Source organism: Siphateles boraxobius, unplaced genomic scaffold (assembly GCF_051911475.1).
Source record: "Siphateles boraxobius isolate OS27281-9 unplaced genomic scaffold, OSU_SipBor_1 47, whole genome shotgun sequence".
NCBI classification, from domain to species: domain Eukaryota; kingdom Metazoa; phylum Chordata; class Actinopteri; order Cypriniformes; family Leuciscidae; genus Siphateles; species Siphateles boraxobius.
This window is the reverse complement of record NW_027509108.1, coordinates 3325277-3390000: the sequence shown is the minus strand read 5'-3', so window position 1 is coordinate 3390000 and position 64724 is coordinate 3325277. Positions and strand designations below refer to the sequence as shown.

Here is a 64724-nt window from a genome sequence, read left to right as displayed (position 1 = left end):
TCTCTCTATATTTGTGACAATACTTTGCAAGTGATCATGCTTAATCACACACAGACTGCAACATTCAGATGTCTACTTAAAGGTTGTATCAGCAATTTCAGGCCCAAACAAAAATTATCACATTCATCTAATCTTTCCTAACAATCCACTAGCTGCCCGCCCCATAAGCAGGCTGTCAAAAAACCGCATCTCTGTAGGCAGCCTAGGCTCTGAGATCTGCACACAAAAACAAATGGGTACAACCACCACTCAAAATCAAAATAAACAGTGTTCTAACCAATCACCGACAGGGGCGGGTGTTGTTTGTTTTTGCGCTCGTGCACGGCACCTGCAAGCGAAGTCGGAGCTGAAGAATAAGGCAGCATCTATCAACCCTATGCTATCAACGGACCAGATACATTTAACATGGAAGAGGCAATCCCCAAGAAGAGAAGGAGGATTAGGGCGAGGGAATTCCCTCGTTTTTCGTCAAAGAAACGAATAATAATCGGGAAGGCTTTTGAACGGTGGAGAGAACTCAAAGAATTGAAAAATTTAAAGTTGCACTGTTTCTTCTGGACAGGTGAGTAGCTTCTAGTGCTGACTTTTTTGTATTTGTGAACTGTGTGTGAAAAGATAATTCTTTAAAAAATATGAGTGAAGCTTGACTAAACTTGGATAGCCCTAGCGAAATATCAGATTGTAGGGGTTTAGTATGTGTGATTGGCATGCTAGTGAGCGAGTTGATTCTGATGAATTGGAATTCGTTGAGGGAGGGGCGAGCTAACTTTGTTTGTTTGGGATCTCGCTTCAAACACAAACAGAAGTGACTTCACTCACAATTGCTGATACAACCTTTAAGTAAAAGTACTGAAGTACTTGTTTTTAAAAGTACTTGAGTATCAAGAGTACAAGAGTACATTTTCTAAATATTGCATTACTACTGCCACAGTGCTTACCTTTATGTACAGAAAAGTCCTACATGGAGTTATGAAAAATGTGAATGTTAATACCTTGGAGAATGTAAAAGGAATTGAAAGTAAAATCAAGTCATTTTCATCTTTTTATAATGTTGCTTTATTTAACATTTAAGAAAATTTCAGAAAATTCAGAAAATTGAAATAGTCTGGCGAGGTGGGGCCACCACGGGTTGGCACATTCCCGGGATGGACCTGCTGCGTCTTCATCCATTGTCTCGTCCATGGTTTCTCTCTTATCTAAATCTGACCATGGAGTTGACTTTGGCGGAAAGCTGAAGTTGATTGCTGATAGGCTGTCCCAATCAGTGGCACCTGCACAATCCAATCACGTTTGAGAGGGAAACAACAAATTGAGGGTTTCCGAGTGTGGCGAACAGGACGGCCGAGGGACGTGAGAGAACGGCGCGAGGCTGGTGGTGCGATTGCTAATGAGCAACACCTGTGAAGCACACCGGTCTCGCATCTCTCACGGAGGAGCGGAAGCATAAAGGAGGAGCGACGACGTTGATGATCGAGAGAGGAACAGGCCTGTGTTTTAGTTGAGTTTTGTTTTTTGTATTTGTGTTTTATTTTAGCCAGCAGTCGTCCGCGAGGGGCTGCTGGCCGTTATGTTTATTTTAGGTAAGCCAGCAGTCGTCCGCGAGGGGCTGCTGGCGGTATTTTAGTTTGGTTTGTTTTATTTTAATAAAGTTTATTTGAATGTCCGCCGGTTCCCGTCTCCTTCTTCCCTGAACATTGCTACACTGGTGCTGAAAACCGGGAAGAGGGAGGAACGTGCTGTCAGAGAGTCCTCGCCGCTGTGGGGAATCCGCGGTGCCATCGAGCATGGTGCGTGAGTCGCCGCCGCTCGCCGTGGGCCGGAGCCTGCTGCCATCCGCCGAATGAGGGGAGGAGCAGGGAGCGGGGTACTCGTGGCCATGGACGCTCGAGACGGTGCGCTGGAGTGAGTTGCCGGTGGGACGGTCGAGCTCGCTGCCGGCCGCCTGGGAGTTGGAGGGGCGGCTGCCGTCCGGGAGGGAGCGGGGGAGTCGCCACCGCTCGCCGTGGGCCGGAGCCTGCTGCCGTCCACCAGGAAAAGGGGAGGAGCAGGGAGCGGGGGACTCATACCGTCTGCCCTAGAGCCCAAGGAGCCGTCGCCGTCCACCGGGCGGCGGAGGAGCGTCGAGCCGTCCACCGAGGGCTACCCAGCGTCACCGCCAGGTACCGCGGAGGAGATCGCCCAGCTGGTGGGGGACCAGATGGCAGCGCGTTGTGGGAACCGGACCAATTTATTTATTTTTTTTCTCTCCCCTCTCTCGATCTGTCGCTCCTCATGCTTCCGTCTCTGTTTCCCTCGGCTTGTCGGTCCATACCCAGGGATCGCCGCCGCCGGGGGGGAGTAGGCACAGGCTCGTGGGTACCCCCCGGCCTATGAGGGGCGATGGGGGTATGTGGCGAACAGGACCGCCGAGGGACGTGAGAGAACGGCACAAGGCCGGTGGTGCGATTGCTAATGAGCAACACCTGTCAAGCACACCGGTCTCGCATCTCTCACGGAGGAGCGGAAGCATAAAGGAGGAGCGACGACGTTGATGATTGAGAGAGGAACAGGCCTGTATTTTAGTTGAGTTTTGTTTTTTGTATTTGTGTTTTATTTTAGCCAGCAGTCGTCCGCGAGGGGCTGCTGGCCGTTATGTTTATTTTAGGTAAGCCAGCAGTCGTCGGCGAGGGGCTGCTGGCGGTATTTTAGTTTGGTTTGTTTTATTTTAATAAAGTTTATATGAATGTTCGCCGGTTCCCGCCTCCTTCTTCCCTGGACATTGCTACACCGAGATTTTTATTTTTTCCTTTTTTTTAAGAAGTAGTAACGGGTACTCACGGTTATCCTTAGAAATTTAGCGGAGTAAAGAGTACAATATTTGCCTCTCAAATGTACTTGAGTAAAGTCATGATTATTCCCCAAAAATGATACTCGAGTCAAGTACAGATCCCTCAAAATTGTACTTAAGTACTGTACTCAAGTAAATGTACTCTGTTACTGTCCGGCTCTGTGCAAAACACAACAATGGTAACAGTTATTAGGTGTTATTTTAACAGTAACAGTACTCTTGTGTAAGTACACTATACTAACTAAGCATTTGTCAGTAAAACATACTATTCATATGTCACTTCACTTGTTTTTTTTAAGTCAATCGGTGTGCATGCTTTTTTTTTATTTAAGACTAATTCGATTTTACAGTGAATCAACTGACAGAACCCTTTAAACAGGGCTTAAAACTAACTTTTTCCCACACCTGCCAATGGCCGGTGACTTAAAGGGTCATTCCAGCGGTGGAGACATGAATTGAAAGTGGGTCATATATTTAGTAGAATAGTATCATAAATTTCTAATTTGGGACCTTCTTGGCCGATAAAAGGCAGAAAATGACTTTTTAGTGCTTGTGGATTGTAGACAACAATCCCCATAGTGCATTGCAATGCTCAGCTCCGCAGACCACTCCCACCACAGTAGCTAGCTTAACTGCAAGATATTTGTGCAATGAACCTGCCACGTTAGCGTGTTAACAAAATGAAAATAAACTTACTTTACAGAAAGACGACCATTTGACCCTGTAGGCTTTGGCTGGCATTGCCAGTTGACCTTAGGTATTCTAAAGTAGGTCTCCAGGACGCCGCTATCCATATGGGGTGCGAAACTCGGGTGAGCAACAACACACACGTCCGTGTCATCCTCCGATTCCGTAATTTCGTCAATTAGACATTGGCACCGCTGGAATTCTCGGCAGCAGACAGACTCTTGTTCTGTGTCCATTGGCGCACAGTGAGAGCACAGGAGAGCACCACCAATCTGCCCCAGCTCGAGCCATTGTGGGCTCCTCGTCCGCAGCAGGCAGATCGCCTGAATCGGCTGTGGTGACAGCAGCTTCAGCCTTCTCCGGTTCCTCCATAACCCTCAGCTGCTCGTCGCTATACTGTTGCTCATAAAGGTAGCCAAGAAAATCCGTTTCTACTATAACTTCGTCAAAATCCAGATCCTCCATAATGCATCCGTCTGCGTATTCAGTACCTTCGTCCATATTTTCAAAATGTTTCTGCCGGTGAAATCAAACGCACTGGCACTGATCTGTGATAGGTCTGTTAGCGCATTAGGTCCAACCCCCTATGGGCGGGTTTGAAAGGGTGGGAACTAGTGCTTGTAGTCTTCACAGAAATCCACCCCCCCCCCCCCCCTTTTACACTTCCTCCTACAATGACGTAAAATGACGATTTTTGCTTCATTGTAGGAGGAAGTGAAAAAGGTAAATAGAGGATTTCTTTCGTCTCAGGGGAAAATGAAAGAGTGTTGCACGACCATTCAATAGTATGACTGGATTTCTAACAATGGAAATCTTAATGCAAATGAGTGGAGGGTCATGATACTCGGCCATGATACTGTTTTTGCAAAATCAGGAAATAATGATATCAAAATTATTTTACATACCAGTGAAATTTCAAAATTCTATATTCAAATTTCAGTACCACAGCTAAAACTACAAGCCTAATGTTAAACTTTATGGAAGACAAGTCAGTAATTTACATCGAAGAACAAATAATCAAATTGCAAGCAAAAGCACAAATAAATACAATATAACAGATACAAATGAATTAAACAGTGCCTTATATGTTATTCAGGTAGATCTAACAGTAGTTTTCAGGTACAGAAAATTAATTAAGGAAGCAAATATAAAATAACACTGCATAGTCTTCACTATACATAATTAAACATCCTTATAATCCTTACTAAAATTACACAACTAGTAACATTAAAAATACAGACAGCAGCAGCAATATTAGGCTGCTGTCACTTTAAGAGTGAATGCACAGATCTAATGTACTGATACTGAAACAAGTGAATGTAAACAGTTGAGAAAGTAAATGCATGTAACACATAACCGACTAAGTTTTCTAGGATACTCTGTATTTTTTTTACATAATTGTGTGTGAATTTGTCCACTCAAGTGCAAGAAAGATAAAAGAGGAAACGCGTGAAAGAGTGCTCAGTGTAGTATTTGCGCGCTTCTGGTGTGTGCGCACTCACACAATGCGCGAGTAACGAAATGAGCTCCGTTCCGCTTCATCTTGAATATTGTCAAGGCTTTAACTTTCGTAATGATGCAACTATCCCTAGCATCATTCATGTTTGTTCAAATTCATGTATGGGTAGAACTCATAAAAATGTTATCGGCCAACTGGTGACTTGCAATTGGCACTTGGCGAGTGTTCATTTTCTTTAAGGTTCTATTTAAAGGTGCAGTGTGTGATTATTAGCGGCATCTAGCGATGAGGTTGCGAATTGCAACCAACAGAAGTTACGGTCACCGAAAGGAAGTGATGTCGTCGTCTGAGACAGCAGCGAGTAGCCAGTTAAGCAATGACGTTTCTTTACAAAGGTAGTTAATAAATTATGTTTACTTTATTATTCAGTAAAGCGATATGTTATTACGAATATTATTGTTACTTGTTCATCATTGTGTCAGTGTTTTATTCGCTGACTTTAGCTTGCTTCCTTGCTCGAAGAACAGCAATAGTGACGAAACTGGTTTGTCCTTTTAGGGCCACTGTAAAAACATGTCGATGTAAGGGGACCCGTGTGTGTGTAGATAGACGTCTCATTCTAAGGTAATTAAAAAAATAACAGTTTACATAATATAGGTCTTTATACACCACTGAAAACATTGTTATATGAAAATGATATTGCATTTCTGTCAACAAATCATCCTGAATATTACACAATCCACCTTTAAAATGGCAAACTGTTAAAATGTAGCGTAAACCATACTAGAAGAATCAGAGGGGTTTGTGGGTAATTGAGTTGCATAAACAGTGTTGCAAGAATCAGAGGGGTTTGTGGGTAATTGTGGAGTAGCATAAACAGTTTTAGAAGAATCAGAGGGGTTTGTGGGTAATTGTGGAGTAGCATAAACAGTTTTAGAAGAATCAGAGGGGTTTGTGGGTAATTGTGAAGTAGCATAAACAGTTTTAGAAGAATCAGAGGGTATTATGGGTAACTGGGTGCTTTTGCAGTCAATGTGAAGTCTGGTGTCTTTAATCTCCTCATACAGCGGTTGAGGAACCTGAGAACAGAAAGAGGTTCCTATTTTACCGCTTTTGATGAAGGTCCTTCATTCAAACACATTCTTATCAAATATTTTTACTTTACAAACCACTTGAGTGTTTTCTGTTCCAGGTTCAGGTATTTTAGAAGCTGAATCGTGGTCTGTAAAACAAATATACTACATTGAATACAGTCATAATTAATGACAATAATAATTCACATTAATGCTAAAGATGTGAGTCTTGCATTGACTAGTTGTGACCAGCAGGGGGAAGCAAAATCTTTCTATTCACTCATTCCACAGACAACAATGTAAGTAATTCACTGGCAAACAACTGTAAACATTATTCTGGCAAATAAATGACTATGATAAACTTCTAAACTTCTGAGAACATTGTTGGCTGGTTTACCTCGAGTCTGATGCTTCTTGTAGAGAGTCACTATACATGACATGAACCCAATGATGAGCAGAAGCAGAATCACAATCACGCCGATGATCAGAGGTGAAGATGAAGGTGAAGATGAAGATGATGGTGAAGGTGAAGATGATGATGATGATGATGATGGTGAAGATGAAGATGACAAAGGTGGAGATTTTGTGCTTTCCTCTAAAAATTGAAAAAAGCATTTTCTGTGACAAACAGTTTGTACATTTTCACGCTTTAAATCTTTTAATGGAAAATTTGAATAAACTTTGATTTTTATAAACCTCAAGCTTATTGAGAACAACACGGGGCAAACATCCCGCCTCTCGTTATGATCATTCTACACCTTCAGCTTTAAATTTCATACAATACACCCAGGGATTATAGAAATATTTACATACAGTATGTCTCTAGAACAGACACTCAAAACACGGTTTTCGCTTTAAGACACTTCAGCTCATTGTTCTTGTTTAGGGGAACGTTTAGCCGTGCATGTGTTAGGGAATGTTTTGTTCCAGGTGTTTTGGTTTTGTTCTGCCTGTGCTTATCATCTGACCCAGTTTCCCAGTGTATCTGTTTAATGATTCCGTTCACCTGTACCGTTAATTATCTCATTAGTTCTTGTGTATTTATTCACCCTGTTGGGTTCTGTTCTTTGTCTGGTGTCGTACTCAGATAGCAAGCAACCATCAAAATAAAAAATAAATAAAATAAAATGTTTATGTTTCAACTTTAACCACATTGAATCAACATCACTTCTGCACCTGCAATTAATGTTGAAAAGATGTCAAAATTGATTCAATGTTACGATGTTGGTTCAACATCATGCTTGCACTCTCAGAAAATTAAAAACAACAGTTACAACTGACTTAAAGACACACAGCCTGAAATCATCTGAAGAGAAAATACATTAAATCTGTGAAGATCTCAGCAGAGGAGGATTAAACAACTCCACAAACAGCATTACCAGCTTCACTTATTACTAACCAGACTGACTTTATTTCTGTCAGACGTCTACAGAATCTCTTATGGAGAATTAACAATGTTGATGTTTTATTGAAAATGTTTGGTTACCATAATGATGATCAGTGTTTGTTTTAGTTGGGATCTTTGACTCTTGATTTTGTATGTGAGTTTGTGGTCTCTGTAACAGTGTTTACAATTGTAAAGAAAGCCAGAAACAAAGATGATCCAGTGATATAGTTTTGTCATCATAAAGTAAAATAATTCACCAATAATTGCAAGTATGATAAGGGCAATATTTACATGCAACCAAATAATCTGTTAGGAATTTGATTGACAGCTCATTCGGACTGAAATGTATTCATGTAAACACTGTAATCGATCAGACTGAGATCGATCTGAATGAGATTTCGATCGGATAGAAAGGGAAGGTTTATTCCTTTTCTAATCCGATCGAGAGAACATGTAAACACTTGATAGGACTGAAAACCGAAACTGAAAGGATTGCACATGTGCAATGATGTAGAAATAGCGTAATGACGTGTGACATGCAGAACGAGCTGTTATTCCTGTTGAATAAAGTGTCATATAAATGAGTGTCCTGTTATTCTATAGTCCTCCTTTCCCTCAGTGTCTGTGAAGTGGAGCAGGACAACACCACACCAGTCCTTTCAATTATGAAATGTTAACATTCATTGCGGGTGCAATGACAATTTTGATTCAATGTGGTCAACATTCACTCATTAACATTGATTTAACATTGTTTCGATGGTTGCTTGCTCTCTGGTGTACTTCCTATGTGGATGTTACCCTGTTATTCAAACCTGTTTTCTCTGGACTCTCTAATTAAAGCCTATTTCAGTGAATTCTATGAATACAAATGTAGTTAATGCCTAAAACAAGAAAAAAATACGGTCAGAAAATTAAAACTTAATTTAAAAGGAAAGCAAATTTTACCAATTCAAATCCTTGTGCAATAAATTGCCAAAAATAACAGCATTAGCTAGAGTCAAGTTCAAAAAGCGTCGGGGTTACTCACTTGGAAATACTTCAGTGTGGGGACCTTTTTTTTTTTCATCTGCACTCACAGAGCTCACAACACCTACAACAAACCAGCATTAAATAATATGTTGATTATGAGGTTTCAAATTGGTTTCAAAAGTTTCCTCAGATTCTTACCAGGAATCATCAGCAGAGTGAAAGTCCAGATGATCTTCATTCTTCTCTTTAAAGCCTTTCTTTTGTATCAGTTGATTCAGTTCTGTATTCAGTATTTAGTATTTCTGAAGCTCTCCGCGTTTTTCAGCATTATCTAGTGTTTCATCATGAATATGATGAGATGCTGACTTCCTCTTCCTTTCTCTTTGCATGTGTCACTGGTACAACTGAAACAGAGAGAGAGAGAGAGAGAGAGAGAGAGAGAGAGAGAGAGAGAGAGAGAGAGAGAGAGAGAGAGAGAGAGAGAGAGAGAGAGAGAGAGAGAGAGAGAGAGAGAGAGAGAGAGAGAGAGCAGTAAATATACAAACATTAGAAACACTTATTTCACTCGAATAGCTCCCAATTTACCTGCTATTTCACACAGTAGTGCCAATAAAGAACATCCCAAAAGAAATATTTAAATTGAATAGAGAAATTGCAAAAAAAAAAAAAAATTCCCATCAACAAAATAAGAACAATCTAGACTGCATAACACATAAGTGTTGACATCTAAAGTTTTGTGGATGAAGTTGAGCATGTTTTTCCACATAAGACTGTAATCAATTTTCATAAGTTCCTCTTTATTATTCTCCTGGCTTTTGAATGAAAAGAAATATTATAATAACATGAAGTAGTAAGTGAACACACTTCTCATAATTTCACTTTACTTCCCGTCTCAATTTCCCTCAATATCCACATTCTCATTCTCTATTCTAGTATTCATGAATATATGTAGTTCTGCTTAACTACAGAAAACACTCACACTTTACAGCATGCTTGATCACTATGCTAAGATGGTCAACGATTACAGCAGAATTAAATATTACATTTCTGTCATGACAACTCTTGGAGAGACTGATATGGTAATGATATGACACTGTTTTCCCAGACGATTTGGAGAATGGATGCTGTACAGATGCACAGGGTAAAGGGACATTCGACAATACAACCATATTTGTACAAATGAACATACAGTAGACAGAACGAGACAGTAAGGTTGAAGATCCGGATCCTGTCAGTTGTGAAGCTCTCATTAGTTTGTTTGTCTTTATTTTCGTTGAGTCTGTTTCCTGCTTATCATTTAATTAATCAAATATATTGAGCTGTATCCCTTTAAACAAAAGTGATACGATGACACAGTGCCTGCATTGCACATAAATAACACCTGCAATGAGTAACATGCAGCTGCAAAATGCTGTTGTATGTAATGTAAAAATGTACATAACATTAAAAATAACATAATAATTACAGACATTGTGATATTTGCTTGAGATCTTCCAAAAACGCTACCAATTCTTGTGCAATAGTTGAGACACACTTACACACCAACACTCATCTTACAAACCTCAATAATGGTGATGAATGCGACATTAGAGTATGCAACTAAACATTGAAACCCAGTTGAAAGCACAAATGCTTATTTCACTTTAGCCATTTCTCATATCCGTACAGCGAATCCTCACAGTAATAACATACAAAAGACACTTGCTGCTGCATAACACATCACGTAAAGGCTGGTTAATAGAGATGAGAAACCCCCCAAAACCACCTGAGAAAATGGTACAATAGTGTCATTTGATAATCATATTTGTCAAACCCTCTGTTCTCCTATTGTATAGTTATTTGAAACAATAGATGAATAACAAAACATGACTCTTACATGCGTGCAGCTGAAATAAGCCCGAACGCACGTTTAAAAAAATAAAATTAAATCACCCTTGGAAAATGATAAAGGTGTCATTGCTATTTAAGATTAGCTAACATTGTGATCTAAATGTTAAACATGCTGCTGCACAAAAGTACTAAGAATTGCTTAAAATTGGCTTAATTTCACATCATTTACATCTTTCAGTTTTAATGTAATTAAAAAAAATAAATGAATTTACATTAATACAACTCACAATCTGTTGAGTTGTCCGACGTAGTTTTGCTTGAATGACATATGAAACAAATCAGATCAAAAAATGCTAGAAACCACAAACAAAAGCAAGTGAAAGTAATAAAAGAGAAATGGAAGTGCGAGTCTCCAGCGGCTCCCTCTAGTGTTCAGATGATGTTCAGCACCACGGACAGCAGCTGATCTTCAGCATATGACTGAGATTCATCACAACACACAAACACATTCACTGTCTGTTCAGACAATCTTCTGTTCTCATCTGAATAACTGACCTTCAAGAGCTGCGTATGACAATGAAACACATTATTATTACAAAAATCAATAGATCACTAATGATCAGTGGTTCATCTGGACACGCTTGAGCTGCTGAGTTTGTAAGAACAAGAACATTACTTTCCAATGAGATTGTATGTTAAAATAATGACTTTATTGTTGTAAAGAACACTTATCTTTATTTGTATACAAATACATAAATTATTTAAGTATAATGAGCAAATAACAATTTGAAAATGGTCAATCACTAACATGTATTACCTGTAATGACTGGCTCATTTTTAAAGATGAACATCAGGATCATCTGCTTAATTCAGTACATGATGATGAGGATGAGGATCACAAGGTCACTCTTGTAAGATTTTAATTCTCAATGAGTTTTTAACCTGGTAAAATAAAGATGAATGAATGATGACGAAACAACAACGGAACTTCTTCACTATTAAACAGTAGCGTAAACTGTATTAGTATCAGAGGGGTTTATGGGTAGACCATATTGTGGAGTAGCATTAACTGTTTTAAAAGAATCAAAGGGGTTTGTGGGTAATTGTGGAGTAGCGTAAACAGTGTTACAAGAATCAGAGGGGTTTGTGGGTAATTGTGGAGTTGCATAAACAGTGTTAAAAGAATCAGAGGGGTTTGTGGGTAATTGTGGAGTTGCATAAACAGTGTTACAAGAATCAGAGGGGTTTGTGGGTATTTGTGGAGTAGCATAAACAGTGTTACAAGAATCAGAGGGGTTTGTGGGTAATTGTGGAGTAGCATAAACAGTGTTACAAGAATCAGAGGGGTTTGTGGGTAACTGGGCGCTTTTGCAGTCAATGTGAAGTCTGGTTTCTTGATTCTCGTACAGCGGTTGATGAACCTGAGAAAGAGAAATTATGTACGGCTTTTGATGAAAGTCATTCTTTCAAACACATTCTTATCAACGATTTAACTTTACAAACCGCTTCACTGCTTTCTGTTCCAGGTTCAGGTATTTTAGAGGCTGAATCGGGGTCTGTAAAACAAATATACTACATTAAATATAGTAATAATTACAATAATAACGCAAGGTATCAGACTTGTATAGGTTTCACAGTGCATTGACTAGTTGTGACCAGCAGGGGGAAACATCTTTCCATTCACTCATTCCACAGACAACTATGACTGTAAACATTATTCTGACAAATAAATGACTAAGACACACTTCTAAATGGGTAACAAATAACATGCAAAGCAAACTTTCCAACTAGTTGATTTCAAGACAAAACACCACATAGAAAGAATAAGAAGAACATTCTACGAAAGTTTTTTTGTCAGGGTTATGTTAGTTCTGTTTAGTTTCATTGTGCTTTGGTTTCGTTTTCCCTGTGTTCCCAGTCATTATTCGTTTCTTTATTCATTAGTTTCACACCTGTTCATAGTTCTGTTGATTGTTCCTTGTGTATTTCAACTAGATTTCTGTAAGTTCATTGTTCTGGTGTTGTCGTTGACACCAAGTGTGGTTTTTGATTCAAATGATTGCTTTTATTGCTCTGTGTTTCTTTGTTAGATTCATTATTAAAGACTGTTTTTGTTGTTTAGTTCATAGTTATATGATTTCTGAGTTACAATTTGTTACAGTACACCAAACCGAGTAAAAAAAGTAAGGATAGACATACCTGCAGTCCACCTTTTCCCCTAGAACAGGAGGAGTGTTCCCTTGAGGACCACACTAGGGATTTCCTAGATCTGACATGGCTAACTACCCTGACCGCTCACTCTGCTTCATTTATTCTTTATTTATTATATCATCAGCACAGCAAAATCCCCAGTGTTAAATTAACACTCCTCAGTGTACATATCTGTCCACACTACAGGGTGTTAAAATTAATTAATTATCTCATTAACTTTAACACTGCTTCAGACCCACTGCAGACACAGAGCCTGAGCGCACCTCGATGCCGGCCGCAGTGCTGACGCCTGATCCAAACATCGCCAAACAGCCTAAACATCCATCACGGAGGGCAGGATGTGGAGTTTGACAGCATGGAATGGAGCCGCAGCCACACAGGGTGAGCTGTGACAGGTCCCAATGCATTGATTTGAGGATGAGGTTATTTCCGTAAGTCTCCTGTCATCGCTGGTCTAGCCCAGCTCCAAGTCTCCTGCGTCTCCGCTGGTCCTATCCAGTTCCAAGTCTCCTGCGTCTCCGCTGGTCCTATCCAGTTCCAAGTCTCCTGCGTCTCCGCTGGTCCTATCCAGTTCCAAGTCTCCTGCGTCTCCGCTGGTCCTATCCAGTTCCAAGTCTCCTGCGTCTCCGCTGGTCCTATCCAGTTCCAAGTCTCCTGCGTCTCTGCTGGTCCCATCCAGCTCCTGCGTCTCCGCTGGTCCCATCCAGCTTCTGCGTCTCCTGCGTCTCCGTTGGTCCTATCCAGTTCCAAGTCTCCTGCGTCTCTGCTGGTCCCATCCAGCTCCTGCGTCTCCGCTGGTCCCATCCAGCTTCTGCGTCTCCTGCGTCTCCGTTGGTCCTATCCAGTTCCAAGTCTCCTGCGTCTCTGCTGGTCCCATCCAGCTCCAAGTCTCCTGCGTCTCCGCTGGTCCCATCCGGCTCCAAGTCTCCTCCGTTTCACCCAGCTTCCTTCTCTCGCCTTCTCTGCCAATACTAGCAACTTCCTCGGCCTTACTCCACTCTGCTGCACAGATCTGCCTCGGGTCTTCCTGTCTCATCAGGCTGCCGAGTCCATCACTCCACCTCGGTCTGTCGACCAGTCGGCTCCACCTCGACTCCTCCCTCCCTCGGCTCCACCTGGTGCCGTCGTCAATATGGCTCCACCGGGCTGTCTTTTTCTGTGCCACAGGCATCTGGGCCTTCATCTGCACTTCGTCCCACCACCCCTTCGGCTCCATGGACCTCTGCCTTCCCTATGGCTCCACCTTGGTCCTCTGTCCCACAAGATGGGCCTCAGTCTTCCAGCACCCTGGCTCCACCTCGGCTAAAATAAATAATGGAAAACAGTGACCTCCTATGTTAGGTGTAGGCAATCGTAATCATAGAGCAAACATAAGTCGTTGTTGCTGAAAACGTCTTTAGTCTGTGCAGTCGGTCAATGTTGAGGTGAATTGATGACTGGCGAAGCCCTGAATGTGTAATAATATCGCGGATGGTTTTACATTGAAGTTGGTTGAAAGCCATGAGCGTGTCATCTATACGCAAAAGGCTACTATATGCGTGGGCAGAAAACGCCGAAGAACGTGACAAAACGGCCTTATATGACGCCCTGAGATGAGAACGGGTTGTGGCTGCTCGTCACCGCGGCTCCACTTTGGCTCCGGAACCTACAGTGTCACATGATCCGTGTGTCTCCTCGGCTCCACCTGGGTCTCCTGGCTCGACCGCTGGTGATCAAACATCTGACTCCACCCTGGCTCCCCATCGGTTCCACCGTGTGTCTTCTCCATTCACCATCTCCTGCCTGGCTCCTCCCTTCTTTGTGTCTGCCGTGGTGTTTCCGTCTGTCTCCTGTTCTGCGTCCACCTCCAGAGCCCCCACCCTCCCTCCTCTGCTGGACTATACTGTCACGGAGTGAGGAAGTGCCTTCGGGAGGGAGGTGTAAGGTCAGGGTTATGTTTAGTTTAGTCAAGTTTCATTGTGTTTTGTTTTTGTTTTTCCTGTTCTCATTTTGCCTGAGTTCCATGTCATTGTTAATTTCCATAGTTTACTCATCATTTCCACACCTGTTCTTACCTCTGTTAATTCTTCCCTGTGTATTTAAAACCTGATTTCTGCCAGTTCATTATTCTACATTTACATTTACATTTATTCATTTAGCTGACGCTTTTATCCAAAGCGACTTACAATTGCTATATTTGTCAGAGGTCGCACGCCTCTGGAGCAACTAGGGGTTAAGTGTCTTGCTCAGGGACACATTGGTGTCTCACAGTGGATTCGAACCTGGGTCTCTCACACCAAAGGCATGTGTCTTATCCACTGCGCCATCACCACCCCTGTGTCGTCGTTGACACTAAGTGTGTTTTTCTTACTAATCTTCTTGTCATCTCCTGCATGTTTTGTTTAGTTTTATATTCTTGTAATTCTCCTTGCATCTTCATTGTTGTGCATGCTGGAAATGAAATGCATTACAGTTTTTCTAAAATTTCCATTAAGTTCCAAAAATGTATTTTTGAATGTTTTCTGAACGTTTAAAACATTCTGTTTTGGTATTTGAACATTAAGGAAACATTAAAATGTTATTATTCTTCAAACATTATGGGAATGCAACTTTTGAATGCTCTCAAAACAAATACAAAAATGTAAAAAAATATTAGACCAAAGTCCAACTAAAACATTACAGAAAAAAAATGCTCCATGTATAAATAAAATGTGTGTACTATTTGTTTAGAAACATTATTAAAGACCATGTGAACAAACTATCTATTTATGTTACTGGAAGAACGTTTGTTCATAACATTGAGAGAACCTTACCAGAACCTTAACATTAGAACGTTAGCTAAAGTTCTGAGAACATTCCGTTAGATGTTTACCTCGAGTCTGATGCTTCTTGTAGAGAGTCACTATACATGACATGAATCCAATGATGAGCAGAAGCAGAATCACAGTCACGCCAATGATCAAAGACAAACCTGAGAAAACAGGAGATGTAAAACACATAAAAAATCTGATTCTCTCTTAATGTTTGCAGGCAAATGTATGAAAATTAATTAATCATTAATCACCAAAATACCATTCAAGATAGATGGAGAAGCTGATGTGTAATCAGATGTTGATGGCTGGGAATTTTGTAAAATAGGTGATGATGATGATGATGATGATGATGATGATGATGATGATGATGATGATGATGATGATGATGATGATGATGATGATGATGATGATGATGATGATGATGATGACAGGGGTGGTGGAAATGTGTTTTGCTCTTAAAAACAGAACATTAGCTGTGACAAATGATGTACACACTTTCAAACGTTAAATGCTTTTGAAACACCATAAAGTTTCCTTTTAGTAAATGGTAAATCATGTTCATGAACTTTTTATATGTATTATTATATATATATTTATTATTTATTATATACTTTATATATTTATTATTTGTATAAACCTTGAGTTTTTTGAGAACGCATATGAAAACGAATAGCCTTTCATTATAATCATACTGCACCTTCAACTATAAATATCACACAATACAACTTGGGATTATGTAAATATGTATATACTGGTGCTGGTCATATAATTAGAATATCGTCAAAAAGTTGATTTATTTCAGTAATTCCATTCAAAAAGTGAAATTTGGATATTACATTCATTAATTACACACAGACTGATATATTTCAAGTGTTCATTCCTTTTAGTTTTGATGATTATAACTGACAACTAATGAAAACCCAAAATCAGTATCTAAGAAAATTAGAATATTGTGAAAAGGTTCAATACTGAAGACACCTGGTGCCACACTCTAATCAGCTAATTAACACAAAACACCTGCAAAGGCCTTTAAATGGTCTCTCAGTCTAGTTCTGTAGGCTACACAATCATGGGGAAGACTGCTGACTTGACAGCTGGCACAAGGAGGGCAAGACACAAAAGGTCATTGCTAAAGAGGCTGGCTGTTCACAGAGCTCTGTGTCCAAGCACATTAATAGAGAGGCGAAGGGAAGGAAAATATGTGGTAGAAAAAAAAGTGTACAAGCAATAGGGATAGCCGAACCCTGGAGAGGATTGTGAAACAAAACCCATTCAAAAATGTGGGGGACATTCACAAAGAGTGGACTGCAGCTGGAGTCAGTGCTTCAAGAACCACCACACACAGACGTATGCAAGACATGGGTTGCAGCTGTCGCATTAATTGTGTCAAGCCACTCTAGAACAAGACACAGTGTCAAAAGTGTCTCGCCTGGGCTAAAGACAAAAAGGACGGGACTGCTGCTGAGTGGTCCAAAGTTATGTTCTCTGATGAAAGTAAATTTTGCATTTCCTTTGGAAATCAAGGTCCCAGAGTGTGGAGGAAGAGAGGAGAGGCACAGAATTCACGTTGCTTGAAGTCCAGTGTAAAGTTTCCACAGTCAGTGATGGTTTAGGGTGCCATGTCATCTGCTGGTGTTGGTCCACTGTGTTTTCTGAGGTCCAAGGTCAACGCAGCCGTCTACCAGGAAGTTTTAGAGCACTTCATGCTTCCTGCTGCTGACCAACTTTATGGAGATGCAGATTTCATTTTCCAACAGGACTTGGCACCTGCAAACAGTGCCAAAGCTACCAGTACCTGGTTTAATTAACCCTATAGAAAATCTATGGGGTATTGTGAAGAGGAAGATGCGATACGCCAGACCCAACAATGGAGAAGAGCTGAAGGCCACTATCAGAGCAACCTGGGCTCTCATAACACCTGAGCAGTGCCACAGGCTGATCGACTCCATGCCACGCGGCATTGCTGCAGTAATTCCGGCAAAAGGAGCCCCAACTAAGTATTGAGTGCTGTACATGCTCATAGTTTTCATGTTCATACTTTTCAGTTGGCCAACATTTCTAAAAATCCTTTTTTTGTATTGGTCTTAAGTAATAGGCTATTCTAATTTTCTGAGATACTGAATTTGGGATTTTCATTAGTTGTCAGTTTTAATCATCACAATTAAATGAACCGTAACTTCAGTTGAACAGGGTAATGTAATGTTAAATATCACTGACGTCTTACAAATAACAGGCATACAACAGGTACTGTATTATGTATAACTATTCCATCCCTGTTTTTAATAGTTTTAATTCTATATTAGGAGGAAGAGTTTCTGAACTGTATGCTTGTGTTTACAGAACAGATTGTATTTATTTTGTAAATCATATTTATTATTCTGTTTGCTTACTCAAGTGTAAGCTTTAAAACAAACAAAACCACTTGTTGTTGTTTTTTTGCAGAGAAAGCATATGACAACTTTTTTCCATATAGTGCTATCTGGAATCTATAAGAGAATCGTTAAAGAATCGGATCGATAAGCAGAATCGTCAGTGGCATTGATATTGCTAAAATCTTATCAATTCCCATCCATAAACAGAACTGTTATTTCCCTGTTTATTACCGTGATGCTTGTATTGATGAGCAATTTTCCTGTTCCTTTATATTTCATTTCAGGTACACTTTTAATAAAAATAAGTACTTACCCAGTTTAACCAGCAACAACATTTCTGAATATTTATCAGTCAAAGGCAAACTCCTCTCCACAACACACCAGTATTGTCCTTCATCCTCTGTTCTCAGATCAGTGATGGTGACGGTGAAAATTCTGTCCGTCGTGTTGTCAGTCAGAGAGAATCTCTCGTCTTTATCTGGAGATCCTGATTTAACCATGATGTTTCTATTTCCAATGTAATTACACTCCCCTTTACAAAAATACTTTGAATTTGTTTCATATCCAGACTCATATGAGCATCTGATCTCAACTCTCTGTCCTCTGTATCCAGTAATTGTCTTTGAATCTCCGACAACAACAGCTGAAAACACACATATCATTATATAGAGCTGTTATGTGTGAGAAAGAGACATAAGCAGGCCAGAATAATAACTTACAAATATCATCCATATGAGTCTGATGATCATGTGATAAAGAGGAAGAACAAGAGAAGATGTCAAACTCTGTGTAAAAGAGCTGAGAGTCTCAAACTCACCTGTACAGATGCTGGAAAACAGCAGCAGGACGTCCAACATGATGAAATATGACAAGCGTTTCGCTTCAATAAAAGAACAAATTCTGTGTGACAAACGTTACTGTCGTTCTCTTCCGTACTGAGAGAATAATGTGGCATCAGCAACTGAAATATATATTTCCTTCCCTTCTGTCTCTTTAACCACATCCAGCTCTACAGGATCTTAAAAGAGCTCATTACTCTGACAAACTTAACATGGTTTGCTCATATAGTCATCTAAACAGAACACTTAGTTTCATAATATATAAATGTTTGTTTTATCAAAATAAAAACTAAGTTAAGGTTATAATTTGTATATTTTAGGTTTCAAGTTTTTTAACTTGTTCAAGTGAACAAGGCCATGCATTGACAGTGAAAGTAGCTTTTATACAAGTCGTTTCATGAGTTCACTGTCTGTTTGCAGCTGATTTCAGTCAAACGGAGTCATTTTAGATGGAGATTTGAAACAGTGACAGGAGTTTTCCAAATCTGTGTAGTATTTTACATCACCTGTAGAGGGCGCTATGTAGCGCAGCCTTCCAGTAGCTGACAATTAAGTTTCTCCGCAGAATTGGACTGGTTTAAACTTGGGTTGTTTTTTCCCCCTGCAAGTTGAAGTTCTGACACATTGCATAAATTAAGGATGGGCAACAGTGTCGCTGACCTCCAGACTTTAGCTTCAACCCTAATCAAACACACCTGAACAAACTATTCAATGTTTTCAAGATTACTAGAAGGCTCCAGGCAGGAGAGTTTTATTTATTTATTTATTTATTTATTTTTTATCAGGGTTGTTGCTAAACTCCAGAACTGACGTTACCCATCCCTGGTATAAATTATAATGTTTGTATTGGAATATTTTACCCATTTTATATTCTAACAATGATAAAAGATGAGACAATACAGTGATTTTTCATGTTAAAATTGGGTGTCTGTAAAAATATATATTTAAGGTGTGGAAGTTGCTCAATAGGAAGGACTCAATATTTTGAGTTCTGATGTTTGAGCATCTAGTTTTGCTACATAAATCTGGCAACCCTGACTCTAAAGGCGGGCGTTCAACGTGCGAGTTCGGACACTCCGGAGGTCGCCAGCCATACTAGTCACGATACTAGTCAGTTAACCTGATAATCTTAAAGCAGCTGATACACAGCACAACTTAGCTTTCACACTAAACACGGAGGAGGAGCTTTGAATGTTGCTGCTATAGCTTCGGATAGAAAAAAGAAAGAAAATATAAAGACAAGTGTGCAAATGACTGTGAAAAGCAAAGAAGAGGCAGCACAGCCACTCCTTTCAGCAAAAACAACTAGAGAAAAGTGTGTGTGTGCACGCTGTAGGGTTGCCGCCACTGGGCTATAACACTATATTAATTGATTGATACTTATACAACCTAGGGCATCCCAGTTTTTTAGGCTAGAGTCTGGTGAAAGCTCTCTGGACAGATGGCCAGTCCATCACAGGGCTCTCTCACACACACAGGCAATTTTGACTCTCCTATAAGAGAGACCTAAGAGTCTTTGGGGTAAACCCACACTGACACATGGAGAACATGCAAACTCATGCAAACCGGGACCTTCTTTCTGTGAGGCAACAGAGCTGACCAATGAGCCACCATCCTGCCTTTAATACTATATAGCTTATATATTCATAGATCTAGCCTATATGACATGGTTGTGTATGATTTGCAATAGGAGAAAGCTTATACGCTGGTCAAAACTGGGCTGACTCCCTGAATATTTTAAATATGTTTGAAAATTATTGTGAGGTTTGGAGATGCTCGTAACGTGCTCGACTCGTAATTCCTTTTACACAATGCGAGTGACCATACGAGCATCAACGATTTCCACGACAGAAGAAAAAAAAAATCGTGCCATGTGCACATGCCTTAAACAGACTAAAAAGACAGTAAGCTTTTTTTTTTTTTTTACATGCTTTATTTAACTAAATGGGGTGTACTAATTACAAAAAAAATATGTAAATGTCAATTTTTAAAAAAAAAATTATTAATCAACTTAGCAACATAAAAGCTTAACTATTAACTTTATTTATACACTTTATAAACTGTGTTTTGTAGAGAAAAGTGTGTCAAAATCTCGATTCTTTAAAGCAATGTAGATTTTCCCATACAAAAATGTAATATATGGCCATATATGTACTTATATTTTAAATAGCATGACATATATCTATACATATATTTGACTTATCTGAGAACACAATATATGCCTGCAACATATATGAACATTTATGTGTCCAAACATGTGAAGAAAATATTTGAGTTCATCCATATATGGTACCATATATATGCATATATTACAGTATAGTATTGGTTTATCGCATATATGGACAACATTAAATATAAATATGTGACATACATATTTGTTTCCCACATGTTTAATAAATGTATGTAAACATACATGAATGTGATACTGATGCATTGAAATAAGTACATATATGCGTCTTACATATATTTAACATTTATGTGCATATACGGGGAAATATATGGCACTTACATGAAAACGGCCATTTTTGCTATATTTGGAAATAAACGTTTCATGTACTGTATGTCTATGTGTTTCATATATATACATTTTGCATACATTCTCATGTAGGCAGCAGACATGGGCACTGACATTATATATGTAATTTACATATATTGACATATATTACATTTCTGTATGGGTTAGCAGATTTTGACAGTTTTTTTTTATGGCTGATCATATCGGACCCTCGTTTCTTGTGACGTTTTGCGGATGCATTTGTCAATAGCCATGTTTCCATCCACACGTTTTTATCCGAATTAAGTGATATCGAATGAAAAATGCCTTATGGAAACAGTAAAATACGATTAAATTTCATGAATATCGACTCAAATGAAATACGTTCGGTCTCATCGGATTTTATCTTGATCGATATACGGCAAATGCGATAAAAGCTGATGGAAACGTTATTCGCCGAATAAATAATGAATTGCGATTAAGTTTTAGGCCCTTTTATGGTTGCAACACGCCACAAAACATAGAAGAAGACGAGTTCATTTCCGGCCAGTATTCCCGCTCCGTTTGCGCACACATGGCGGATGTCAACAAAGACAGATGTAAGTGGACAAAGCAAAAAAATGCTTCAACCAAAGGGTTTCCGTGAAGTGTCTCTGAACCACGATCTCCCAGAACTGATGGAGCGCTGTCGTTCCCACACCACAGGCCGCCTCCGTTGTCGTCGGGCATTTACGTGCATCTGCATCATCATAGCAATGTGTTTATAGCGTCGTTGTTTTCTTATGTTAGGTTTGCTTGTTATTACGTGGCTTGGTTGAAATCTAATGTAGAATGCGGTGTGTTATTTCTTGTTAACAGACTGCGGAGCTGCTAAGTATAACACTCCGTTGCCATGGACGCAGTTCAGAGACGGAACGGACTATTTTCTTTAGCAGAAGCACTACTCGTTTTAAATCAATAAACTCCTTTTTAAGTCAATTTTTTGTGTCAAATTATTGATTTATTTGGTAGGTAGCCATGTAATAAGCAGGATAATGTATAGCGAGGCGGTTGTTACAGCGAATACAACCCCTTCAGGCTAACAACCGCCTCGCATATACATTTTCCCTTAGATATGTCGCTATCAGCTGGCACATAAGCACTATTAGCACTATTAGCACTATAAGCACTATTTTTAATGCATTTACTTTTGTACTGTACTTGTAGCGCTTTGGGTACAAGAAAAGCGCAATATAAATAAAATGTATTATTATTATTATTATTAGGCTCCGTTTTGTCTAGCAAAACTTTGTTCACAAAAGTTTGCTTGAAAGTTGTTCGATTCAGTGCGAAAATGAATGGAAACACCTTAAAATGTCTCAAATCAATTCGATATACCAATTTGATCACAAAACAGCATGTGACGTCATTACGTACAGGTTTTTATTCGCTTTAAAGCCGTTGGATGGAAACACACTTTCACCAGCTTCATTCCCATGAGGTTTTTTTTACCGAACTTCAGATAATTCGGTTGACAAGAGGATGGAAACATGGTGACTGTCACCATTCTGTGTAGTTTTGTTCATGGACTTTCAGTTTGTTTTCATTTGTCACGTGTTTCCTTGTTCTGACTCCCGCCACTCGTCTGTCTCAACAGTTAACTTACCATCATTATTAATTCATATGTGTCCGCTGTGTTTAAGTAATTATTCTCATTTGTGTTCCTTCTTAAGTTGTTCTTTCACCTGCACTCCTTGTGTGGTATTGTCAGTGTACAAGTACAATGTCTCGCATGTTGGCTGCTATTTGAATCCATTTAAATAAACCCTGTTTTATACAGGGCTCTCAAGTGTCACGCATTGAGCGTGACAGTCACTCATTTCGGTCTTTTGTCACGCTCTCCCGCCACACATTGTATTTCTCACGCTGAAAAACTATTTGTAATATATTTAATATGCCGCAGCGCCCAAAACTCTGGCCGCGTCGCTCTCACTGTGGAACCGGCAGGAATCAAGCGCGTCTCCTCTCGTGTTGTTCATCGAGCTACACAATAGCCAATCAGAAAATAGCACTATTGTATCTGGGTAAGATTTAACGTAACAACCAATGATAAAAATACATCCTAAAATGGACACAGGGTGGCAGTAATCGCGAGTAGCTTCACACGGGGGCATTTAGCGATAAGCAGAGCTAGATGAGCTCATAATCCGAGTCAATGGAGAATGAGCAACTGTGTTCCTGCGTCACTGATTTCTCTGTAATATTTAATATATTTCCAGGTCAGTTACACACCTTTTATGTGACTCCAGATGTGTATAAGCTTATATGAATTCATAGTCAATTGTGCTCCATAAGCAGAGCCGGATTATCCATAAGGGCACTTGGGCCAGTGCCCAGGGGCACTAACCATTCACAACCACTAGGGGGGCACTGCATGAGACAAGCTTTAAAAATATTTTTCGTAAATTGTTATATTATTAACTTGAAATTCTTGAAAGACCATACATAACTCATTTATGAACACTAATTTAACAACAATAATAATAATAATAATAAATTATAAATAAATAAAGATTACATGACCACTATCACTCCCCCCTCCCCAATCTGTCAGAGTTGACTTGGTCCACAACAAGTACGCGCAAATGTGTCATTTTATTTAACGGCTACAGAAAATAAATCTAAATCCAAAATGGACAGACGTCAATTGAGTGGTTTTGCAAAAAGAAAGTTAAAGAAAGACAAGGATGCTAGACGTTTAGCTACTGTAATAACTTGCAGGAGACAAATCCATTCAATGCAGTTAATTTACTCAAGGAACATCCAGCCAGCAGTACACTTGAGAACAGTCCAGGTGGAACACATGTCTACTCACAGTTTCTTCTTTGCTACTCTTAAGCCCAAAGCCAAAAAACATTAGATTGCCCCCTACAGGTTAATCTACAAAAGCTCACTCTACAACATCCCCTTCCCCCTAAGTTTACAATATAAGTATCATGTATGAACTTCATGTGACCACAATACAGTTACATTTATTTTTTTTTATTTTTTTTTACCTAATTTCATAATCTTTCAAATGACCAGGCAATTTCCTGGTTCTTTGTGACCTTCTCATAATCACAACAGGACTAACAGATTTGTCCATTTCAGTTATTATCTCAGCAGCTTGAGAAGAATCCCCAGCTGCTTCAAAGGGATCGACGTCCTCCGGAATGTCCTCAGCCCCTGTTGTCTCCGTCTCTTTAGAACCCACAGAAGCAGAGTTGTCAAAAAAGTCATAATCAGGAGATTTACCATCCATTTTCCTCCCCTGGACGTTTCACCCGCAATTCCTGTCGGCCATGAATTTGATCCACATGTCTTCGGACCACTCTCCCATCGCCCAGCATCACTTTATAAGAAAGTGGTCCAGTCACAGTCTCTATGTTCCCCGGAAACCATTTCGGTCCATAGCTAAAGTTACGAACCAGAACTGGATCTCCCACACCAAAGCTACGTTCGTGGGCCTTCTTGTCATGATGTGCTTTTTGCTTCTGTTGTTGTTTCTTAATCTTCCTAGTCAAGTCAGGATGCATAAAGTCCAGAGAACACCGCAATTTCCGTCCTTGTAACATTTCAGCTGGAGAGAGACCGGTGGTGGTCTGAGGAGTAATCCTATAGCTGAATAACACTCGGGCCAATTTAGTTGCAATCGTCCCTTCAACACATTTTTTTAACATGCCTTTAATAATTTGTACGGCCCGTTCCACTAACCCATTACTCGAAGCATGATAAGGTGCAGAAGTAACATGCTGAACTCCATTTTTGTTCAGGAACTCTTTAACTTCAGCACTAACAAAACAAGTAGCATTATCTGATACAATAAGTTCCGGTAGTCCCTGGTTACTGAAACTTTTACGCAAACATTCAATGGTGGCAGCAGATGTGGCTGAGCTCACGGGATACACGTCCATCCATTTTGAATGTGCATCAATCAAGACCAAGAACATTTTACCCATAAATGGTCCAGCATAATCCACATGCAATCTTTGCCATGGTTTTTCTGGCCAATTCCAAGGATGCAGTGGGGCTACAGCCGGAACGTTCCTATGCTCTTGGCACAGATGACATGTTTTAACCAACCTTTCAACATCTTGATCTAACTTGGGCCTCCACACTTAACTTCGGGCCATAGCTTTCATCCTGGACACTCCTGGGTGACACTGATGCAATTGTTTCAGGACTTCTGATCTACCCACACTGGGAATGATGACCCTGGCCCCCCAGAGCACACAACCATCCTGTACACTTAATTCATATTTTCTTGATGTAAAAGGGTCAAACTCTGCTCCAATTAACTCATGCCCACCACGTTGCACCATTTCTCTCACCCTGGATAATACTGGATCTTTTTGCGTCCACCCTCTCACTTGTTCTGCAGTTATCAAGGTTATGTCTGCATTCTCCAGCATCAGGACTCTTTCCTCCTGTTCAATGCCTGATTCCGTTGACACTGGTAACCGACTTAGAGCATCTGCATTTCCATGATCTTTTCCCGGCTTGTAGATGATGTTGTATTCATAAGCTCTTAGTGTCACAGCCCATCGCTGGATCCTAGGAGATGACATTTGGGGAACAGCTTTTAATTCATTAAATAAGGACAACAAGGGTTTATGGTCCGTAACTATAGTAAACTTCCGACCATACAAATACTTATGGAAGCGTTGTAAGCCGAACATGATGGCCAACCCTTCCTTGTCCAACTGCGAATAATTCCGCTCTGCTTGATTCAAAGTCCTTGACATAAATCCAATGGGTCTCTCACTACCATCCGGCATCCGGCATCTTATGCGAAAGAACTGCACCTAGGCCATAAGGAGAAGCATCACATGATAAAATCACATCCTTCTGAGGGTCATAGTGGACCAGAACTTGTACTGAGTTGATCATTTCCTTGGACTGAGCAAAAGCAGCCTCTTGTTCCTCCTCCCAGTTCCATTTTTCATCTTTTTCTTCTCTTGCTTTCATCCTCGTCGCCAAAATGTTATAACTTGCAGGAGACAAATCCATTCAATGCAGTTAATTTACTCAAGGAACATCCAGCCAGCAGTACACTTGAGAACAGTCCAGGTGGAACACATGTCTACTCACAGTTTCTTCTTTGCTACTCTTAAGCCCAAAGCCAAAAAACATTAGATTGCCCCCTACAGGTTAATCTACAAAAGCTCACTCTACAACAGCTACAATTCAAAATGTTCCAGGGATCGAACGTTTTTTTTTTTGTGAAAACATCACTAGTTTTTTGTGAGAACATCACGGGAATTGGGATCACTAGCAGCGCTGAGTTTGACGAAGCTGGAGCTAACTGCGGAGACGGTAACAAAGAAATGGACTTTGGGGATGTAGTTGACACCTTTGCTTGCGCAAATTCAAGGAAGAATCAGTTCTGCTAAACTACATACATGAAAATGTTTTACCAGATTTAGTGCTACACGTATTGTCTCTTATTTGTTCCCCACTAAATAGTGGGTTTTTTTTTCACTAAATGTTCAGATTTTATAAAATGTTTGTGCACTTGTGATTTTTCTAAATTTTACTGCTGAGTTACCCACTAATCTAGTTTATAATAGAAGTTTTGTCATAGATTATGATCATATTTTTTTGATTACTTGTTTTTCTTTATAATGAAGTTCTCTGTAGTAAGTAGATTGTGTTTAACACACAAAAGAGTGATTATCAGTTCAACACACAGAGTTATAGAAATTCGACTTGATTATTATTATTTTTTTTTTTTAACTGCGCTTGTAAAATTATTAGCTAACGCTACGGAGGCCATACTATTTTTGACTCATGGCTGAAGTTAAGTTTCTCCAGCTCTCCCCAGGTTGGCAAAAAAATGTTTTGAGGTATAGCTAGTGCCCATGGGCACCACACTGTCTTCATACGGCCCTGTCCATAAGCTAAAATCATGTCAAATGTGTAAACAGTTCAAATTGACAGTACGCAGTTGAGAAAATGGCGGTCGATGTCCGCAGATTGTTTTTATTTATTTTCTATGGCTTCGGGCATTTGTGGGTTATTTCAGCGTGTGTGGAAAACAGCTATATGTGTTAAAAGGGTAAAAAGTTAATGTGAATGTACAGCATAAGACCAGTTACGGCTGCGACCATGTTTAAGGGCGCATGTGTGTTAATATTACAATAATACAGAGTAAGTTCATAGAACTGAGTGCCAAAGTTATGAGGCAGAGATGTTTATTTTTGAAGTGTGTTCATATAGTGTAAATGTGACAAAACTTAACTGCAAATGAGAATTATCCTGTTGTATAAAGTGAACACTTATAAAATGTACATTTATTACAAAAATACTCTTTTGATAAGAGAACAAAGATGATAGATGTTAAAGAGAAAAGTGCAGATATGATGGATGATAGACCAAAAATGTGATTTAAATGGAAAATGTGTGTTTTTGGTTTCATACAAATTTTGATAAGCTAATGTTTGTAAAATATGTGAGTATAAATTCATGTGAAAACAGATCTTTCAAGAATATATTGCTTTATGTTATCCAAATGTGGATATAACCTGTGCTTAAATGCAAAGCAGACAAAAAAAATAACAGAAAACAACTCATGATTGCAGATACAAAGTTAAATTGAAGTTGAAAATAAGATAATCCGAGTCAATGGAGAATGAGCAACTGTGTTCCTGCGTCACTGATTTCTCTGTAATATTTAATATATTTCCAGAGCACTCCTAGGAGAGGATTATATATATATCTGCCAGCGGAGACCTAGCCGGGATCCGCTACACTTCTCACAATTTCACTTGAGTTGCATTAAATATTTTACATTTATTAATTTAGCAAACATGTTTAGACATGTAGGAAACACACCAGCAATTTACCAGAAGCCAATAACAGCTAAAGCAGAAATAAAACTGTGGAACTATTAACCTTAACAATACAGGGGTTCTCAGACACTGGAAAAATAACTTTCAGCATTTGACAATTAAAGTTAAATGTCAGATGCATCCAAAATACAAAGAATAAAACTCCAAAATACTCAGATAAACGTTAACCACAATACAATATACAGAAAAATATACCCCACCACATGGAATTTACAACACATTAAATAATATCAGAAATACATAAACCATCCATCGAAAATAACTACACATATATGTTAGTTAACATCTTTAACAGCAATATATTTCTTCAAATAGCATAGATGGCCAAAATAATTTTAGAAATTAAATAGATTTATTAGAGAACAGCGATAACCCTCCTTACCTTTCCACAGGGAATATATATATATATATATATATATATATATATATATATATATATATATATATATATATATATATATATATATATTCAGTCATTTGGCCAAAACTGGTTCACCTGCATTATGATTTTTATCCTGTACACAGATGAGCAATTCATCACAATGCTGGGAAGCTCTTTATTTGTTTATATTTGTTTTTATGTGTTTTTATGAGTCTGTTTCCCGCTCTGATTTTCATTTAATTAGTCAAAGCACTTCGTCTTGTATGTCACTTCAGCTGCCTGACCATAAACACAACTGTATAATTATGCAAAATACATTCAGCTGTATCCCTGTAAACCCATTTGATAAGCCGAGCCAATGCATGCATTACAAACAAATAAACAAATAATACACAAAAAACACCCGTAATGAGTATAATATAACACAAAACTTGCAAAAAACTGTAAACTTTCTCTGAACTTTATAAAAGACTAACAAATGTTGAAGAGCATCTTTAGGTAACTCCAGTGACTGATATTCGGCATCTGTTCCACAAAATTAAGCAGATGAGGGCATGATTCCTCATTTAAACACAGATCTAGCCGAAGTTTCTTCTTAAAATAAGGGACTGTTTTTATCCCATCACTGTTGCATTGTGGGTTGAACTTCCACTCCATGAAGCTGCTCTGAAACACAGTCAGTAAAAATGTCATTACGGTCTCTTTGCTGTTGAGAAGATTGTCGGATCATTTGGTTTATCTGCAGTGGAGTAGATCGTTGGATCATCTGGATTATCTGCTGTTGAATCTGGTTTATCTGCAGTGGAGTAGATCACTGGATCATCTGGATTATCTACTGTTGAATCTGGATTATCTGCAGTGGAGTAGATCGTTGGATCATCTGGATTATCTGCTGTTGAATCTGGTTTATCTGCAGTGGAGTAGATCACTGGATCATCTGGATTATCTACTGTTGAATCTGGTTTATCTGCAGTGGAGTAGATCATTGGATCATCTGGATTATCTGCTGTTGAATCTGGTTTATCTGCAGTGGAGTAGATCACTGGATCATCTGGATTATCCACTGTTGAATCTGGATTATATGCAGTGGAGTACATTCACTGGATCATCTGGATTATCCACTGTTGAATCTGGATTATATGCAGTGGAGTAGATCACTGGATCATCTGGATTATCTACTGTTGAATCTGGATTATATGCAGTGGAGTAGATCACTGGATCATCTGGATTATCTACTGTTGAATCTGGTTTATCTGCAGTGGAGTAGATCACTGGATCATCTGGATTATCTGCTGTTGAATCTGGATTATCTGCAGTGGAGTAGATCACTGGATCATCTGGATTATCTACTGTTGAATCTGGATTATCTGCAGTGGAGTAGATTGTTGGATCATCTGGATTATCTGCTGTTGAATCTGGATTATCTGCAGTGGAGTAGATAGTTGGATCATCTGGATTATCTACTGTTGAATCTGGTTTATCTGCAGTGGAGTAGATCGTTGGATCATCTGTATTATCCACTGTTGAATCTGGATTATCTGCAGTGGAGTAGATCGTTGGATCATCTGTATTATCTGCTGTTGAATCTGGATTATCTGCAGTGGAGTAGATCGTTGGATCATCTGTATTATCTGCTGTTGAATCTGGATTATATGCAGTGGAGTAGATCGTTGGATCATCTGTATTATCCACTGTTGAATCTGGATTATCTGCAGTGGAGTAGATCGTTGGATCATCTGGATTATCTGCTGTTGAATCTGGATTATCTGCAGTGGAGTAGATCGTTGGATCATCTGTATTATCCACTGTTGAATCTGGATTATCTGCAGTGGAGTAGATAGTTGGATCATCTGGATTATCTACTGTTGAATCTGGTTTATCTGCAGTGGAGTAGATCGTTGGATCATCTGTATTATCCACTGTTGAATCTGGATTATCTGCAGTGGAGTAGATCGTTGGATCATCTGTATTATCTGCTGTTGAATCTGGATTATCTGCAGTGGAGTAGATCGTTGGATCATCTGTATTATCTGCTGTTGAATCTGGATTATCTGCAGTGGAGTAGATCACTGGATCATCTGTATTATCTGCTGTTGAATCTGGATTATCTGCAGTGGAGTAGATCACTGGATCATCTGGATTATCTACTGTTGAATCTGGATTATCTGCAGTGGAGTAGATTGTTGGATCATCTGGATTATCTGCTGTTGAATCTGGATTATCTGCAGTGGAGTAGATAGTTGGATCATCTGGATAATCTACTGTTGAATCTGGTTTATCTGCAGTGGAGTAGATCGTTGGATCATCTGTATTATCCACTGTTGAATCTGGATTATCTGCAGTGGAGTAGATCACTGGATCATCTGGATTATCTGCTGTTGAATCTGGTTTATCTGCAGTGGAGTAGATCTCTGGATCATCTGGATTATCTGCTGTTGAATCTGGATTATCTGCAGTGGAGTAGATCACTGGATCATCTGGATTATCTACTGTTGAATCTGGATTATCTGCAGTGGAGTAGATTGTTGGTTCATCTGGATTATCTGCTGTTGAATCTGGATTATCTGCAGTGGAGTAGATAGTTGGATCATCTGGATTATCTACTGTTGAATCTGGTTTATCTGCAGTGGAGTAGATCGTTGGATCATCTGTATTATCCACTGTTGAATCTGGATTATCTGCAGTGGAGTAGATCGTTGGATCATCTGTATTATCTGCTGTTGAATCTGGATTATCTGCAGTGGAGTAGATCGTTGGATCATCTGTATTATCTGCTGTTGAATCTCGATTATATGCAGTGGAGTAGATCGTTGGATCATCTGGATTATCTGCTGTTGAATCTGGATTATCTGCAGTGGAGTAGATCGTTGGATCATCTGTATTATCCACTGTTGAATCTGGATTATATGCAGTGGAGTATATCGTTGGATCATCTGTATTATCTGCTGTTGAATCTGGATTATATGCAGTGGAGTATATCGTTGGATCATCTGTATTATCTGCTGTTGAATCTGGATTATCTGCAGTGGAGTAGATCGTTGGATCATCTGTATTATCTGCTGTTGAATCTGGATTATCTGCAGTGGAGTAGATCGTTGGATCATCTGTATTATCTGCTGTTGAATCTGGATTATCTGCAGTGGAGTAGATCGTTGGATCATCTGTATTATCTGCTGTTGAATCTGGATTATCTGCAGTGGAGTAGATCGTTGGATCATCTGTATTATCCACTGTTGAATCTGGATTATATGCAGTGGAGTAGATCGTTGGATCATCTGTATTATCCACTGTTGAATCTGGATTATCTGCAGTGGAGTAGATCACTGGATCATCTGTATTATCTGCTGTTGAATCTGGATTATCTGCAGTGGAGTAGATAGTTGGATTATCTGTATTATCCACTGTTGAATCTGGATTATATGCAGTGGAGTAGATTGTTGGATCATCTGGACTTCCTGCAGTAGTGTAGATGGTGTCTCTGTTTTTGCACTGGAACTCGCTGATTTCCTGATAATTATGGTCACTCCAGTCACTGTCCTGCAAAATAACTCATGTTATCTTACAAACACTTACACATTTGAACATTGAACCATTATGTGTTATCACTAGCAGATGCTGTACATGTTGAGTTTCAGATACTGGTGAGCAGGAGAGAGATGTTCAGAGTCAGCAGCACCAAAACAATGAGCAACAGTCAGCTTTTACCAGCACTGACATTACAGCTGGTGTTTTTAAGAGCTCACAGATATAAGATCATCATCATCATCACCATCTTCATCACCAGAAACACTCACCTCTGCAGTGATTTCTGTTCTTGTATTAAAAAGCAAAAGCCCGACAGAGACTGTCAAAACATGAGGAGAAATATAGTTATATTCAAACAGCAAACATTAGAAAGAGACATGTGTGTGTACCTGTGTCTTTAGATAAACTCTGTACCCGCATTACCATTACCCTTCCAATTGCATAAATTGAAATTGCAAATTGAAAATATGCCCAATGGAAACACGTCAATTTCGCAAAAACTCCCATTTATCGCAAAAAAGTTTTTACGCTCGCATGAGGTGTTTTTTCAGGCAATTCAAAAAAGAAATATTTCGCAAAACTGCAATGGAAACAGTTTTTGGACATTTACAGTCACCTGGCGTAGATGACGCGGTGTGTTTGGACAGAATAAGAGACAGAGGAAAGGAAAAAAATATGTTTTAGTCGCATAAAATCGGTTAATGGAAACGCCGTCATTTCGCAATAGTTTTTTGTCGACATTTAGAAAAAAAATCACAAAAGTTTTGCACAACTATGTAATGGAAACGCATCTAATGACTGACTGTCAACATCTTTTCCACAAGGTCAACCAGATGAAGACATGATTCCTTCATTCAAACCCTGATTTAGACAAAGTTTCTTCAAAAACTCGTTTTCACCAAAGTGAATGATAACGTTAGTTTTCACTGCTCACATAGTATTTATAACTAGCTGTATAAAGCAATAGATTTGTAAGGAAAATTTAGAGAGCAACTGTAAGGAAATGTGTGTGTGTTTAGTTTCCAGAGAAACGTGCATGTAAATCTGACCGTGCTGGGGAAGTCCCGATTGTGTAACTCTTGGAGATTTCTTGCTTCTCTTCCTATAGAACATCATCAGGACCATGAGGAAAATAATCATGAAGACTAACCCAACACAGATATAGATGACAGACCCTGGATGAGAGTGATGACCTGTAACACATTTAATGTCCTTTAAACTGATATATACATGCGTCACACTCAAATATTCAAGAAATAAGAGACATAAGAGCGGCAGACAGATGAACTAACCAGCTAAAACGAGATGGTCTGTGTGTTTCATGCTGGTGGATTGTAAATTCAGTTCTGTTGTACTGAAATTTGATGATGTTGTGTTTGTAAAGGAGCGGATAGTTGAAACCTCAGTGGGCTTACTATCTGATTGATGACAGGAAAAAATCAACTTAAAGTCATTGATCCTAATACACTGACACTGAATTCATCTTAAATATAAATATTAATGTGTTCTATTGTCTTCTGTAGAGCTGCTTTATAGCTGAAAATGAAGTGATTTTATAATTTATTAATTTGCAACAATGAAACTGTTATGTCCCTGTTTATTAATGTGAAGATGCTTTGAAAAAAAATGTTGTGGCCTTATTTTATTTGATGGCATATTGTCCTGTTCCTTTGTAGTTATTTTCTACTACAGGTATAAATGTAATCACTTACCATGTTTAACCAGCAACATAATCTCTGAATATTTATCAGTCAAAGGCAAACTCCTCTCCACAACACACCAGTATTGTCCTTCATCCTCTGTTCTCAGATCAGTGATGGTGACGGTGAAAACTCTGGCCGTCGTGTCGTCAGTCAGAGAGAATCTCTTGTGTTTATCTGGAGATCCTGATTTAACCATGATGTTTTTATTTCCTCCATAGTTACACTCCCCTTTACAAAAATACTTTGAATATGTTTCATATCCAGATTTATATGAGCATCTGATCTCAACTCTCTGTCCTCTGTATCCAGTAATTGTCTGTGAAGCTCCGACAACAACAGCTGAAAACACACATATCATTATATAGAGCTGTTATGTGTGAGAAAGAGACATAAGCAGGCCAGAATAATAACTTACAAATATCATCCATATGAGTCTGATGATCATGTGATAAAGAGGAAGAACAAGAGAAGATGTCAAACTCTGTGTAAAAGAGCTGAGAGTCTCAAACTCACCTGTACAGATGCTGGAAAACAGCAGCAGGACGTCCAACATGATGAAATATGACAAGCGTTTCGCTTCAATAAAAGAACAAATTCTGTGTGACAAACGTTACTGTCGTTCTCTTCCGTACTGAGAGAATAATGTGCGTCAGTAACTAATATTAACATTTCCTTCCCCTTCTGTATCTCTAACCACATCCAGCTCTACAAGACATCTTAAAAGAGCTCATTACTCTGACAAACAGCACATGCTTTGCTAATAAACTGATATAAACAGCACAATACTTAGTTTTATTATATGACTGTCATTTTTTTTAATCAAAATCAAAACTAAGATAAGGTTATTATTTGCAGACCTATATGTTTAGGTTTCGTAACTGGTGTCAGTTTTTTTTTTAGTTTTAATCCTAATTCTTACCTTCACTAGTTCATTTTAAAAGGTGGCCAAATAATCTTTAAAAGTAGGGTACAAACAGACAATTCTCTTGTAAATTTGAAATCTTAATTTAACAAGCAAACTGTGGTTCAGAATAGTTTTATATGGAGTAAAACATCACATAACACCACAGGACAGGTCATGCATACATTTATAAGAGGCTTGTCACGAGTTCACCCTCTCTTTGCTGCTGATTTCAGTCAAACTGAGTCGTTTAGATGGAGATGCGCTACACAAGATGACAGGAGTGTGTGTATCTCTGCGTAGTGTTTCACATCACCTGTAGAGGGCTCGATGTCGCACAGCTCACGCACTCAGGAGGGTTTCCCGCAGATTTGGGACTGTTGCCACTGGTTGAAGGTTTGACATTATATAAATTATATTTGACTGAAATCCTTGTATTGAAATATTTTACCCATTTACCAACAATAAAACTGTTATCTATACAAGAGTGACTGTAAATATCTCTTTAAGGTATAGGAGTGTCATATTTTGAGTGCTGATGATTGTCCTGGAGAGGAGAAGAGGATAAACAGGGGAAAAAGATGGGAATTTACCTTCCAAATCATTTTTGCATTTTTATATATATATATTTTTAGTAACATTTTAACAAATTTTAAAGTTTATTGTGATTTTATGTGCTGCCGTTACGTATATCAGGTTTGTCCCGCTTTCTTGTGTTGCTTCAGGAGACTTTATATTGGCATAATAATCACCGGCTGTATCTGTTCTGCTCCTGAGTCTATGGCAGCCAATAGAACCGTTCATATGAAAGTTATAAAATGTGGCACACAGATAGAGGACGATCTGAACATTAACCACATGTGGAACCGCTTACTCAAACCCTTCAGTGCCACTAACAGCTCAAAGTTGTGCTTATGTTTATGCTAATAGCATTGAAATATAAGGGCTAGAAACACAATTATGTTATGAAAAAGATATTTTGAGTTTTCTAAAACTTTTTCTTTTAAGTTATATTTGTGGCCATTTTACGGCTTTATTGGTCATGAAAGTATATGTCAGACAGGACAGTATGGGCTGGAGAGAGAGGAACGAGATCAGAAAAGGATATCGTTTCCGACAATCCTACTTTTCCAATTTTTAAAGACAATTAGCCCAGATCGTCTTCAGACCGTGCTGGAAAAAAAGTTATTAAAAACTTTTGATAGACCAGACCGTGCTTGTATGATTCTTCAACAAATTTGATGGCGAGTTAGCCAAAGTGAATGTGAGGTTGTATCTCTGCAACACTTTGGAATATTGAGACAAAACTTGGCACACTTAATAGCCATCACACCCTAAGGGTTCGTGAGGAATTTCAGCACAGCGCCACCTAGTGTTGACAAATAATGAAACATTTATATTTTTGTCTATAACTTCAGAATAGTTTGACCAATAATTAGACTGATCTCTTTACATTCACTGTGTGGCATATCGAGTTGAATGAAACCCAATTTTCTCTTGTCGGCCAATACAATTTTTGTAGAAATATGCTGTATTTTATGAATGCAACAGCATATGGTTGTGAAACATGATATGTGTCATTAGCACTGAGGAGCCTAATAAGATTGGGATTATCACCACCGAATGGTAAAAAGAAGATACATTTTACAAATATACTTGTAACCTTTGTGAATCTGGTTTGATGCCATAAATCTTACCTTTTTGTGTTCTTTTGGTCTTACAGACTCTAACGATAAACAGTTTTACAACACAATACACCATTAGCCTTTTATTCTGCACACCATTTTAAGCATTGCAAACTCCTGCTAACACAATTTCACACAGATCATCATCAAATTATGCAGGTAAATAAGTTGTTAAAAACTTTTTAATATCTTAAACTGGTTTCACATAGCTCATTGTCATATTACATATGGCTTACATATAGCTACTCATTTTTCACTGCTTGTATGAATGTTATTATTTTATTTTATTTTTTTACATTTTTATTGGTTTTATTAAACTGTAGAAGATGTGGTCTAATTACAAAGAACACTGAATTTTATGTAATTTTTCATTTGTTCCCTTTTTTAATTGTTAGTAATTTCCTTTTGAGTATTATTAAGAGGTGTCAATTCCAGGGGTCAGAAAGTAAATGTCCTGCCATATGTTTATTCCACCCATTAACTCAGTCAGCCGATTTCACTAATTAGTTCTGTCTCCTGGCTGAAAAACTGTGCAAATCCAGGTGATTGGAACAAAATACTGAGGAGGAATTTTACTTTCTGAACCTTGACTTGACACCTCTGATAATATTACATACGGAAGAATACTGACAAAAATGTGTTTTGTACAGAAAAGTGAGTCAAAAAATGTATCTGGACTTTTTCATTTATCATTGATCACTGAATATATCGGACCCTGGTTTGTTGTGCTGTTTTGTGGATGTGTTGCTGTTACGTAGATCAGTTCTGTCCCGCTGTCCTGTGTTGCTTCAGGAGACTTTACACTGGCATAATAATCACCGGTTGCATCTGTCATCTGATTGGTCGAGTGGATGTGACTGGGGTTTGAATCAGGCTGCTGATTGGTTACTGTGGTGTAAACAGTAGAGACTTTTGGGCAGGTATTGAGGTGTGATGCAGGCGTCTGATTGGATGAAGATACAGGCATCGGATTGGATGAAGATGTGTTGGCCATGGCAACATCTGTGTTTTGAATCTCCTCATATACGTGATAAGTCTGAAAAACAGTACATACATCAATAATTTAATAGTTTATGTAACGGAGGCCAGCTACTAGTTGCTGTGCGAGTAAACCTCACTCCTCTGATCCCAATAGGCGCTCTAGTGACAGATGCTGGAGGCTGCAGTCTTTAGCCTCCTTGTTAGAGCGCCTGACTCTCATGCCGTAGACCCGGGTTCGAGGACCCGCGTGGAGGGGTTACATTTACATAGATTAAACTCTCTCTTGATCAATAAACAATCATTTAACATGTATGTTTGATCTTCTGCAGGTAAAGATTTAAACACCCACCTCAGTATTGTGCTGCACATTTTGCTGAAATAAAGCTGCATAAACCAGAGAAAAGTCAATTCACACACAAAAAACAAGAATATAATAATACAAATACTCACAAATCAACTGTTACCTGTCCCAGATTTCCTCTTTTTCCAGATGATGAAGCTTCCACAACACAGAGTCAGAACCAGCAGAACCGAACCCAGACCGCCAGCAACAGAAGCCAGATCTGAACGCACCGCTAAACACATGATATTTGCATGATAAAACACATACTGATTCTGATTAAACTGTTAAATAAAGAATAACATTCTAATAACTAATATAAATTCCTTTGATTATTGCACTATTAGGAATAATATTGGAAATATACAGTTGTTATATTGTGTACGTGAAGTGAAACTGCAATGGTAAACCTCAACTTTTCAGGAGGAAACACTCTTTACGGTTGATGTCAAACCAAATTAACCACATGAAATATGATGTGTGCATCATTTTATGTTTATAAAGTAGATCAAATGTGTCTCCACAAATGTTCAGAGCAATTTCCTTTCAAAGAGTGATAATGTGATAAGAGAGTTGCATTGTGGGTAGTGTAGTTTGTGTGCTTACGAATGTTAGGCTGATAGAGTTGAACTGTAGTATTTCCTGTTGTTGTTCTTGTTGTTTCAGTTTCTGTTTGATGAGTCACTGACAGAGAGAAACACCAGTGATTGTGAATGTGACGAACATGCAGTAATATAATAACAAATAATAATAATAGACAAACACACACATAACACTGTTTGCTTTTGCTGCATATGAACACATGTTGTGTTCTGTTCATATCACTGATTACTGATAATCACATTATATTAGTGCTCATTTAAGACGTTTTATTATCTGAAACAATACAGTGTCACTTTGGATAAAAGTTTCTGTCAATAAATGCATAAACATCCCACATAAAAAAAATCCTTCGCTCATGTCACAATGATTTTCGTCAGAAAAACTGTCTTAGAAACTGCAGAACAAAGAAAGTGCTAAAGAAAACACTGTTTGTAAAATGATGCTGTAAGACTGGAAAAACTGGAAAGGACTTTAAGAGAGGGCCACTCTCTGAGAAAACAAAGGAAATTAACATTTGAACTCCCCCTCATGCACTATTGAGACGAAGGTCTTACCTCCCTCATCCTAATCTACATTTCTCTCCCCCATTCTTCATCCTGGCAGAGATCTCCCAAACTCACACAAGAATCTAAATGGTTTAATGTGAACGATTATCATCGAGTTTTAGACATGTTTGGTATTATTTGAAATGTCTCGGTGCGACTGGTACAAATGTCTCATTCCCAAAGAAGTAAATCAAAAGGTAATAAAGTTCTTAGGAAGTTTAGAAATATCTTCCACACTGGAGGGTGTGTCTTTGAGTTAACACCTTCGACCATCTGACTGAATGCTAATTTTAGATTTGAAATGGGGTCTGAGTATATAATGAAACGCAGCGAGAGCTCGTCTTGTCTTTATCTGAGATCGGCCCGTGAGGCTGAGAGTTGCGAGACTCTCAGCCTCACGCATTTCTTGTCGGGTAAACTTTTTCCTCTTTGTTCTAGAGCCTTTGATGTTTTGCATTGATTATCCTTGAATTGATTATGAAATTATAATGATACATTTACCTGATATATTAAATTGTGAAATTTGATTATTCTAATTGACTTTGACATTATTTTCATTCAAGAGTTTAAAAGAATAGTAAAACATTCACTCACATTTAATGATGCACAGATATCATTAAAGCCTTTTCATTTATGGAGTCAGATGAAATAACGAGAAAATACATATGAGAAAATGTATTGCATTTAACCAAAAAAACTTTGCCGCGAGAAAAGACAGTAACACGCAAAGACCTTCACCACTAATTCGAATGCCGCCATTGGATCGAGTTAGACGGCCTTACAATGCGTCAAACACTCAGTTGTTGTACATGATTGATTCATGTGTTGAGGAAAATCACAACCTCTAAATGTTCAGTGTGATGCAATTTTGGTTTATTTTTCACAGAAGTTGAAGCTTTGATGAATATCATGAATGCATCATTAAAATTGTGTATAGAAGCTTTATCTCTGTATTCAGTATAATCACAGTAACTTTTTATTAACAATATTTTCATCAAAACACATGAGTGCATATGTCAGCAATTGCAGTGTGTGTGTGTGTGTGTGTGTGTGTGTGTGTGTGTGTGTGTGTGTGTGTGTGTGTGTGTGTGTGTGTGTGTGTGTGTGTGTGTGTGTGTGTGTGTGTGTGTGTGTGTGTGTGTGTGTGTGTGTGTGTGTGTGTGTGTACCTGTGCTGGTGTGTTCAGTGCTGCTGTTTGTATATGGACTGACGCTGGATGTTGAGATCTGGACACGTGTTGTTGTCTCTGGAGCTGAGAAATGAAGAAGAGCCGTCACACCATAACACATATATTTAGATTAGATAGTGTAGGATTACAAATTGTATTCAAAAGTTTAATTTAGATTTCAAATACAATAGTATTTTATATTGAGAAAGTTTATAAATGATGAGACCAGGAAATCTCTGCAAACGGTAGGGGTTCCCAGCAGGATATTCCTGACTGTCCCATCTCAGTACGAGAAGGCTAGGCTTTTCCTGTTCTCGTTGTTTTACCGGGTGAAGACTCATGCTGAGCAAGTTTGAACACCTGCTATTTTATTACTGAGACCGTTTGTCTTGGAGTTCTCATCTCAGTACGAGAAGTCTATGCCTTTCCTGTTCTCGTGTCTCATGCTGAGCAGTTTCCACAATCTGTATACCTTATTTACATTTGCTTTGTTTCAGAGAAGTCTTCACCTATATGTAATCCCTCCCCCTTGAAATGTATATAAACTACAATGTAAAGTTCCCTTAGTTAGACGATGTTGGAATGACTGCAGCTACCGACAAGCAATAAAGAACTTCTGCTTGGAAAACTTCCACCGTCTCCTGGTCTGAGCTTCTAACTTTTCTACAAAGAAAAAGATCACTACAATAGCTTTTTTAGTGTCATTCAATTGTACATTTAGCGTGCACATATGAACAAAATTCGGTTCCACCAGCTCATAAAATATAAAAAATATAATAAAAAATGCTACAACGTGCATTAAAATATAACAATAAAAAGAGTTTGACAGCGGCATATAAATAATGATATTGACTGAGTACTTGCTCGTCTGAATGAGGAAAACTTTTTCTCACAGGAGTGTTGTTTAGTGCCTTAATACTGTCCCAAATATGTGTTGAGTTCGTTGAGAAAGTGTGAGTCTGTATACCCTGCCAGATGCGCTTGGTGTTCGTAGGGTCGCAGAAGATACCCTGTATGTTCTGGCTATGGGCATGTATTAAAGTTCAGGTTGGCTCTCGCTGTTCTGAGCGACACCATGCCATCAGCTTTGAGTTTGAACGCATCATTTCATGTCTTTAGCATTGCATGTACCTCGCGCAGTCATCCAGGGCTTCTGATTGGCTCATGTGGTGATGTTCTTAGTGACACATCCTCCATGCACTACCTGATATATGCGGACACAGGCGCAGCATAGGGGGGAGTGGGGTAAGATGAGCCATTTTTTACTTATGTGGTCCAATATAAGTGAAAATTAGGCAGAAGTACAATGAAAGTATCTAATGTCATTTCAGGATGTTTCCTATCATTCGAAACGATCAGAATACATCTTTGATAAAGGGTTCTAAAAATATGGCTTCTTAAAAGTGTTCCTGTGGCTCAATTTGCCCCAGGTTAGCGGTAAGTTGATCCGAGTCAGTGGGTAAGTTGCACCATCTAGGTGTAAACTGACCTTCTAACTGAATCTGAATCAAACCCATATGAAATTAAGATAATTTACCTATTTTAAAACTACTTCAATAATCAAATGTCCTTTTACAAAAAAAAAAAAAAACTGATTTAGAATTAATTAATAAATTGTACTATTTTTTATTAATAATTATTATACTAATAAACATTTAAGTTTAAAGGGTTTTGGCATTGTAGTTTTTCTGCAATGTTGAACATTTTAAGATATTAGGGACTACAGGTGGAGATTAAGGCCTAGATTTGCCCTTCGTCTACCCCTTCCCCTTGACCCTTGAAACAGAGTGGCAAGGCGTAGGGGTGAAAATATTCCCCTAAGAAATGGGACACCACTACTACACCGTTACACGTCATTATACGTCGTAGCGCTTACGTCACAGGAGATGCGCCGATGTTTATCACAAACTGCCAAGATGCCGTCGACAGCTGCAGTCATCTCAGTTGCGTGGGTTACAGCTATTTTTTTTAATGTGTCTTGTGACGTAAATTTGCTGGTGGATCAGTTTATGGTAACGTTATATATGATGGCTGCAAAATGGACTTATTTGGACTTAAAGAAACGTTGCTCGCTGTCAGACTGGTTGATCTGATCATGTTGCAAAAAGCACGAAACTGTAAACACTGTTCGTTTATATCATGTTCACATATAACCACAAGAAAACAATGCGTTCATAGCAGATGTACGGTAAAATATAAGCCAATTCCATTACGCGATTACATTCACCAGTTATCAGACATGTAAATATGTTGCGGGACTATCGTTAGCAAACTATAGCGATTTTGGCGATTTTTTTTTTACAAACATTTCTTTGAAGAAACTGACCGTAAATATGAACACAAGATTGAATGTAAAGTAAAGCAAATCATTATTTGTTGTTAAAATACTTATTAAAGCTCAAAATGCGTACATTTATGGGTCTTGTCTTTTGCTTGGGCAGCCATTTTGTGTCTGTAGCCGGTGTATGCAGTGACACTTCTCATACCCCTTCGTTTGAAGTGTGGTCCCGAAAAATCTTCGTTTGAAGGGCTATCTGGCCCTTCCCCTTAGCCCTCCCCCTCCAACCAAAAGAGAATCGGGACAGCCCTACCCCTTCACGTGCACGTGCAAAACAGAGGGGAAGGGGAAAGTGAAGAGGTAAGGGGTAGAATTGGGATTGGCCCTAAGCATCTTCTGGTTCTTATCAGAAAAGGATTTGGTGTACTTGTACATCGTTCCTATCAAATAAACTCCATCAAATAAACCTATCAAATTTATTTTTAATGATAAACTAAAGCAGTTGTGTAACATTACATTGGAATTATACCAGTTTATACTTCAGAGTATTAGCATCACAGAGAGACATGGAGCCGATGTGGGGGCGGTGGACTGCCTCAAATGCCTTCTTGGTATTAGTGTTGGCTAGATCCAATCTATTTATGCCCCCATAGCAAAATCCACATACTGATGGGAATGAGGGAGAACTGTCTTCATGTTATCCTGGTTAACGTCCCCTGTCACAATGAAAACACCCTCCAGATGTTCTTTTGCAGATCACTGATGGAGTGGTCGACCACATTCAGCACCTCCTTAGTGTTTTTCACTGGGTGGGATGTAAACTGCTGTAATGAAGATAGATGTATATTCTCTGGACAGAGAGAATAGTCTGCATTTTATAGTCAAAAACTCTATGTCCGAAAAGCAATGACTTGAGACCACTGGGTAGAGTTGGGTACTGAACTCTGTACTTTTAATGGCACCGACCATATTACGCCAGTACTACCGAGTACTGATTCACATTAAATCAATCAGTGTCAAATTTCGGTTCCTGAAAATGCATCTGGACGCGAGAGTAAGACTATTCAATTACGAATCCTGCATGTTCTGTGTGTCTCTGTGTGAATGAATTTCATATTAAAGATCAATTAAATTTATGTTTTATGTCTTCATTTGATTAGAAGAAAATTCACAACACAGAATTTGTGGAAAACAAAACATTTCATAGAAATTATTTATTTTTATTACTAAAATGTACAGATACACATACAGTACACACACATTGACCCCCCTTGGCGGACTGGCATCTCGAGAAGGGCCCATGATGGCGGCTCACCGCGCCGGACTGACGGGCCTGGTGGCCCGCGAATGGGGAGCAGTTGTAATTTGGAACGACTAGTCGGGAGGTCGGGGTTGCGCCTTTCTTGATGGGAGCAGTTCGCGGCAGATCACCGGTGGCAGACTGAGAGGGCCCCAGCTCGAGGTCTTCGGACTCTACCCCTTGACGGCGGAGTGACAATTCTGATCTATGCGTACTGGATGGAAAAGAGGATACACGGAAAAGACCGGGAGATTTCTCGCTGCGTCCGTTGTGAGACCAAAAGCAGGACGGAAAGAGAGCGACCCCAGGTGGACGACCCAGTGGGTTTTAATCAATGAGGGTTTGGTGGGCTTTTTTAATGTGGAACCGGTTGGTCCTGATATAGCTTTGGAAAGCATCTGAGGACCATCTCCCAAGAGCTTGGATCTACTGTTGGGAAGTTGCTGCCCCGATACGGAAAGAGTGACTTGAGAAATTATTGTGCTGCTAAACTGTCAAAGAATTGAGGCGAGACTGCTGAATATACATATATATATATATATATACACATCTTATCGTTGATTGCTGAGTACTCTCCTCTCAGTTAATTATCTGTGTGTGCTCCTCCCGAACTTTGTTAATAAAACGTAATTTGTTGGGTATCAGCACCGAATTCCAGGCACAGTACCTAAACCTCCCACTGTGCCATTGTTACACCAGCTTTTGTTTGTGTAGATGCACACACCGCCACCTCGAGATTTACCACTGAGAGCACAGCTCCTGTCTGGTCTGAGTATTGTTAGCCTCTCCATACTCACGGCATCGTCTGGAATGGATGAGTTGAGCCATGTTTCCATCACAATTATGGCACAGCATTCTCTCATCTACCGTTTAGTTGTTAGGTCCAGCTTCAGGTAGTCCAATTTGTTCTCCACGGAGCGGACATTAGCGAGCAGAATGGATGGCGTTCTGCATGGGTTACCCTTTAGCTTAGCTTTTAACCCTCCCCGACTGCCGCGCTTGTGGGAGACTCCGCCGGTTCATGGGCCGCTGGGTCAAGAGAGCGTTGCAGTCTGAGTCTACGCAGAGTGTCCAGAGTAATCGTGTCTACAGTCCCTAAACTGATAAATTTATGCCATTCTAGCATAATTAGTTTAGTGCTGCTACACTGCATATAATCTGCTGAACTAACTTATCTAATTGGCTTATTTTCTGTTCAATGTCCGGTGCTATCGGGAGCCAGTGTAGCCGCAGCCGAGCAGGGTGCCGCCATTTTGTCATCCAATATTCATATAACAATAAACATGAATGATGAAGCACATAGAATATAATCAAACTAACATTTAAAATAAGTTAAGTTCTGAAAAGTTATATAACTTCACATTAAAGGGTTAGTTCACCCAAAAATGAAAATGATGTCATTAATGACTCACCCTCATGTCGCTCCAAGCCCGTAAGACCTCCGTTCATCTTCAGAACACAGTTTAAGATATTTTAGATTTAGTCCGAGAGCTTTCTGTCCCTCCATTGAAAATGTATGTACGGTATACTGTCCTTGTCCAGAAAGGAAATAAAGACATCATCAAAGTAGTCCATGTGACATCAGTGGGTTAGTTAGAATGTTTTGAAGCATCAGAAATACATTTTGGTCCAAAAATAACAAAAACTACGACTTTATTCAGCATTGTATTCTCTTCTGGTTCTGTTGTGGATCCGCGTTAAGTGACGCTGCTGACGTGTGTCTGGTGCGCCCGAGCTTCGTTTACAGTCTGAGGGAGACGCACGCTGGAAACAAAACAATCTTCACAAACATGTCTAAGGATTTCCACACAGAGGAAGACTTGCATATTTTTGCCCAGCCATATTTATTTGAACCCGAATACACCAGATACACGTCAGCAGCGTCTTACGTCAGCAGCGTCACTGAACGCGGATCCCCAACAGAACCAGAAGAGAATACAATGCTGAATAAAGTCGTAGTTTTTGTTATTTTTGGACCAAAATGTATTTCTGATGCTTCAAAACATTCTAACTAACCCACTGAGGTCACATGGACTACTTTGATGATGTCTTTATTTACTTTCTGGACAAGGACAGTATACCGTACATACATTTTCAATGGAGGGACAGAAAACTCTCGGACTAAATCTAAAATATCTTAAACTGTGTTCTGAAGATGAACGGAGGTCTTACGGGCTTGGAGCGACATGAGGGTGAGTCATTAATGACATCATTTTCATTTTTGGGTGAACTAACCCTTTAACAATATTTTCATCAAAACAGATGAGTGCAGATGTCAGCGGGTGCAGTGTGTGTGTGTGTGTGTGTGTGTGTGTACCTGTGCTGGTGTGTTCAGTGCTGCTGTTTGTATATGGACTAATGCTGGATGTTGAGATCTGGACACTTGTCGTTGTCTCAGGAGCTGAGAAATGAAGAAGAGCTATCAAGCCATTCAAATTAAACAAATATATTAATAAAACAATTATTAACTACAGCATGAAGCATAAGGATGATGCAGATTGTTGTTTAATAATGAATATCAAGCACCTCTGGTCACATTTAGCTGGATGTGTTGGTAGTGTTCAGCTCCAGCTCCACAGCCGTACGGTCCAGCATCTTCCATCTTCAGGATACTGATGGTCACTTTAAATGATCTGTTCTTATGATTGTCCTTCAGTGAGAATCTGTCTCTGATATATACAGTCTTTTTTCCATCAGATTGTAGTATGAGGACCTTCTTTTTGAAAGGTCCTTTGTAGAAGTATTTGTAATATTCTTTATATCTTTCAGGATAAGGGCACGTAATGTTCACTCGTCCTCCCTCTGTTCCTCTCACTGTAATGTCCACAGACAGTGAACTGCTCACTACACACACACACACACACACACACACACACACACACACACACACACACACACACACACACACACACACACACACACACACACACACACACACACACACACACACACACACACACACACACACACACACACACACACACACACACACACACACACACACACACACACACACACACACACACACACACACACACACACACACACACACACACACACACACACACACACACACACACACACACACACACACACACACACACACACACACACACACACACACACACACACACACACACACACACACACACAACATACACCATAATATTAGATAATAAACACTTCTAGTAGAGATCTTCAGCTCTTACCCGTCAGCAGAAACACACAAACTATCAGTGGAAACTTCATTTCTTCATCAGTTCAGTTCAGAAAATCAGTCTGAAACTCTCAGTAGTTCCTCACACGACTCTCTGAAACTCAAACAGCAATAATACTGCTCTCATCTATCAGCGGAGAGTAAAATAATACGCTTGTTGCTCGTCTCACATGTTGAGAGTCAAACTCATACTATTCACTGACTGTGTCTGGTGATAGATGTGAAAACGCCTCTCAGTTGACCAGGAAATTAGTTGAATTCACGAATCACAACTTGTTTCCTGTCCTCTCTGTTTCTGTTCTGTCTTTAACATGTTTCAATGCCTTCTGTTGTTCTTTTATACTACTAAATTACATTGTTTTTTGATGCAGTGAGATCCCGTCAGACAGAGAAGTGATGAATACAAAAAATGATAAAATGGATAATAAATAAAACCATGAATGGTAAATTAAATTTGTAAGTTATAATTAGATTTGAATGATATGTAACAAAGAAACGATAAACAAGTCATTAACCAAATATCTGTGAGTAAAATAATGTTGCCAAGAGAGCAAATGAAACTTTGCCAAAATGTATACCAAAGTTCAGATCAGATCAGGAAGAGTATGTTCATCATGTCAAAAATATCTTTTCTAAGAATCAGCTCTGGCCTCTTGGTTTTATATTCTGCAAGCCTAGCTAAACATTGTGGTTATCACATTATAGAAGCAGCGAGAGCCAAATAAGTATTTCCATCATGTCTGGACTTTCTGCTAAACTCAACAGTCAATATTAAACCGGATGCCAGACTTTGCAGAAGAACATGTCTCACTTTTTAGAGAAGTGACAGCAGAATTTAGACATGTACTCGGTCAAAGAGGAGGAATGGTTTGAATAGGATATACGAGTATATTATATCAAAACATACAATAGACAAAAAAGATCATTCATAAATTACTTAATACAAGAATAATATATTTGAAAGGATTAATCCTTCAAAATAACCGTAAAAGAATAATCATAATAGTCAAAAGCATATACTTTTTTCTTTTTCTTATACATCAATTTCAAAACATGTTAATTACATTAAGCACGTATGGAAAAAAAGTAAAACATTTTAAGGAAACTATCCTTGAAAAAAACTCTGATTATAAAGGAAAAATTGAGGCGAAGAAGAAATGTTTGTTAGTGTTATTTTCTGTGGTAATCGAAAGCATGGGAAAACACTGTCGTTTACAGAAACTATAAATAATACAGAACATTTCTTGAACATTAAGATAACTGTTTCTCCATCATATGAGCTCTGCGAGAAGAGTTGCATTGTGGGAAATGTAGTGTGTTTAGCTGACGCCTCAAAGCTCTTCCTGTGGCAGTAGTTTCACTTCCTGTTTGCCCAGTAATGCCACAAACATCACATGTTTAACTGAAGCAAAAATACCTCCTACTATTATAATGATAAAGTTATTCTTTAGTTAAAGCATCTCAATAGCAGTTTTTAAGATCCTCCATAAATCTGTGGCATTTATACATTGTTTGCAATGATTTATCAGAATATGCAGCTTCTTTTGATGGTTATAAATGGAGAAGTATGCTCTTTGGCAGCAGATTATTGTAGTTACAACATCAACCAGCAGGAGTGAACAGACGAAACTACACATTAATAACTACAGACATACAAAATAATAATAATGAAACAAAATATATGCTTACTTGCAATTCAGAATGACATGGTTTAATGTGTCCATTACACTACAGAATATAAACATCACATGAAGATTCAGCTTTAAAAAAAAAAGATCACATTGACCTTATTTCTATGATCCATATTTCTGTATGTCAGCTGTAAAAATATAAGGATCAAATATAACACTGTTACAGCACTGAGAATTACATTTAAAAATACCAAATAATCAAGTCATAAGGAATCTGGTCTTTTTGAATTATGAATAGAAAAGACAAAACGAGATTGGTGAGGTCCCAATTTCAGTACAACAATGAAAATTATGAGAAGGATGAATATTTCTCGTGGTTCTTAATATGCTTATTAATGTATATTATATACTTAGTTAACCCTTGTGCATCAATTAAAAAAAGTTACACATGGGTACATAGAGGTCAAAAATGTCCGTGTCGAAAAACAGTCATAAAAATGTGAAGCTTGGGAGCACAGACTTAAGTTTGGTATCATTTTAAAGAAGACCCTTGGCAGATTATTGCTGAAGTAAAAAAATAATAATAAGTAAATCTCCAAAAAAGTTATATAGGTATAATTTTATGAAAATTATTTATGAAAATTATTTTATAGAAAATATATATTTTATAAATCAAGTTGAACTCTAAAACAGCAAGAAAATCAAAGCCATAAATCCAAATAAGTTTTGTTCCAAATTTGAGGATGATATCTCAAAAAATGAGCTTTCGGTAAGAGTTTGTTTGGGCGCAGTAACAGATTTTCCCCATTGGGTGCCATCAAAACTCCACTGGTGCACACAGTGATTGCATTTGTTATTTGCAGTTGGAGTTTTTCTCACATATTTTTCACACATATTTTTTTATAACACACATACTAATCACACTCTGACATCCATACCAACACACCCACACAAATTTCGTTGCATAATTTATCCAATTGGCACTATAATATGCCGAAGCAGAAAACAGGAATAAAGCGATATTTGTTTTATAGGCCAAACCCAGAAAAAAAGGCACCATCTGATAAAAAAATAGTACAAATTAAAATGTTGAAGCCTTACCAACAGAATGAAAGCCTCTTAACAAATATTGCAACATTTTATAGTTGAATGGCCCTGAGATTAAAAATAGCAGTTTTAATGGGTTTCAATGGGGACATTTTTGTCCAAAAGGCTCTGAGAGGGAAGTATTTTGTGTACCTAGTGCAAAAAAGATTTTTCAAAGGAAATTGGGGTGAAAAAGTAAAATTACAATAAAAAATACACATCAGTGCCAGAATTCATAAAGTTAGCATTAAAAAAAAAAAAAAGTTGCACATAGCTACAAAGTGGACAAAAATGTCCATGTCAAAAAACTGTCATAAAAATGTTAGGCTTGGGAGCAAAGACTTAAGTTTGGTCTCATTTTAAAGAGGACACTTGTCAGATTATTGCTGAAGTTAAACAAGTGAAAAAAGTGAAACCAAAAATTTTGTATAGAGGTTTAAGTTTATGAAAATTATTTATGAACATTATTATCGTTATTTTATATAAAATATATATTTTATGAAACATGTTGAACTCTAAAACTGATATAAATTCAAAGCCATACATCTAAACAAGTTGTGTTCCAAATTTGAGGATGATATCTCAAAAAATTAGCTTTCGGTAAGATTTTGTTTGTGTGGAGTAACAGATTTTCCCCATTGGGTACCAGCAAAACTCCACTGGTGAACACAGTAATTGGATTTTAGATTTGCAATTGAGTTTTTTCTCTCTCAAATATTACAAGCACACACACACATATACACACACTTTTTTTTTTTTTACACACATACAAACCACACTCTGACATCCATACCAACACATCCACACAATTATCGTTGCACAATTTATCCAATTGGCTCTATAATATACCGAAGCAGAAAACAGGAATAAAGCGATATTTGTTTTATAGGCCAAACCTGGAAAAATGGCACCATCTGGTAAAAAAATAGTAAAAATTAAAATTTTGAAGACTTGCCAATAAAATGAAAGCCTCGTAACAAAGATTGCATCATTTTATAGTTAAAAGGACCTGGGATTAAAAATGGCAGTTTTAATGGTTTTCAATGGGGCCATTTTTGTCCAAAAGGCGCTGAGTGGGAGTATTTTGTGTAGCTAGTGCAACAAAGATTTTTTTAAGAAAATGGCGGTAAAATAGTAAAATTCCAATAAAAATACACACCTGTGCCAAAATTTACGCAGTTAGCATTAACACAGGCGAAGTGATAAAAAAAAAAAAAAAAAAACTGAAAAGGACAAAAATGTCCATAAGGATGCACATGTGTGTTGTGGTGTTGGTTGAGGAAACACAGCTGTAAACCACTGTTGTCTCTGTGTCCTTGTCCTCTTGATTACAGTGACATCCAGTGTCTCTGATCTACAGTCACATGAAACTTCTGTTAGTTAGTTTTTTCCCCCGTTTTCATGTTCAGTGTTTTTGTTCGGTTTTCACCCCAGCTTTCACCATGGACTTCCCAGCTGTAAGACTCATGTGCCTTGAGCAGGGAGAACGCTCCCTCGAGGAACACTTGGAAGTGTTTTTGGATCTCGCCCATCAGACCACCTGACTGCCTGTGCACGTTCCTACGAGTCGGACTCAACGCTGCCACACGTGCACAGTTGTCCGGGGAGGTTCCTCGAGGGAGCTTCGCGTCTTATGTGGAGTGGGTGCTGGCATCCTGCGGATCTGCGTTCACCATCGAGGATGCCGCCAGCCCCACTCCCCATCCAGTGCCCAGCCAGAACCACCCCGACGGCGAGGACAGTCGACCTGAGCCTGACCTCATCGCCATGGAACCTCGAGCAACGCCTGACCAGGTGTGTGAGCCGGCCGATCCATCCATCGCCGCTACTGAGAGTGCGTCTCTGGCTAATACACCTTTTCATTTTGAGTTTGGAGAGGAGGTTTGTCAAGCCCCAGTTCTGTTACCCGAACCTGTCAATTCCATTCCTGTCATTCATCTGCCTGTCCTGTTAGCCTAGCCCAACCTCCCTCTCCCACCACCTCTCCAAAATATCCCGAACACTATTTTTTTTTTTGCTTTCTGCATTGGACTTCAGTCTCTTCCCCAGTCTCCAGCCATCCGTACCACCCAGTCATCTCTGTCACCCTTCAGTCCCTCGGTACCACCTATGCTTCTCAGTAGCGGGGTACCACCTCGGACCTGTCGGGAGCCATCTTCTCCTGAAGAGCCAGAAGCTCCGTCTGCAGCCTCGGTACGCTACGCTCTGTCTCAACCTGTCGCCCTGGCTCCCGAACCTGCGCTCCTTCCACCCTCGACCTTGGCGTGTACGATCGGCCATTCGGTCTCGCCGGACTCCCTCGGCACGTCGGCTCCACCGAGGTCAGACATCGCTTCACCTCCGCTGCGGACTTGCGAACAGTCCACTGCTCTCTGGTTCTCCACCCCTTCTGCTACGGCTTGCTCCGCCCTACCTCAGGCTCCACCTCCGCCCTCGGTCGCTCCAACTCATCCTCAGACCTCCGGATCCCCACCTCACTCTCGGGAGGTCGTCGCTGCGGCTCCGTCAAGGTGACCAGGATCTTCTCTCCACTATTTCGGCCAATCGACTGCGCGGTGGGCTCCATCCAGTGTCTCTGATCTACAGTCTAGTAAGTTAGTTAGTTAGTTAGTTAGTTAGTGTGCCTATTGTCACAGTTTCACTCCTCACATGTGTTTCCCTGTCTGTGTTTCCCGCCACTGATCAGTCACCATGGACACCAATCACCTTCATCACAGCTGTTAGTCATTTGTTAATTATCTCTGTGTATTTAGTTCCTGCTTGTGCTCTGTCTGTTGTCCGGTATTGTTTGTATCAACCTGATGTGTGCGTGTTCCCTTCATCTTCTGGAATAAACTGCTATTATTTGGATTTGCTTGCCTTCGTGAACTCTTTTGAACCTGCCTCACACAGAACTGTGACACCTATATTATGCTTGTTCAAATATTCATCTGATGCAGTGTGTAATAGAGCTGTCTGTGAATGTAAACGGTCTGCAAAGTTTTGAAGTCGAGAGTGCACGATAAATAAAGTTACTGTCTCCCAAAAGCAAGAATCGACTCTGAAGCATCTGATCGAGTGGTCAGTAATTCCAGTTTCACTTCTGTGACCTGCATACGTAATGCAGTAACACATTTGCATAATGCCTGCCTATGGTCTTCAACAACATCTACTTTGAGTCGCCCACAAACACTGCAGCTGTTTCGTGTTGTTGTGTACATGTTGAAAAGACGCTGTTTTCTGTTCAGCAGAAGCAAATTCTCTTTGTAAACACTTCCAAATGATGAGTAGTTCTCTAATCTCCGTGAGGTCTAAATGGGATTCGTAAAACACTTGCTGTTGAAAGATGGGTCAGTGTCCAGTTTATTTGGACCAACTTGCTCCTCAGAATCACAACCTGTAGGTATGAATAATTGTGTATGTATATATTTTCTACCGGGTTTACAAAATTCGTAGTTTTGTGTTTCATATTGAGTAGGTCTCCGGCTAACTGGCTAACTCATGTTATTTCTGTTTTACTGAAATACTCCTGCTAATCAGCTGTGGGCCACTATTACCTAAAACTGCGTCTATTGACGAAGATTGCCTGTCGTTCTTATTACTTTGAGAAAATATTTTGAGCAAGATTTGTTTTACCAACCTTCATGTTACATCAGCCATTCTGTCACGATCCACACTCAGGAAACGCAAAAGATCCAATAATGCAGTAAGTTTTATTGGGGAAATCCGTACTCACAAAACAGTCCAGGCAGGGGTCAATATCCATATAAGCAATCCAAACACAAGTAACAATGAATAGACAGAACAGACCTCAGACGTGGTGTGATAAAAAAATAAAAATAAAAAAAAAGACAAGGACTCCGTAATAAAACACTAAACAAGCAGGGTACTTATACACACAGACTAACAATCATAATAGGTGACAGCTGGGTGCAATGATGAGAACAGACGAGGATTGTGGGAAATGCAGTTCTAATGTGACTGACACCATGGGGGAAGAGGACCTCTAGTGGTGAACCAGGGAAACACAAACCCATACTGTGACACATTCACGTTAGTGCTCATCTAATGTATGCACTGTTATTGATTCAGTTCCCGCATGTTCACCACAATAAATTAGAAATATACACATATTGTTGATGGACATATTCTTGTTAATGCTGATGGTGAGGAATTACAGTTGCAACATTCACAGCTCGGGAAAGCCATTAGTGAAGGCTTGAGACTATTGTTTGTTTTCTTGTGATGTCATCAGCCAATCAGTGACATCATGAAATCTGACCGTGCTGGGAAAGTCACGATTGTGTAACTCTTGGTGATTTCTTGCTTCTCTTCCTACAGAACACCGTCAGCGCCATGATGAGACGCACCGCTCCTCCGTGAGAGATGCGAGACCGGTGCGTCTCACAGGTGACGTTCATTAACACTCGCGCCGTTCTCTCACGTCCCTCGGCCTCGTCCTGCTCGCCACAGTCTGTTTACAAGAAGATCGCGACGCCACGCAGACGTGCTGTTCCTGGCTGTGGACAAACAACATGTTTGAATACGCTGCTGAAAGATCCAGACGTCAGGGAGAAATGGATTTTTAGTTTTTGCGGACGTGTTAATTTAAGCGTGTGTTCTCTACATTTCAAGGATGACTGTTTTGAGAACAAATCCCAGTATGATGCTGGCTTTGCTAGAAAACGTTTGCTTAAAGATCAGGCCGTGCCGACTATTCTAGGCCCAAAAACGACGCCGCAAAGAGTAAGTAATGTATTTCATCTTAAAACTTTTTTTTAAAACGTTAATTGCAGTTTCATTCATTATTCACTAAATTTTAAAAGGTTTTTGTTAAAAAAAAAAAAAAACTATAGTAATACACAAGGAATACAAGAAATATAGTAATTGCACCTAAGGGAACTTAATAAAAAAAAAAAAAAAACCATGTCATGACCCCTTTAAAAAAAACTGTAAAATATCTCTTTACGGTATAGGATTGTCATATTTTGAGTTCTGATGTTTGGATTAGGGTCATTGGGTTCGTTTTGTTACTCAGATCTGGCGACACTGACTCTGAGACACCAGAATCACTTCACACAGCGTCTCCAGGAGAAGAGACGAGGACAAACAGGGGAAAAAGAAGGGAATTTACCTTTTATTAATTTCAAATATAGATGAGGTGTACACACAATACACACTTTTTTTCTTTTATTTTCTCTTGTTAGAAGCTTATCTTGTTAGTAAGAAATATACATTATACACTTTATGAAAATGTTCTGTACAGAAAAGTGTGTCAAAATATCGAATAATCAAAGCAATGTAGATTTTAGCAGATTTTGACAGTTTTTTTCATTTATGGTTGATCACTGAATATATCGGACCCTCGTTTGTTGTGACGTTATGCGGATGCGTTGTGATGTTTTGTGGATGTGTTGCTGTTACGTAGATCAGTTCTGTCCCGCTGTCCTGTGTTGCTTCAGGAAACTTTATATTGCCATAATAATCACCGGCTGTATCTGTCACCTGATTGGTGGAGTGGGTGTGACTGTGGTTTGAATCTGGCTGCTGATTGGTTACTGTGGTGTAAACAGTAGAGACTTCTTTACAGTTGTTGAGGTGTGATGCAGGCGTCTGATTGGATGAAGATGAAGGCGCCTGATTGGATTGTGTTACCGCGGCAACGTCTGTGTTTGGAATCTCCTCATACATGCGGTCAGTCTGAAAAACAGCACATACATCAATAATTAGTTAGTAATAAGATAATAGTAATAATAGTTAATGTAAATAATACTCTCTGCTTATCAATAAACAATAATTTAACATGTATTTCTGATCTTCTACAGGTAAAGATTTGAACACACACCTCAGTATTGTGCTGCACATTTTGTTGAAATAAAGCTGCATGAGAATAGAGAGTAAGTCACTTTACACACTAAAATATAACTTAATAATAATAACAACAATAATACTCAGAAACAAACTGTTACCTGTCCCAGATTTCCTCTTCCTCTTCTTCAGGATGATGAAGGTTCCAGAACACAGAGTCAGAACCAGCAGAACCGAACCCAGACCGCCAGCAACAGAAGCCAGATCTGAACAACGCAACAACGCAGTGCTGATTCTGATTACACTGTTACGTGAACAATAACGTTCCTATCATTTATATAAATTATTTGTATTATAGTACTATAGAATATTGTAATAGTCTTTATTACATGGCTTGGTTGAAATCTAATGTAGAATGCGGTCTGTTATTTATTGATAACAGACTAAAGCTAAGTATAACACACCGTTGCCATGAAAAACAGAGCGTTGCCATGGATTCTAACCGTAGAGACGAAGCAGACTATTTTCTTTAGCAGAAGCAATTCAATCATTTTTAAATTAATAAACTCCTTTTTAAATCAATATTTTGTGTCAAATTATTGATTTGTTTGGTAGGCAGCCATGTAATAGGCGGGATAATGTAGAGCGAGGCGGTTGTTACAGCGAACACAACCCCTTCAGGCTGATTCAAGCGTCGGGGTCCTGATCAGCCTGTCGGGGTTGTATTCCCAAAAACAACCGCCTCACTCCACATTTTGCTTTACATATTATATTGTGTAACTGAAATGAAACTGCAATGGTAAACCTCAACTCTTCATAAGGAAACGCTGGTTGATGTCAAAGCATGTTAACCACACGAGTACGTGCCTCGACAAATGTTCAAACCCATTTCCTTTCTCCAAAATGAGCTTTTTTTTTGTTATCTAATTTTTGTCTGATAGAGTTTAACTGTAGTATTTCCTGTTGTTGCTGTTGTCGTTGTTTCAGTTTCGGTTCGATGAGTCAAACCATTCACATCATGTGAATATGAACAAAAGTTGTATATTCTTTTATTCATAACTCTGATTACTCTCAACTGAAAAAATGTTAATGTTCATTCTAAAGTCACTCTTATCCAAAGCAACTAGTACATTTTTAATAACAGGGAGCAAACATCTGGGGATATATATATATATATATATATATATATATATATATATATATATATATATATATATATATATATATATATATATATATATATATATATATAAATGAATTCAAGTACATTTAGAAGCACAATATTTAGGAAATAAGAGTCATATAGAGAAACAGACTGATGAACTGACCTGATTGTGGATTCAGTTCTGTTGTACTGAAAGATGACGGTGTTTTTGAAAAAGTGCTGATGGTTGAAACCTCAGTGGTCTTATTATCTGAAGAGTCACAGGAAAGATCAACTTAAAACACTGACACTGATTTTTTTTTTCACTGTGGTGAAAGAAAAAGGGCTGTTTTGTTATAGCATTTGGAGCAAGGGCGCTGCCATCTTGCAATATGGCACATTACATCACAGGGTTGGTTGTCTAATCTGAGGTATATAGATATAGTACGTTTCTCAGAGAGAGAGAAAATTCTCAACATGTACGCCCAGCTAAATATAAGCATTCCTTTACTCTTTGAACACACTAATGTTCTCAAATGGAGGAAGACAAACTTGAAAGGACTGTTGAGCCCGTAATAAGTCATTGTTTATGCATCTGAGCCGATACGGCAAGGTCAATTTGCCAATTCTATAATTCAAATTTACTAAAAAAACACAAATTCCTTTACTTTAAGGCTATAAATAGTACTTCCAGTTATTATAAATAAGAACAAATAATAACATGATGTTTCTCTCTTTCATTCACTCTGATAAACAGTTTAAATCAGTGCATTGAAGGAGTGCTGTTTTCCTCTGCACAGTAAAAAAAAATATATTTTTTTAATGATTTAAAACAACTTTTCACAAATCGTTTGCCAAATCACATATATCAATAACTATAGAGTGTCTTCATGCTCTGTTTTCGCTGGAGGAAAACAATAGTGTGATGAGCAGTGATTCGTGAGCGCAGTGAACACTTGATTGGTACCGGTGATTGCTGGGCGGTCGGTAGTGCGTGTTATTATTGTAGCCAGAGAAATTAAATACATATGGAGAAACTTCAGGCTGATATTTGTTGGTGCGGCGAATGACTAAATTGTCCGAATCAAAGTTATTTTCCTTAATGTCTTCCCCCCAAAAAAAGTTCACTGCATACTCTGACGTCAGCAATATAGTAGTGTGGCTTATGACGTGGCTTTCCAGTTTCCATCTTTAAATGTCTTTCCCTGTCAGTCCTCTACTATATATCTATTTACCCCAGCTAAGACAACCGTGACGTCACGCGCTGTGGTATTGCAAGATGGCGGCGCCCTTGCTCAAAAAAGATATAACAAAACATCCCTTTTTCTTTAAAAGGGTTAAATGATTTTTTTTTTATTAAAGTGGAATTCAGTTTGATAAATAATGTAAACTTGACTGACTGCTTCATTTCCACTTTAAAATACATACAATCTTACATTTAATCTGTTTTAATCACTGTTTCTTCTTGTGCCAAAGAAGTACAGTAAAATCACTGTAACACACAGCCACTATAGGCGTATTACTGTATTTTACACTCAACACACTGAAGTATAAGCAGACAATCAAAACAGTACGAAAATATGAGTAAGTTTACAACCCCAAATAGTTTGTGACAGAAAAGTGCTGACATTTTGTAAACTGCAATAAAATCAAGAATCTCTGTAACGCAAGGAGAAAGCTATACATCCGTTCAGTGCAGAGATATCGGTGAGTTTGAGCTCGAGCTCTTCTCAGATCATCTACAAAAGTGTAAGTGTGTGCTGTGGTCAGATGAGTCCATGTTTCAGCTTGTTTTTGGGGAAAAACTGACTTTGAGTTCTCAGTCCCATCCAGACTTTCATCAGTTAAAGGTGTAAAAGCAAACCTCTGTCCTGGAGCATCAGTGCAAACGGCAGGAGTGACTTACATGTGTGTGAAGGAACCAATGATGTGGAGACGTACAGTATACTGGGATTGTACAGAGACATTTAATGCCATCAGGAGAATCAGACATGATGAACACAGACTGTTGAGCAGCGATCTTATATCACTTGCAAAACTGACTATCCTTAATTCCCACTATTAAAAAGTGTAATTAAAAGGAAAGGTGATGTGACAGTGGGAAACATGCCTCTGTCCCAAACTAGTGTGTTGCAACCATCAAAATCAAAATATGTTTATATTTAAAAAAAAGTTGTTCAGTGAAAACTTTGGAAATATTTTCTTTGAAAATATATTTCTAAAAACCTTTGCCATTTGAAGGAGAATTGACAAATCACGGATTTTTGATTTTATTGCATTTTACAAAATGATCCATCTTTTCTGGATTTGGGTTTGTACAAGATTAATGACTTGATCTCGCACCGTTTCCATGCAGTTCATTTCTGCTATTAACAAATGTAATCACTTACCATGTTTAACCAGCAACATAATCTCTGAATATTTATCAGTCAAAGGCAAACTCCTCTCCACAGCACACCAGTATTTTCCTGCATCCTCTGTTCTCAGATCAGTGATGGTGACGGTGAAAACTCTGGCCGTCGTGTCGTCAGTCAGAGAGAATCTCTCGTCTTTATCTGGAGATCCTGATTTAACAATGATGTTTTTATTTCCTCCATAGTTACACTCCCCTTTACAAAAATACTTTGAATATGTTTCATATCCAGACTCATATGAGCATCTGATCTCAACTCTCTGTCCTCTGTATCCAGTAATTGTCTGTGAAGCTCCGACAACAACAGCTGAAAACACACATATCATTATATAGAGCTGTTATGTGTGAGAAAGAGACATAAGCAGGCCAGAATAATAACTTACAAATATCATCCATATGAGTCTGATGATCATGTGATAAAGAGGAAGAACAAGAGAAGATGTCAAACTCTGTGTAAAAGAGCTGAGAGTCTCAAACTCACCTGTACAGATGCTGGAAAACAGCAGCAGGACGTCCAACATGATGAAATATGACAAGCGTTTCGCTTCAATAAAAGAACAAATTCTGTGCGACAAACGCTACTGTCGTTCTCTTCCGTACTGAGAGAATAATGTGGCATCAGCAACTGAAATATATATTTCCTTCCCCTTCTGTATCTCTGACCACATCCAGCTCTACAAGACATCAGTAATGATTCACCAAACTTTATTAAATATATAATCAGTGTTTTACTCTTTGAGGAAGGGATGATCCACTTCATTATAAGAGGGAAGGAGTATCTGTGACATTTACAGTGTAAATATGAGTGTTTTACACAGCGCTCCAGTGAACAACTCTAGGACATATTAAATAGAAATGATGAGGTCAAAATAAAATATGGTGGCAATATTGTTGTTGAACATGTGTTAAATGAAGGTGTATACATGTAAAATACACTACATAAATGTCAACGTTTTACACACGTTTATCCTGTAGTACTTCAGTAACAGTACAACTTCTCCAGCATCAGTTCTCTTCATGTGTTCAGTGTCATAAGAAAGAGGAGTCTTACACTTGTAGTCCAGCCGGCAGTTCACATCACACTGATTCCCCTGACAAAAAAAACAAGTGGATTTTCCCACAGGCTTCTGGATTATTGCTCAAAAAAAAAAAAAGCTCTGTGATCAACAAATGTTCATGATACATACATGTTTCTGTCAGGGTTGAGTGAAGAGAGCGAGTACTCAAGTGCAGGAAACAATAATGGGCTTTATCAATTCTAGGCACGATTCGTTGACCTAAAATGCATGCAGGTCCCCTACCCTCTTGATGGAGGCCAATGCAACTCTGCTGACTGTAAAGGCTCAAAGTTTGGTCTCTGAAGTGGCGAAAGGACCAGAGACAAATCCCAGGAGGGTGTAGAGAGCAGGCGAGGGGGATTTAGTCTCCTCACACAATTTTGGTAATGGATAATTTCGTTTAATTTGGTACCCACGGATGCACTTGAAAATGCGTTTCTGCGTAAGCATCTTGAATGGCATCCTGTAAAGGGACCAGTTTAGGACATGCATGTCCAAGATTGGTCGTAACCCAAAATCTTTCTTGGGTACAATGAAATACGGGCTGTAGAAGCCGGTCTACATATCGGCTAGAGGGACTGGCTCGATTCGCCAGTAGGACTGCGATCTCTGCCCTGAAAGCCGGGGGACGCCAGGCGAACTGAATCTCATAGCCGTGTCTGATAGTACGGATGAGCCAGTGAGACCGGCTGGGAAGCGCTAGCCAGGATCCCAGACACCGCGCAAGCAGGACCAGCGGCACCACAGATGTACCGGGAGTGGGGCAGCGCGGCAGAATGTAAACTGTGGATGAGGTGTACAAATTACAAAGAATATTGAATTTTGTGTCATTTTTACATTTTATTTACATTATTTTCATTCTTTTTCATTTATTGTTTGTTGTGATGTTTTGAGGATGTGTTACTGTTACGTAGATCAGTTCTGTCCCGCTGTCCTGTGTTGCTTCAGGAGACTTTATACTGGCATAATAATCACCGGCTGTATCTGTCATCTGATTGGTCGAGTGGGTGTGACTGTGGTTTGAATCAGGCTGCTGATTGGTTATTGCGGCGTAAACAGTAGAGATGTTTGTAAGGTTGTCGAGATGCGATGCAGGCGTCTGATTGGATGAAGATGTTACCATAGTGACGTTTGGAATTTCTTCATAAATGCGTTCAGTCTGAAAAACAACATATAAATCAATAATTGAATAGTTTATGTAGATAATTATCTCTGTTGATCAATAAACAATCATTTAACATGTATTTATTTTCTGATCTTCTACAGGTAAAGATTTGAACACAGACCTCAGTATTGTTCTGCACATTTTGCTGAAATAAAGCTGAATGGAGCATGAATAGAGAGGAAAAGAACAAATCAAATCAATTAAAACACATTAAAAAAGGACTTTAAAACAAACCGTTACCTGTCCCAGATTTCCTCTTCCTCTTCTTTGTATCATTTATACTCACTAAAAGTTGAAAGTCAACTACAGGCATTGTGAATAGCCATGGAGGTGTTGCTGGCAATACTACAGTACTTTTGTTCTTGTTCTTTCTCGATCCTTCAGTTATTCTGCTTGTTATCATCAGGTGTCTTCAACAATGACCGATCATCATTCAATTAATCTCTTAATTATCTCATAAAAATTACATTTAACACCATCGCCCCCTCCCAAATGTCACTTTATATGCACTTTCGTTCTCTTTGACTTACAATGACTGCCTCGTGGCCGTGTCCGTTAAGTCCATGAGACTGTAGGGTGTCCCATTCGTCATTTTAGGATTCAGAAAGGTGCTCGATATGTGTCCTCAATGCGCACTTTTGGCGAGCCGGCACTGAAGACCACTGCAGACTTCTATCCGACAGTCAAAGTGGCGTCACTTCACGTAAGTGCAGACTCGTAGGAAGACCGCGAGTGTTCAGGGTGCCATTTGGGACAGTGCCCATATAGTGTGCACACTGAGTAGTGTTAATTTCATCTGGCTAACCCATGTGAGGTCTACGTGGAAACTGTGGACAAAACTGTCTGGGACCCAGTTAGAAAGAACAGGTCAGACCTCTCTGTGCCTCACATGTGCTGACTGGGGAAGTCGGTGTTTTCTGTTCATAACACTGATTACTGTCGTGTGAGTATCACATTATATTAGTGCTCATTTAGAAGACATTTTATTATCTGAACTGATACGGAGACGCTTTGGATAAAAGTTTCTGTCAAAAGCTGGACTCATGTTGTGATGGTATTACTGTCATTATTACCAGATGATTTTACTCAGAAACTGCAGAACAAAGAAAGTGAAGAAACAAAAACAAATAAACAGTACATTCACACATCAAACATTCAGTTGTTGTACATTTGATTCAAGTCTTGAGGAACATCACAATCTCCAAATGTTCAGTGTGATGCAATTTTGTTTTTGTTTTTTTTACAGAAGTTGAAGCTTTGAGTTTCCAAATTTGTGCAAGACATGAATGGTCTTGTCAGAACTGGCTGGAAAAACGTAATTACAGGAATTACATCATGATCATTAATGCAGAATTAAAATTATGTATAATATCTCTGTATTCAATATAATCAGACTAACGATTAATATTTTGATGGAAGTTAAGTTCTGAAAAGTTATGTAAACACAGTAACTTCAAATTAACAATATTTTCATCAACACATGTGAGTGCAGATCCGAGTGACCGAGTGAGATTTCACTGGGCGGAGCTTACATGAATATACACAAGTTCCGTGTGTGTTGTAAGTTAACCCCTTAACCCTCCTTTTTTCAGAATGGACGTGAAAATGCAATATCCAAACCTAAATGGTTACAATTCAAGAATGCTTGGAAACTAAGACCTACGTTTGGTCTTGTTTTAGAGAAGACACTTTTAAAGAAGTGAAAGCACTTCAAAAAATGAAAGTATAAAAAGGTTATGGAAGTTTACATTTACTGTAAATCAAATGTACTGTACTAAATATTTTTATCTTTTATATAAAATATATATTTTACAAAGCTATATGTTAAACAAGTTGTGTTACAAATTTGAAGTTGATATCACAACAATTGCAGTTCCTATGAGTGTCACGTAGAGGCTGAGGCGGTCGGATCCATTCGCAGATATTTATTAAAGGAACACAAAGGATCGAGTCCAAGCACGGAGAAACAAGAGGTGCAAACTAAGACAGAGTTTGGGTAAAACAATACTTCACAAATGGGCACAGAACAGTCCAGATAAAGGGTAGCTGAGGGTGCACAGGTGAAACTGATGAAACCATAATGAGTTCATGGTGGAACATAACGCAGGAAGAGAGTGCCCTCCCGTGGCTCATGCGGGCACTCCAGCCGCTGATTGTCACATAACCCCCCCTCTAAGGAGCGGCTTCTAGACGCTCCTAAGAGCTCTGGGGGGAGGTCAACGGGGGATGGGATGGAGGGCCAGGTCCGTGGAGAGGCAGGGGACCTGGAGACAGGAGCAAGACCCGGGACCACGGAGAAGCAAGCTTCGCAGGCAGCCCAGGCGGGGCAAGCTTGGCAGGGAACCAGGCCGGAGCACAACAGACAGGAGAACAGGGCGGATCACACTGAACACGGGAACGGAGTAGATCACACCTAACTGGGCTAGCCGGAACCAGTAATCCAGGAAGCTCAGACGTAGGCAGTAGAGCAAAGGTCCATGTAGATGCCGCCCCCATGGCCCTCTCAGGGTACCTACTAGCAAAGGTCCATGTAGACGCAGCCCCCAAGGCCCTCACAGGGTACCTCCTGCCCCCCCCCCCCCCCCCAAAAATACTTGGGGAAATCCACGGGAGGAAGGTGCTTGAAGGGCGCCGGCAGGGCAAAGCGCAGAGGCGGGGCCGGCAGGGCGAGGCGCAGAGGCGGGGCCGGCAGGGCGAGGCGCAGAGGCGGGGCCGGCAGGGCGAGGCGCAGAGGCGGGGCCGGCAGGGCGAGGCGCAGAGGCGCAGAGGCGGGGCCGGCAGGGCGAGGCGCAGAGGCGGGGCCGGCAGGGCGAGGCGCAGAGGCGGGGCCGGCAGGGCGAGGAGTCTGGGAACGCCCTCCGGAGCCTGGCGAGCCAAACGAGTCCTCCCTCTCCTCCTTCTGCGACGGCGCTTCACAGGGCTAGATTCACTACTGGACGTACTTGACACAGTAGACTCGGTAGACTCACTTGACACAGTAGACTCGGTAGACTCACTTGACACAGTAGACTCGGTAGACTCACTTGACACAGTAGACTCGGTAGACTCACTTGACACAGTAGACTCGGTAGACTCACTTGACACAGTAGACTCGGAACTTGACTCACTTGACTCGGGACTTGACTCACTTGACTCGGGACTTGACTCACTTGACTCGGGACTTGACTCACTTGACTCGGGACTTGACTCACTTGACTCGGGACTTGACTCACTTGACTCGGGACTTGACTCACTTGACTCGGCGGCACTTGACTCACTTGGCTCGGCGGCACCTGGCTCGGCGGCACCTGGCTCGGCGGCACTTGACTCGGCGGCACTTGACTCACTTGACTCGGCAGCACTTGACTCACTTGGCTCGGCCGGCGGAACCTCCGCGGTCTCCGGGTTGGCAAATCCAACAGGACCAGTGCGGAATACGGGCTCGAGTGGGCATACGTGAGTCGCGGGTTTGGTAAGACTGCAGTGAGGAGCTGGCTCGGCCGGATAGGACGGGAACGTGGCTATGGAACAGTCCACGAAGCAAGCCTCAGCAATGTACCGGTCCAGAGTCCAATCGGTAATGTTGCTCGGCATCCATCGAGCAATCCGGTAATCCAGCCCGTTCCGAAACAGGCCTATGAGCTGGATTTCATCGAGCGTTCCGAGATGGCAAATGGAGAGGAAGTCCTTAGCATAGCTTTGGACGGACTGGTTCACTTGAAACATTACCGAGAGATATTCTCTCAGGGCCCGGTTGCTGACGACTATGGGAGAGACTGCTGGAGCAACTGCTGGTTCCATTTTGCGGTGAGTTGTTCTGTAATCTGCTGGATCCTGATGTGGTGAAGTATTCTGTCACGTAGAGGCTGAGGCGGTCGGATCCATTCGCAGATATTTATTAAAGGAACACAAAAGATCGAGTCCAAGCACGGAGAAACAAGAGGTACAAACTAAGACAGAGTTTGGGTAAAACAATACTTCACAAATGGGCACAGAACAGAACAGTCCAGATAAAGGGTTGCTG

The 64724-nt window shown here is 39.5% G+C and overlaps 2 protein-coding genes across 2 annotated transcripts; both read right to left on the bottom strand.

Moving 5' to 3' along the window:
* Positions 1-4358: 4358 nt before the first annotated feature.
* LOC143710528 (uncharacterized) lies at positions 4359-8728 on the bottom strand. The gene is made up of 5 exons (XM_077201468.1): positions 8601-8728; positions 8461-8523; positions 6444-6641; positions 6143-6195; positions 4359-6052 (listed from the first exon to the last, which is right to left on the bottom strand). Exons 1-5 carry the CDS (start codon positions 8638-8640, stop codon positions 5735-5737), a joined length of 672 nt encoding a protein of 223 aa, XP_077057583.1. The 5' UTR covers positions 8641-8728; the 3' UTR covers positions 4359-5734.
* Positions 8729-36687: 27959 nt separating this feature from the next.
* LOC143710511 (uncharacterized) lies at positions 36688-59062 on the bottom strand. The gene is made up of 13 exons (XM_077201452.1): positions 58980-59062; positions 58476-58805; positions 56258-56356; positions 55103-55207; positions 54979-55013; positions 54470-54833; positions 45747-46064; positions 45538-45621; positions 39643-39726; positions 37933-38010; positions 37451-37561; positions 37336-37370; positions 36688-37041 (listed from the first exon to the last, which is right to left on the bottom strand). The coding sequence occupies exons 1-13, from the start codon at positions 59017-59019 to the stop codon at positions 36688-36690; spliced, it is 2037 nt and encodes a 678-aa protein (XP_077057567.1). The 5' UTR covers positions 59020-59062.
* Between the last annotated feature and the right edge of the window lie 5662 nt (positions 59063-64724).

Excerpts from the sequence above, each read along its gene's own strand:
- LOC143710528 (XM_077201468.1), bottom strand. The coding sequence starts at position 8,640 with ATGAAGATCATCTGGACTTTCACTCTGCTGATGATTCCTG. Across the intron at positions 8,524-8,600 it reads CACTCTGCTGATGATTCCTG|GTGTTGTGAGCTCTGTGAGT; the intron begins GTAAGAATCTGA and ends GGTTTGTTGTAG. Across the intron at positions 6,053-6,142 it reads GAACAGAAAACACTCAAGTG|GTTCCTCAACCGCTGTATGA; the intron begins GTTTGTAAAGTA and ends TTCTGTTCTCAG.
- LOC143710511 (XM_077201452.1), bottom strand. The coding sequence starts at position 59,019 with ATGTTGGACGTCCTGCTGCTGTTTTCCAGCATCTGTACAG. Across the intron at positions 56,357-58,475 it reads TATGTTGCTGGTTAAACATG|ATAATAAGACCACTGAGGTT; the intron begins GTAAGTGATTAC and ends GTGACTCTTCAG. Across the intron at positions 46,065-54,469 it reads ATATTCAGTGATCAACCATA|TGAGCAGTTCACTGTCTGTG; the intron begins AATGAAAAAAAC and ends GTGTGTGTGTAG.